Here is a 67,254-nt window from a genome sequence, read left to right as displayed (position 1 = left end):
AGCATGAACAAGACTAAGGAGTTGGTGGTGGAATTTAGGAGGAGAGGAACACCCCCTGTCCCCCTGTCTCCATCAATGGTGTGGATGTGCAGTTTACCAGGGAGTGCAAATACTTTGGAGTGTACCTGGGCAGTAAACAGGACGGGTCCAGGAATGCTGAGGCCCTGTACAAGAAGGGACAGAGCCGGCTGTACTTTTAGAGAAGGCTTCGCTCCTTCAACGTTTGTGCCGGGATAGCAGGGCGAAGATGCCAATAGGATTAACAAACTCATCAGGAAGGCTGGCTCCGACCTGGGGGGGGGGGGGGAGTTGGTTTCATGGGAGGGGGAGATGCTCCACAAACTATGGAGCATCCTAGACAATACAGCTCACCCCCTCCCTCCATGACGCAGTGGTCAACCTGAGGAGTGCCTTCAGCAACAGACTGGTTCCACCAAGATGCAGGACAGAACGCCACAGGAGATCCTTCGACCCTTGTGGCTATCAAACTTTACAACTCCCCCCCCTTCTGTCGTGGGGTAGACTGAGACCGTCTACCCTCCCCTCCCCAATCTTTGCACATCCCCCAAGTCTTTTTACTCGTCACTAATTGCATGTGTTTTGTGTATTTTGTGTTTTTATGACTGTTGGCAGATCAATTACCCTCCTGGGATAAGATTCAGATTCAGATTAAATTTTAATTGTCATTGTCAGTGTACAGTACAGAGACAACGAAATGCATTTAGCATCTCCCTTGAAGAGCGACATAGCAAACGATTTGAATAATTAATAATAAGTGGGGGCGCTACGGTCTCTCCGGGGGGGGGGGGGGGGGGGGGTGATTGGTGACTGCCAATGGCGATTTACCCTCCTGGGATAAATAAAGCTCTATCGTATCTTCAAACTCGTTCGGGGAAAAGGAAACGAGAGATACAGACAATGATGCAGAGAGATAAAGAGCAATGAATGAAAGATGCTGTGTGCAAAAAAGTTACGATGATAAAGGAAACAGGCCATTAGTCAAGTCAAGTCAAGTTTATTCGTCACATACACATACGAGATGTGCAGTGGAATGAAAAGTGGCAATGCTCGTGGACTTTGTGCAAAAAGACAAACAAACAAACAACCAAACACAAACAGAATGGAACAGAATCACATATTCTTTTACATATTAAATATTGTGGGCGGAAGGAAAAAGGGAAAAAAAAGCAGTAGAGTGGTACAGTAAAGTTAGTCCCTGGTGAGATAGGAGTTTACAGTCCAAATGGTCTCTGGGAAGAAACTCCTTCTCATCCTCTCCGTTCTCACAGCATAGCAACGGAGGCGTTTGCCTGACCGTAGCAGCTGGAACAGTCCGTTGCAGGGGTGGAAGGGGTCTCCCATGATATTGTTGGCTCTGGAGTTGCACCTCCTGTTGTATAGTTCCTGCAGGGGGGGCGAGTGAAGTTCCCACAGTGCGTTCGGCCGAACGCACTACTCTCTGCAGAGCCTTCTTGTCCTGGGCAGAGCAATTCCCAAACCAGATTGTAATATTGCCGGACAAGACGCTTTCCACAGCCGCTGAGTAGAAGCACTGGAGGATCCTCAGAGACGCTGTGAATTTCCTCAATTGCCTGAGGTGGTAAAGGCGCTGCCTTGCCTTACTCACGAGTGCTGCAGCGTGTGATGTCCATGTCATATCCTCAGAGATGTGGACTCCCAGGTATTTAAAACAGCTCACCCTATCCACAGTATCCCCATTTATCCTCAGTGGTATTAGCTGTTTGTTGGGTGAAAATTAAGCGCTGTATGACTTGGATGGGGGAGGAATAGAGAGAGAGGGAATGCCAGGGTTACTTGAAGTTAGAGAAATCAATATTCATACCACTGGGCTGTAAGCTGCCCAAGTGAAATATGAGATGCTGTTCCTCCAATTTGCATTTAGCCTCGTTCTGACAATTGAGGAGCCCTAGGTCAGAAAGGTCAATGTGGGAATGGGAAAAATAATTAAAGTGTTTAGCAACCAGGATATCAGATAGTGTGGGAAGGGACTGCAGATGCTGGTTTAAACCGAAGATAGACATAAAATGCTGGAGTAACTCAGCGGGACAGGCAGCATCTCTGGAGAGAAGGAATGGGTGACATTTTGGGTCGAGACCCTTCAGACTGTTAGGTAGGTTCAGGCGGACTGAGCAAAGGTGTTCAGCAAAACGATCGCATAGTCTAGTTTTGGTCTTGCCGATGTATAAGAGTTCAAACCTTGAACGACAGATACAGTAGATTAGGTTCTAGGAGGTGCAAGTGAACCTCTGCCTAACCTGAAAGGACTATCGTGGTCCCTGGATAGAGTTGAGGGGGGAGGTGTTGCATCTTCTGCGGTTGCACGGGAGGGGGGTGTTTTGGTGGAAAGGTTGTAGAGAGCATGCAGACTCCTTGTCAACAGCACCCAAGATCGGGACTGAGCCCCAGTCTCTGACTCTACAAGGCAGTAATTACAACTGATGTACCTCTACACCTCCAAGAGTGTTAAAGAGATGTAACGGTGGGGTATAGGGACTGAACATTGGCTGAGATCAGCTGTTGACAAGAACACCTAGGTACAAGCAGCATAAGTCTAGCATTTGGTTAGACAGGGTGCTTCTAAGATGCTGGTTAGGTGGGAATATGGAGGTGGGATATAGGTTAAAGCATTTCCCAATTTCTACCCTGGACATAAAAATGTAGCCATGCGTGTCGAGCCAAATTTCCCCCTGCCTTGCAAATGTGGATTAATAAGTGGGATGTGGCTGTTTAAAACACAACCAGCTTGTTCATTTTGTGTGTTCAATGAATGAACAATTTACCACTTTCAGGTCAAGATTCACCTTTTTCCAAACACAAATAGATAGACACAAAATGCCGGAGTAACTCAGCGGGATAGGCAACGTCTGGATTACAGGAATGGGTGACATTTCGGGTCAAGACCCTTCTTCAGATGCTTTCTGCAAACATTACTTTTTTCAAAAGGTGCTTTGAAGAAATAACAAAACGAAGAAGCAAGCATCAGCCCACTGGGAAACTAGGATAAAACTGACATGAGAGAAAAACAGACCAGCATTAAGTGGCTCTTAATGGTGGAGCCTGCACGACTGTCTTGCCAGCAGCTAGTAGGTTTCTTTCGGCTTTTTGTTATTTTCAGTATGTCTAAATGTATGTATGTTTTAATGTCTCTCGGTGTGTTTTATGTGGAGGGAGCGGGGGGTGGGGGGAGGGGGGGATGCTGGGTGCGAATAAGGGAAACCATTTCCAGACACTTTTCTCCGTGTGGCATTTTCGCGGCGTAACGACTGGATTGGTGCGGCCTTTCTGACCGGAGACCATCCCAGAGCCCAGAGCTGCAGCAGCGGGCACAGCGCGGACTTTAACATCGCGGAGCTGCGATCCTTTGCCGAGGATCACTAGTGTTGGAGCTCCGGCCGCGGAGACCTGCTGACTTTAACACCGTGGAGCTGGGTCTGTTGGGCTTCTCGCCGCGGGCTCGGACATTATCATCGCGGCGCTGCCTGAAGAAGTGCTCCAACCGCGGGGCCTGTGGACTTGGCATCATGTAGCCATATAACCATATAACAATTACAGCACGGAAACAGGCCATCTCGACCCTTCTAGTCCGTGCCGAACACCTAATCTCCTCTAGTCCCATATACCTGTGCTCAGACCATAACCCTCCATTCCCTTCCCATCCATATAACTATCCAATTTATTTTTAAAGCCATGGTCTCCGGTAGTAAGTGGCCGATTCGGGAATTCCAATGCACGGAGTGTTCCGATCCGCCCTGAGTCGGATATCGGGCCATCCGTAATGGCGACTGCGTAGGGTTCAGGGCCCTGACCACGGGTGAACAGGAGGAAGATTGGCTGGTCTTTTGTGCTTTCCATCACAGTGGGAAGTGCTGGTTCTACTGTGGTGGATGTTTATGGTGAAATATTTATGTTGTGCTCTTTCTTTCTTGCTAGGAGAGGACTGCTCATCCGCCTAGCTCACATGAGTAAAACTACATCATGATGAATGGCCAACACAGCACCGACTGGGGTTTCAGCCCCTGATTATACTACATCAGCTCTCTGGTCAGAGCCAGCACACTAGCTGGGGATGGAAGGGAGTTGCAGGACATCATGCACCACTCAACCTCGAGTTGGAGTGAACACCATAGATTGATAGATAGATAATTACTTAAATTGAATGTAGAGATTTATTTGGTAGATTAGGTAATTAAGGGCTTTGGGGATCTGGCATAGTGGTGGAGTAGAGGCCTCGGGGTGCATCAGCCATGATCATATTGAATGGTGGGGCACGTATGTGGGGTCTGGTGATCTGGAGATACAAGAAACTGGAGATGCTGGAATCTTGAGCAAAAAGCTAAGTGATGAAAGAATTTAACGGGTCAGGCAGTATCTACAGAGGGAATGGACTGATGATGATTCAGGTCTGGACCCTTCTTCATACCTGTTGATCTGCTCGTGCTCCTATTTTCATGAGATCTTGCGGATGCATTCTGACTGGTTGCGTCGTGGCCTGGTTCAGCAACATGAATGTCCAGGAGCGAAAAAGATTACAAAAGCTCTGACCTCCCCACCGTCGAAGGGATCTATCGTAGTCGCTGCCTCAAAAATGCAGCCAAAATCGTCAAAAACCCACACCATCCTGGCCACACACTCATTTCACCATTGCCATCAGGAAGAAAGTACAGGAGCCTGAAAACTGTAATGTACAGGTTCAGGAACAGCATCTTCCTTACAGCCATCAGGCTATTAAACACTACTATGAATAAGCTCTGAGCTCTGAATTGCAAAATACTATATTATTATTACACTATATTTGTTATTTATTGAACTTTTTCTTTTTTTTCACTTCCATGTTATATACGATGTTTACATGTTTACATATTCTGTTGCGCTGAAGCAAGTAAGAATTTCATTGTCCCATCCGGGACATATGACAATAAAACACTCTTGACTCTCTTGAGCAGAGTGCAGCATGTACAATTATGGGGGGATCTTTTCGAGAAAGTAGTGTATTACCAGAGGGTAGACAAAAAGTGCTGGAGAAACTCAGCGGGTGAGGCAGCATCTATTACCAGAGGGAATAGGTTTAAGGTAAAGGGTTTAAGATTTGGAGGGCAATTTGAGGATATTTTTTTACAAGTAGAGGGTGTTTGAAATTTGGATGCACTGCTTGGGAATGGAGAAGGCTAGCACTCTCATGACTGTTAGGTTGATTATTTAGGTTGAGCATTCAAAATATAATGGCTTCAAAGGCTAGCGGCTGAATGCAAGAAAATGGATTAGTATAGATTGGTATTAGGACGGCACAGTGGTGCAGCAGTAGAGCTACTGCCTTACAGTGCCAGAGACCTGGGTTCAATCCCGACTACAGGTGCTTGTCTGTAAGGAGTTTGTACATTCCCACTGTGACCTACAAGGGTTTTCTCCGTAATCTTTGGTTCCCTGCCACACTCCAAAGACGTACAGGTTTGTAGGTTAATTGGCTTGGTATAAATGTAAAAACACATGTCCCCAGTGTGTATAGAGCAGTGTTAGTGTGCGGAGACCACTGGTCGGTGTGGACTCGGTTGGCTGAAGAACATGTTTCCACGATGTATCTCCAAATTGAAACTTCTTCTTGCATATGGCGTGCACAGCCTAATGTTGTAGGTCAACTTGTTCTATTTGATCTTGTCGGGTTGATTGTATTAGTCGAAACAGGGTGGACCACGTGAAGGTTGCAATCTCCCACCCCTACATTAAAACTTAAACATTAAAGATGACGTGGAGAGAACTGTGGACTAAACTAAATCAGATATTGAATCGGCTAGCAGGAACATGTCGGGCTGAACGGCCTGCTTCATTGCTGCATGGGCTTTTGACAATGGGTTCAAGACAAGGAGTGAGAGAGAGAAGCCTGTGGAGATGGGAGCTGACCATTCCGTTGGCTGTAAAGATGGTCTAATTAAAAATACACTACAAATTTAAGAGAGAGTTAGATAGAGCTCTAGGGGCTAGTGGAGTCAAGGGATATGGGGAGAAGGCAGGCACGGGTTAGTGATAGGGGATGATCAGGTGCCTGGTGGGGTATCGCCTCAGCGCAGAGGGAGAATGAGGAAGGAAGAGACAGTAACTTTAAGATTTTGCCTCCATCACAGTGAGGAGGTGCCTAGTGAACTCACTGTGGTGAATGTTAATTTGTGTTTATTGTGTGTTTTGTTGTTTATTATTATATGTATGGCTGCAGGCAACGACATTTCGTTCAGACCGAAAGGTCTGAATGACAAATAAAAGATCTAATCTAATCTAATCAGCCGTGATCATAATGAATGGCATTGCTGGCTCGAAGGGCCGAATGACCTCCTCCTGCACCTATTTTCTAAATCCCTGGCCTCATAGAACATAGATCAAGGCAAGCACAGGAAGAAGCTCTAATAGCAAAGAACTGCAGATGCTGGCTCATACACAAGAGGATACCAAGTACTGGAGTAACTCAGAAGGTCAAGCAGCATCTCTGGAGAACATGGACGTGATGTTTTGGTGAAGAAGTGTCTCAACCCAAAACGTCACCTATCCATGTTCTCCATAGATGCCGCCTGACTGGCTGAGTTTCTCCAGCACTTTGTGTCTTTTGGGGACAATGCTGTTCCTGAATTTGATGGGGTGCGTCTGCAAGATTCTGTAGATTGTGGAATTGCTACATTTAAGACCAATTTTGATCGGCACTTAAATTGGTAAAGCAGGGGAGGAATAAGAACTGCCGCAGACAACTAAGATGATCGGCATGGACTTGGGATAAAGTCTGTGCTGCACGACTAAGATTCTATGACTGACAGGTGAGTCCAGATGAGGCACAGGGAAGGGAAGTTGTCAGTAAACCAGTCCCTTGTTTTTCAGTGATTAAGGGCATGGCTGTTCCAAGCTTACCAAGAAGATGTTATCTAAACCTTAAACATCAGTGGAAACTCTCCTTGAGCAGTGGTAACCTTGTGAAGGCAAGTGCAACAAAACCCTTATTCTAAACCTGGAGGCAACTATACCCCTGTTAACTGTTCATCTCAATGGCCTATCGTGCCTATCATCTGGAATATATCCAGGAGGATCAGATTATGCAAAAAGTGCAGTTGGAGGAGTTTCACTTCTGGGTGTGGACAGAATTCCCTGCAATTAAATGTATAAAATTGCCACAGATGAATTTCATCATTTAGAGGCAGCTGTTTTCTACGAAGAATAGAAAACACTGAAGGACTGAGTGCGCACCTCACCTGCATTAGACGGCAAAAGGCTTCGACAGGACAGAATAATTAAGTAGGTGAGATCAATTGCTTTCTAATTGAAAAATAGCTGGAGGCATTAAATTCAGTCGGGGTCTCTTGGACAGAAATGTTTCTGCGTTAGAATGTGTATTTTTTGCTCAAGTATTATTTTAACGGCATTAGCAAGACTAAAAATTAGTTTGCATCAAAGTTGATAGAAACATAGAAACATAGAAAATAGGTGCAGGAGTAGGCCATTCGGCCCTTCGAGCCTGCACCGCCATTCAATATGATCATGGCTGATCATCCAACTCAGAATCCTGTACCTGCCTTCTCTCCATACCCCCGATAATTCCAGATAAATCTAATTGAACTCATTGACACTCACCTCCACATGCTGACTGACGTCCGGTGTGTTTGCAACATTTGTTGCTTTCTCCTCAGTTTTCCAGTGACTACAACATTTCACTTTCTGAATAAAAATTCTTCTCGTTCCATCTTGAAGTTCCTGCCGATAAAACAGTTACTAATGTTAATCTGAATGTGAGCTCGAAGAAATGCATCTCATCTTTTGCCCGGACAAGTTGCAGCCTTCTGAACTCCAATGTTGAATTTTCCAACTTCAGGTACTTTGTTTTCTCTGTCTGTCTGTCTCAGAACGGACCAGGTCACCCTCCTGTGGCACTGGCTCAGTGTTTTATTTCACCTTTAGCAGAATCCAACCTTCAGCCCTGTATTCAATAACTCTCACACTGCTATCTGCGTTCTCGCTCGCCATCTGCTTATTTCATAGTTCTTAACAACGAAGGGTTGTGTCCTCTCTCTAACTGCCCCATTAACCCAAATGGACTCAGTTACAGATAACCTAGTGCAACCCTGACCTCACCATTCCATCCCTATCCATCCCTTCACACTCTCTCTGCACCCGAGTACTCTCCTTCTCATTCTAACCAAGGTTCTTCAACTAGAATCATTAATCCACAGACACCTGCTGACCTCCTGAATGGTTCTGTTTTATTCTGTTTTTATTTTAACTCGTGTACATCTTCCTTAAGTGTTGTGCAAGTTTGAAGAAGTCTCTTCCTTAAAGATATTGATGATGCAATGACGAACTTTGATAGTGAATTCAATGCTTTAATTCACACAGTGGCTGTTTTGAAAGGTTCCTATTTCTGCATAATTTAAAGGACAACTACTATATACGTATCACCAATCATTTCTCCGTATAAATTAACTCAGTTCAAGCCACCGGATATATTTCTGGTCAGATGGGTCTACATCATTAGTGATTCTTTTGCTGGAGAGTTAGACATGCACTGTGCAAATGTGCGAGAGATCTGGATGTTGGGGGAGTCCAGAACCAGGGGCCACAGTTTAAGAATACGGGGTAAGCCATTTAGAACAGAGACGAGGAAACACTTTTTCTCACAGAGAGTGGTGAGTCTGTGGGCGGTGGAAGCTGGTTCTCTGGATGCTTTCAAGAGAGAGCTCGATAGGGCTCTTAAAAATAGCAGAGTCAGGGGATATGGGGAGAAGGTTGGAACGGGGTACTGATTGGGGATGATCAGCCATGATCACATTGAATGGCGGTGCTGGCTCGAAGGGCCGAATGGTCTACTCTTGCTCCTATTGACTATTGTCTATTGAGTGTGTCATACATAAAAGATAGGGACGTTTTGTAGTCCAGTTTTAAGTATCTGAGTGTGAAACATATTGCTAGAAGTAAACTTGTAGCTGAACTATTTATTATGAAAACCTCCTGCTGAACATGATGGATGTGGAATCGGTCACAACTCATATAACCATATAACAATTACAGCACGGAAACAGGCCATCTCGACCCTACAAGTCCATGCCGAACAATTATTTTCCCTTAGTCCCACCTGCCTGCACTCATACCATAACCCTCCATTCCCTTCCCATCCATATGCCTATCCAATTTATTTTTAAATGATACCAACGAACCTGCCTCCACCACTTCCACTGGAAGCTCATTCCACACCGCTACCACTCTCTGAGTAAAGAAGTTCCCCCTCATGTTACCCCTAAACTTCTGTCCCTTAATTCTGAAGTCATGTCCTCTTGTTTGAATCTTCCCTATTCTCAAAGGGAAAAGCTTGTCCACATCAACTCTGTCTATCCCTCTCATCATTTTAAAGACCTCTATCAAGTCCCCCCTTAACCTTCTGCGCTCCAGAGAATAAAGACCTAACTTATTCAACCTTTGGTGTTATCGATTCTATGAAAGATTAAATTACTGTTCTATTCACTTATTACCAAACTATTTACATCCAGTTTTTCTGGTTTTATTTTAAAGTCAAATATCTGGTTTTGCTCATTTTATTTCGTTACTCTCTATGTGATGTATATCTATCAGTCTAGTGCACTGCTTACAACACAATAAGCAACCATTCACTGTTTGAGGCAAGTTTGCAAAGAATGTTGCCAACTCTTGACTTCTAGAGGAAATGAATGGAATTGTGGAATTTAACTTGTCTCGGTTAAAGAAACTCCAGAATCCCAACTGGTAGTAACTTTAGTTACTCTTTCACGCTGCAAGTTTAAGAAGACTAAATGTGGAAACAACACCCTAAAAGACCTGGAAATGTTAGGGAATTCAATGTAGCGTGTATAGAATTTGCTTTCTTCACCTCTGTAAAGCCAATCACAACACATATATTTGTTTTAGCGATCACCTGTACACTAGTTCTATCTTATGCCCTACAGAAAATGTATACGTCAATTATCCTACAATCCTGCACATCTTTGGAATGTGGAAGAAAACGCACACACACACACGCACATACACACGTGCGTATACATATACATACACTAGACCAAGGGGGACCCGTTGGGTCCCGTCCCCTCAACGTGCAACGTGGGGGGGGGGTTGCCTGCGGCGTCACACACACACTAACAGACCCCACCCACACAGGGCTTTATTCTTTGGAGCGCAGAAGGTCCCCCCCCCCCTTGATACAGGTTTTTACACACACAGAGTTGACACCCCCCTTTTATTATAGAGGTAGGGAAGATTCAAACAAGGGGACATGACTGGAGAATTAAGGGACCGAAGTTTAGGGGTAACATGAGGGGGAACTTCTTTACCCAGAGAGTGGTAGCTGTGGGGAATGAGCTTCCAGTGAAGGTGGTGGAGGCAGGTTCGTTTTTATCATTTAAAAATAAATTGGATAGTTATATGGACGGGAAAGGAATGGAGGGTTATGGTCTGAGGGCAGGTATATGGGACGAGGGGAGATGATGTGTTGGGCATGGACTAGAAGGGGGGAGATGGAAGGGGGGGTGCTGGAAGGGTTATATGGTTATATGGGGTCAGGGGGGGGGGGGCAGGGAGCGGGGACACACACACTAACCACCCCCCCCCCCCCCCCACACTAACCACCCCCCCCCCCCCCCCCCCCCCCCTCCACACACACACACACTAAGAGGGATATTATGGGGGGGGGAGTGGAGAAAGGGGGGGGGAGAAGGGGAAGGGGGGGGGAGGAAAGGGGGGGAGAGAAACTGGGGGGGGAGAGAAAGGGGGGGGGGGAAAGTTACGTAACTCGCGGCTCGTGGAGACAGTGCCCAGCAGGCTGAGCATTGAAAACTCTGTGCATCGGGCCGCGAGGAGCGGAGCCATTGTGACGTCATCAGCTCGTTAGCTTTCAAAAATATTTCAGATTTGTGAACAATTTTAAGAAATAACTCAAGAAATAATGAATCAAATTTTCTGATGAGATGAATTTTGAGATCGTGAGCTAAATCTCTATCGGAATATGTAAAAATTTCACCGTTAGCGCGTCATGTTTTCGAGGAGATGTGAATCGCAGACAAACAAATAAATAAACACACAAATCCACACACAAATACTTCTACATCCAAGATCAGAGTTTTATAAGTGTGTATTTATATATAGTGGCAGCACCTGGTGTCAACGAACCATCAGCTCTAGAGGGCAGCGTCTTGCTGTGGGAGGTGCTAGTCACGGGGTCGGTACCCGAGTTGGTATTGAAGGCCGGGCAACGCCTTGTCCATGCGTCAACATTTGAGAAGATCTCCTTGCGCTGCAATACGCCCACCGCACCGGTCAGCAGCCCTGTAGTGTAGATGGACAATGTCTACGCCCAGGTACTGGCTGAGTTTCCAGACATTGTCATCCCCAAGTTCGGCTCGGCCAGCCTGAGGCACGGTGTCATGCACCATATTCTGACATCGGGTCCACCGCTCCACGCCCGCGCCTGTAGGTTCACTCCTGATAAGTTCGAGTTGTTCGAGTTTCTGGGGATGCCCTTTGGCCTCAAGAATGCCGCGCAGGCCTTTCAGCGCCTGATGGACACCATGGTGCGCAGGCTCGACTTCCTGTTTGTCTACTTGGACGACATCCTCGTGGTAAGTCGCTCGCGAGAGGAACACTGCGCCCACCTGCGTCTACTCTTCCAACGCCTCAGTGACCATGGCCTTGTAATTAACCCTGGCAAGTGCCAATTCGGCCTTCGGCCCATCAACTTCCTGGGGCATCGGGTGACACGGCACGGAGCAGTGCCTCTGCTGGACAGGGTTGAGGCAATCCGCTAGTTCCCGCGGCCTACTACGTTACGTGGCCTCCGGGAGTTCGTAGGGACGGTCACATTTCACCACCGGTTCGTTCCGGTGGCTGCCAAATCTTTGCAGCCACTTTTCCAGTTGCTGACGGGCAAGCAACGGCAGATACAGTGGGACGCTGTTGGAGGGTGGCGTTTGGAGGGGCGAAGGAGGCCTTGGCTCGGGCGACTATGCTCGTGTATCCATGGGCCGACGCCCCCACAGCCTTTACCGTGGATGCTTCGGACTCAGTGGTCGGCGGCGTTTTGGAACAGTCGGTTAACAGCCGTGGGAGGCCTCTCGTCTTCTTTAGCCGTCACCTGAGAGCTGTGGGAGAGGGTCGGCGCCGTCTCCCATCCCAACGTAGCGTCATGGAGTGGTCCCTTCCCATGTCCCACTGTCGCTGACGGGCTGCCCGTACTTTTTTCTTCGCCGTGACTCCCACATAGCAGCGCCCGTATGAAGGTCCCTTTCGCGTGCTGCGGCACGGGCCTACTACTTTTAGTTTGGACATGGGAGGCCGGCGTGAAACTGTGTCTGTGGCGCGTTTGAAAGCGGCCCACTTGGACCTGAGCGAGCCAGTCCTTGTGGCTCAACCGCCCCGTAACAGGCGTCTGCCGTCCCGGGCTCCCGGAGATTCTTCCGAACCGAGCAAGTCACCGGGGCGTGGGATTGTATCTACTTGTTCGAGCCACATCATGCGGCGTCCCACCCGGTTCGGTGCCTCTGGTTCTGGGGGGCGGGGGGCATGTGGCGGCACCTGGTGTCAACCCAAGGGCACAACGGTCCATTGGCTCTAGAGGGTGGCCTCTTGGTGTGGGAGGCGCTAGTCACGGGGTCAGTACCTGAGTTGGTATTTAAAGCCGGGATTGGAGAGAATAAACACGTCTAGTGCACACAACTCGTGTCCAACTAGTTTTTGGCTGGAATCCTGCCAGTCCCCGCCACAATATATGTATGTATTTAAAACATGGTGAACATTATTTATTTCACAGAATCACGCAGCATAAAACACAGACTGTTCAGTCCATTGAGTCCACATTAATCACAATGCACATAATCCCACACAAATCACATTGTTTTTTTATTCTCCCCACTGCCCCATGAAATCCCTTCCCCCTCCCAGCTTCTACTTCTCCTCTACACAAGTTACAGTGGCTCGTTAAGCTACATGTCTTCGGGATATGGAAGGAAACCAGAGCACCTGGAGGAAACCCCACACTGTCACAGGGAGAATGTGAGCATGCAAACTCCACACAGACAGCACGCAAGGTCAGAGCTGAACCCCATTCTCTGGAGTTGTCAGACATCAACTCCATTACCTTGAAGAAAATTGGGGTGATTTATTGATTTGCAAGAATCGCTGTTCCTAAATATGCACAAATTCAGTCTGGTTATAAAGCCTCTGCTGATGCCACAAATCTATTTTTTTTGTCAGATTACTGAAGTGCGAGAGAACTGTGGTCAGCCTTACACCTTAATGAGCCATCCATCTTGCTGCATTCAAGTGCCACCATACATTTCCCTTGTATCGTTGAGCCTGGCTATTCATAACCAGGTCGAATTTTTCACACAGAGAGTGGTGAATCTGTGGAACTCTCTGCCACAGAAGATAGTTGAGGCCAGTTCATTGGCTATATTTAAGAGGGAGTTAGATGTGGCCCTTGTGGCTAAAGGGATCAGGGGGTATGGAGAGACGGCAGGTACAGGATACTGAGTTGGATGATTAGCCATGATCATATTGAATGGCGATGCAGGCTCGAAGGGCCGAATGGCCTACTCCTGCACCTATTTTCTATGTTTCTATGTTTCTATGAATGTAAAGGGAACGTTTGTGGTTGATGGCAAGACCCTCAACCACATTGTTGTGCAGGAGGATGATGGGGTCCAAGTACATAGTCCCTGAAAGTTTCAACACAAGTAGGTAGAGTGATGAAGAAGGTGTATGGTATGCCCTCTTTCATTAATCTGGGCGCTGAGTACATGAGTCAGGAAGTCATGATACAGCTTATAGGACTTTGTTTAGGCAGCATTTGGAATAACGTGTGCAATTCTGGTCAGATTACAGGAATGGTGTGGAGGCTTTGGAGAGGAGGTTTACCTGAATTCTGTCTGGATTAGAGGGTATTAGCTAGAACGAGCGGTTGGACAAACTTGGATTGTTTTCTCTAGAAAGCTGGAGGTTGAGGGGAGACCTGCTAAAAAATAGATACAATTATGTGCTACAGATAAGGTAGACAGTCAGAACCTTTTTCCCCAGGGTTGAAATGTCAAAGACTAGAGGGCATAGCTTTAAGGAGAGAGGAGCAAATTTTAAAGGAGATGTGCAGTGCAAGATTTTTTACACAAAGAGGGGCGGGTGCCTGGAATGTGGTGCCAGGGGAGCTGGTGGAGGAAGGTACAGTGGTGTTTGAGAGGTTTTTACATAGGCACACGGATATGCTGGGAATGTAAGGGTGTGGATCACATGCAGGCAGATGAGGTTAGTTTACCTTGGCATCATGTTTGGCACGAACAAGGTGACCCAGAGAACCTGTTATTGTGCTGAACATTTCTAATGTTCTATCTAATGATTAAAGTTTTACCTGCATTGAAGAAAACATTTTGTTAATTTAAGAGTAAAGAGCCTGTCCCACGAGCATGCGACTCCATGTGGCAAGCGCGATCTAACGTGGTCGCTTGAGCCGTACGGCCTCGCGGGGCCGGTCCCACTTCGATCGCCGGAGCTGTATGGAGTTGTGCGGAGCTGGTCTGGATATCGCGCGGGGGGCTCCGAAAAACTGACCGTGTTTAAAAATTCCGCGCGGCAACGGCCTGCCGGACCGCAGCCACCTCGACGCCGTACGCACCGCCTCGACGGGCGTCCGCAGCGTCTCGACGCAGTACGCACCGTCTTGACAGCGTATGTCATGCGCGAACATCCCGCGTACTTCGCTCGAACTTCACGTCACTCGCTCGCTGCATGCAGGCGCATGCTGGTGGGAACGGCCCTGTACGGGGATCACTCGACCTCCGCGTGGCCCCCGCTTCCGGTTTGGTCGCGCTTGCCGCATGCAGGTCGCATGCTCGTGGGACAGGCCCTTTAAGTGGATTTTAATCCACAACATTTTCTTTGATTTTTATTGAACCATCAAGGCATATTGGTTTATTTTGCAGCCATCATTGGCCACGATTCACCAGCACTGTACCATTGCTGACTAATCCCTGGTCTCTGCCATTTCCTTGCCAGTCACTCGTAGACGCAGACAATCGGAAAAGGCTTTTTCTCCTCCTGGCCATAGAGCTGAAACTGAGAACGTGACCAAGTTATAGACCTCGGAAGCCATGATGCAGCAAGCTAAGACAGAAACAGGTGAGTAACATTTGAATAATAAGTGAATAAGTTTAGGTTGAATAAGTTGAAGTTTATTAGCCAAGTATGTACACATACAAGGAATTTGCCTTGGTGCTCTGCCTGCAAGTAACAACACGACATACAGTAAACCATTAAGAATAAAACATAAAACATTAAAATATTATAGTTTAAACATGTGAATGAAATAAAATACCGGAAGCAAAAGGAGGCTACAGACTTTTAGTTATTGAGCTACTGCTCGTGAGATAAAAGCTGTTTTTATGTCCTGTGGCAGTTTTGTCGGTCCGGAGTCGCCTTCCAGAGGGAAGTGATTCAAAGAGTTTGTGGCCAGGGTGAGAGTGGTCAGAGATGATCTTACCCACTCGCTTCCTGGCCCTTGCAGTGTACAGTTCGTCGATGGGGGGAAGGTTGCAGCCAACAACCTTCTCAGCTGATCGAACAATTTGCTGCAGCCTCCGGATGTCGTGCTTGGTGGCCGAGCCAAACCAGACCATGATGGAGAAGGTGAGGACAGACTCTATGATGGCTGTGTAGAATTGGACCATCATTGCCTGTGGCAGATTGTGGTTCCTCAGCTGCCGCAGGAAGTACATCCTCTGTTGGGCCTTTTTGACTGTGGAGTCGATGGTAGCTCCCCATTTCAGGTCCTTGGAGATGATGGTTCTCAGAAACTTAAAAGACTCCACAGATGTGACTGTGGTGTTGTTGATGGTGAGTGGGATGAGGGGAGGGGGAGCTCTCCGAAAGCCTACTATCAATTTCACTGTTTAAATGGAGAAAAGAGATGGTGTGGGTAATTTTCACCTGTCGAGTGTTACTACTAATGTAAGTGGTGCAGGAAACTGAGTACATAGAGTCACTCAGCATGGAAGCAAGCCCTTTAGCTCAGCTTGTCCATGCTGACCAAGATGCCCATTTGCCCCCAGAAAATGGACACAAAGTGCTGGAGTGACTCAACGGGTCAGGCAGCATCTCTGCAGAACATGGGCACCACGTTCTCCAGAGATGCTGCCTGACCCACTGAGTTACTCCAGCACTTTGTATCTTTTATGTAAACTAGTATTTCTAGTTCCTTGTTTCCCCATTTGCGCACATTTTGGCCCATATCCCTCTAAACCGTTCCGGTCCATGTACATGTCTAAGTTTATTTTCAATGTTGTTATTGTACCTGGATTGAATACTTCATCTGGCAGCTCATTCAATATGCCCTTCATCCTCCGAGTGAAAAATATGCCCCTCAGGTTCCTATTAAATCTTTCCCTTCTCACCTGAAACATGCGGCCTAGTTTTTTGATTCCCCTACCCTGGGTAAAAGACAGTGCCTTCACCCTATACATTTCCCTCATGATTTTATATGCCTCTTTTAGATCATCCCTTATCCTCCTGTGCTCCAAGAAGTAATGACCTAGCCTGTCCAATCTCTCTCTGTAGCTCCAGCCCTCGAGACCTGGCAACCTTCTCTCCAGTCTTTCTAGTTTAACGACGTTCACAAGTCATAGGAGTAGAATTAGACCATTCGGCCCATCGAGTCTACTCCGTCATTCAATCATTGCTGATCTCTGCCTCCTAATCCCATTTTCCTGCCTTCTATGCATAACCCATGACACCCATTCTGATCAAAAATTTGTCTACCTGTGCCTTATAAATATTGACTGACTTGGCCTCCACAGCCCTGTGCCAATGAGTTCCACAGATTAACTATCCTCTAAAGAAGTTCCTCCTCAACTCCTTTCTAAAAGAGCGGCAGGTGCTAGACTCTCCCACCAGCGGAAACATCCTTTCCACATCCACTCTATCAATGCCTTTCATTATTCTGTAAGTTTCAATAAGGTCCCCGCTCAACCGTCTAAATTCCAGCCCAGTGCTGTCAAACGCGCATCATTCCTGGAGTCATTCAGGTAAATGTCCTCTGGACCCTCTCCAGAGCCAGCACATCATTCCTCAGATTATGAGGCCCAAATTTGCTCACAGCACTCCAGATGTGGCCTGACCAGCGCCTTGTAGATCCTCACTGTTTTTGTATTCCAGTCCTCTTGATATTAAATTTGCCTTCCTTACTACCGATTGTAAGAGTGGGATAAAATAACTCGTAGAAACAGTCAGAAACAAAGAACTGCAGACGCTGGTTTGTTCCAAAGAAAGACACAAAGTGCTGGAGTAACACAGCAGGTCACACAGCATCTCTGGAGGAAAAGGATAGGTGACATTTAGTGTCAGAAGGAGGAAGGATCCCAACCCGAAATGTCACCTATCCTTTTCCTCCAGAGATGCTGCCTGACTCGTTGAGTTATTCCAGCACTTTGTGTTTATCTTTAGTAGAAGGAGGCAGTCATACGCCCATCCATATAAACGGGACTGAGGTGGAGCGCGTCTCCAGCTATAAATTCCTCGGAGTACATATCTCGGAGGATTTGTCCTGGTCCCTCAACACCTCCAAGCTGATCAATAAGGCACAGCAGCGCCTTTACTTCCTGAGGAGGCTCAAGAAAGCCCACCTGTCCCCCCGGATCCTGACCAACTTTTACCGCTGTACCATAGAGAGTATCCTGACCACCTGCTTCACGGTATGGTACAGCAGCTGCACTGCTGCGGACAGGAAAGCACTACAACGGGTGGTGAAAACCGCGCAGCACATCATCGGTGCCCCGCTCCCTGCCATGGATGCCCTCCACCGAAAACGGTGTCTGAGATGGGCTGGGAAGATCATCAAAGACCCCTCACACCCCAACCATGGACTGTTTGCCCTCCTCCCATCAGGGAGGCGGTACAGGAGCCTCAGGTCACGTACTAGTAGGATGAGGAACAGCTTCTACAACAATAAAATCACATTGCTGAACTCGGAGTCCCGCCGATAGATTTCTCTGGTCCCTCCGTCCCCATTGTTTAATTATTCTGTATTTTTTGATTATTCTGTATCTTCTCTCTTTCTATTTTTTTTATTTCTTTATGTACAACTACTACGGACTGACGCAAAACTGCATTTCGTTGTACTCATACTTGTATTTGTGCGATGACATTAAAGTTGAATTGAATTGAGAAGCAGGTGATTGATGGTCAGAGTGGACTATACCTCGATAGTTTGGGTTTGGTTGAAATATGAACTGATCTAAGGAATGCAGATTTAACCTTGAGACAATCAGTCAAAGTTGAACATTGTGTTGTTGAACATTCACTGTCATTGTTGAACATTTCCGAACTTATTGCCCTTTAGGGTGCCACCAGAGCAAGAAGCTGTTGATTTTGGATGTGGATGTTGGGGTGGATGATGCCCAGGCACTGATGATGGCTCTGGCAGCTCCCAACGTGCACATCCTGGCAATAACCTGCACTCACGGTAACACGGGCATCGACAACGTGTGCAAGAACGTGCTGCGTGTGCTGAAACTGTGTAACAGGATGGAGGTAGGTAGTCACGAGGAGCAGGCCGGGGACTATTCAGCAACAACTCTGTCCATTGGAGAAAATAAACCTCTTAAAATAACTCTGCAAAATATATTTTAGTCTCCTGTTTACAATTATAATGAGGTTCATCTTTGCAAGGGTAGCTTAGACTGTGGAGATGCAGATGGAAACGGGAGCTTCGACCCACCGACTCCGTGCCAACCAGTGATCACCCTGTACACTCGCACTACCCAACACACACTAGGGACAATTTACAATTTTACTAAAACCAATCAACATACAAACCTGTACGTCTTTGGAGTGTGGAAGGAAACCAGAGCACTGGGAGAAAAATCATGCGGTTACAGGGAGAGCGTACAAACTCTGTACAGACAACACCCGTAGTCAGGATTGAATCCCTATGTAAGGCAGCAACTATACCACTACGCCACCATGCTGCGCCTCTGATCTATGTAACAAATATCCAGATGCCTCTTTCAGCTTTCGGTCTTATTAAATTTGTACACAAACAAAGAAAATGGTTATTGATATTGTAGATATTGATACATCATACAGGATGTAGTTATTGTAATTCTGTTACGTGATTTTCTTTATTATCTTGTAAAGATCATGATTTTTTCCCCAGCAATTTCTTCTTGGTTTCATTATCTCATGTCTACATGACAGAGAGTAGCAGTTGTACAGACTTAATTCCTTGTGCAAAATTAATTGTCATAGGCTGATTTTGCTATTTTTTCTTATGATGATTTTCTATGTCCACCCTTTGTTCTTATATACTTCTAAAACCCCATAAATCTCTCAGAGAAAGTACTTTTAGTCATCTTTTTATTCTCTGCGTATTCAATTCCAGTGATTTCTATGAGATTTGCCTTCAGTCGGATGGATTGCAATATCCCAGTGTAGAAAAAAATATATATAAGTGTCGTACAGCAACATATCAGAACCAGGGAATAGAGGAACACAACAGAAATAGACTCAAGATAGACACAAAATGCTGGAGAAAACTCAGTGGGACAGGCAGCATCTCTGGAGAGAAGGAATGGGTGACGTTTCGGGTCGAGTCCGATCCTAATTCGTGAAGGAATTGGGAATAATTCAAGAAGATGAGGTTGGATAAACAAGGTGAGCTGACTGGAATAGTATGGGGCAAGACCAAATGGGTCAGGTGTGAAAATGAAATACAAGAACACACCTGGATGAGGATGGGCTAGAAATATTGCAAATGAAGACGTGTGGAAAGTATGGGGTGAAATGGTAAACAAAGATGGCTACAACTTAACATGTGAACTTAACAAGTTTCATTGGTATCATTTAAAAATAAATTGGATAGGCATATGGATGAGAAGGGAATGGAGGGTTATGGTACGAGTGCAGGCAGGTGGGACTAAGGGGAAAAAAATTTGTTCGGCATGGACTTGTAGGGCCGAGATGGCTTGTTTCCGTGCTGTAATTGTTATATGGTTATATGGTTAAAATAAAACTTCTAACTGCTGCGATGAAGAGGAAACAACACCTGTGGGCCTTAAAATATAAAGATTGGACATGTGAGGAGTGGAGAGAGGCCAAATTAGCGCACACGTTCGGAGATTATTTGGAGAGTTGATGATAAAATGCCACATCAACCAGTTTGTCAGAAATCCTAAAAAGATGATTGTTTCAGGTAGTATGGTGTTGGTCTGCTGCAACCAGTTGGCAGAACGATGAGATTGCCACAATATATCGAGAACTGCAGCCAGAGATTGCCGACTTTTCCTGATGGATCTGGGATATTCCAGCAAGACCTTGCACCATGCCACACGCCAAAGATGGTGACTAAATATTTCCAGCATGAGGAATACGTGTCGTGGATTGCCTTGGTAACTCATCTGGTCTGAATCCGATTGAGAATTTGTGCTCAATTAGCAAGGAAAGACTGAGAGGAAAGGTCTGTACCACTTGATTGAAGCTCATCGGGGCCATAATTGATCTGAAGGGTTCAATTGGATCTGTACGATCTGTCTCGCCCCAAATCATCACCGATCCATGTTCTCCAGGGATGCTGCCTGACCCGCTGAGTTACTCCAGCACTTTGTGCCCCATAGTTCGGTTGTGATGTTGAGATGAAAATAAACTTGGAAGCTATCATAATCTGGCTGATTCCACGAATCATGTCAAATACGTGATGAAGGACTGTGGTGGACATATAATGTACTAAAGACATATCGACATAGAAATATAGAAAATTAGGTGCAGGAGTAGGCCATTCGGCCGTTCGAGCTAGCACCGCCATTCAACATGACCATGGCTGATCAACTAAAATCAGTTCCTGCTTTTTCCCCATATCCCTTGATTCCTTTAGCACTACGAGCTAAATCTCTCTTGAAAATATCCAGTGAATTAGCCTCCACTGCCTTCTGTGGCAGAGAATTGCACATATTCGCAACTCTCTGGGTGAAGAAGTTTTTCCTCATCTCAAGTGCGATGATAATAAAGTATAGTCCTGCAATCTATATATCGACTTGTTATGCCCATTGATATGCTTCATTCAATTAATTTGCACACAAGGATGTATTAATCCTTACCCACCTGATGAGGTGGTAAAGTCACAGCATGAGCAGTGTGAGGTGGGTTCTTCCCAAACAGAGGCTGAGTTCCTGACTTTGTTGATGTGCTCATTCAAGACGAGTGTGGGTGAATTGTGATCAGGAGACTGGAATCTTACTAACGTCTCCCTCAGTACCCTGATAAATCAGATAATATTTTACCATATTATAGTTTGGTGAGTCGAGGTGATTGAGTAAATTAAGTTTCTTTATTTTAAACGGAAACAAAGCGATTTATTCAACCACGTTTTAGATCAGCCAAAAATACGAAGCTCCTTCTAACAGGGTGCAGCTTGAATGAATGCTATACAAAAACCCGCGAAAACACTCCTGCAATCACGTGACCATGCCAGCCAATAGCAAGGGTTCGTGATGCGCCAAGCCACCACTAGGTGCCGCTACAAGACCCCCCCTAGAACCCGAGGTACGGAACCAAGCGGGAGGCCGGATAAGGCGACCGGACTGAGTGGAAACAAGGGACGGGACGGGCAATACGAGTGGGACTGCGGGTTGAGCCACCACCACTGGGCTATTGACATCAAGGTGGGCGGGCTTGATGCGTGCGACCCAGATAATCTTCTCCTTGCCCCTGGATATCTAACAGGAAAGTCGCGACAATGGGGCGCGACACCCGGAAATGACCATCATAAATCTGCTACAGCGGTGACTGGTGCACGTCCATGCTGAGGAATACAAACTGGGCAGCTCTTAAGTTCCGGCGGTACATACACTGGAGCTGTCCCATGCCGCGAGGTGCTAACAGGAGCCAGGCCAGTCACTTTCTCCCGGAGACTCGCCAGAACGGCCGAGGCGAGCTCATCAGCGGGGAGCCTTATACCAGCTCAGTGGACTACGTGTCCAGGTCCGCTTTTGGGGCCGTACGGATGCCCAACAACTCCCAAGGCAACTGGTCGACCCAGTACGGACCAGTGAGCTGCGCCTTCAGCGGCGATTTCAGATGCCGGTGGAAACGTTCCACTAACCCGTTGGCCTGAGGGTGATAGGCGGTGGTCTGGTGCAACTGCGGCCCATACAGCTGCGTCAGAGCCGCCCACAAAGCGGAAGTGAACTGGGCACCCTAGTCGATGGAAATGTCCGCAGACACCCCAAAACAAGCAATCCGATAGGCCACGAGAGCCCGAGAACAAGGTGTTGGTCAGTGTAGGTTACACAGAAAACTGGAGAAACTCAGCGGGTGCAGCAGCATCTATGGAGCGAAGGAAATAGGCAACGTTTCGGGCCGAAACCCTTCTTCAAAGAGGTTGTGAAACTGTCTCCGGAGAGAAGAGGAGAACTTCTTCAAGGTAGGCATATCTTGAAGAGATAACGCAGTAGAGTGTACACAGTGTTAAAGAGGGGGAGTTGAAGTGCTGAGCCATCAGGAGATCAGGTTGGTTATTGCGAACCAAGTGGTCCCCCCTCCCCCACGACAGTGAGCCACATGAGTGGCAAGGGTGGGGGACAGATTTGTGAAATTTGATCAATGTATATAGATTGTATTGAACAATTTGTATAGCCTTCGAAAATGTCGGATGAATTTTTCGCACGGTTCATGTATTGTATATATTTATTACCTGAATAAAGTCTATTTTTAAATATTAAAAAAAAAAATTGCAGACTGAGTGGAGGTGTTGTGCGAAGCGATCGCCAAGCCTGCGCTTGGTCTCACCGAGGTTGGTCATACGCTGAATACTCCAACCACATTTTTGTTTGAAAGTGTAAAGAAATAATAGAAATTGCATTCATTACAACGTGTAAAAAGAGTTGAGATACTGTATTATAATTTTGCTGCATGTCATTGTGGTATATATCATATCTTGATTGGTGAATATGTTTAGTTTGTGACTTTATTTGAAGCAGAAATAATATGTGACTGCTTCGTCCGAGCACATTATCGTAAGTGTCATGCAAGCCGTCTTAAATGACCACCTAAACTGTCATTTGGCAACCTAAAATGCTGCCTAGGTTCCCGGCTGGTCAGTGTAATTGCCTCAGGCCAATCGTAAAACGATCCACGATGGTGAGTAATGCGTGGCAACGTGAGATGGCGGCAGTGGACCCACCAAATCCACGTGGCTGTGCCGGAAACGACCAGAGGGAACCACAAAATCTTGCACCGGTGCCCGCACATGACGCTGGACCTTCGACGTCTGGCAGGGGATGCAGGCTCTGGCCCAAGCCGCGACCTGCTTACGGAGGCCCTGCCAGACGGATTTGTCCACCGCCAGCGCAGAAGTCGTCCGGATGGAAGGGTGGGCCAGGCCATGGATGGCGTCGAAAACCCAGCGCCGCCAACCCACGGGGACAATAGGGCGTGGTCTCCCGGTGGACCCATCACAAAGACCGACACTCCTGCTGAACCGAAAGGGGCATCGGCCAACCGCAACCCAGAGGCGGCCGTCCTGTAACTGTCCATCTCGCCACCCGCGCGTTGTGCTTCGGCGAGCCCCGCATAATCCACGCCAGCGTCCATGGCCGCCATAGCCGGGAGAGCAGGGTGAGACAGATCATTGGCAACCATATTGAGCTTGCCGGCCACATGCTGAATGTCCGTGGTGAATTTGGACACGAACGCCAGGTGCCGCTGCTGCCGGGCAGACCAGGGGTCGGACACCTTTGCCAAGGCGAACATCAGGGGCTTGTGGTCCATGAAGGCCGTGAAAGGCCTGCCCTCCAGGAAATACCGAAAATGCTGTACGGCCAGGTACAGGGCGAGGAGCTCCTGGTCGAAGGCGCTGTAGCTGCGCTCCGGGGGCCGCAGATGACGGCTAAAAAAGGACCACGGCCATCGATGAGCTGTTCTAGCACCCCTCCCTCCAACAGCTGTATCAGAGGCGTTCACTGTGAGGGCAGTCGAGGCAATGGCCCGTGGTTCACCGGCATGGTGGCTTTGGCCATCGCCTCCTTCGCACCATCGAACGCAGCCACGGGCTCAATCAGTCCACACAAGGTCCCGTGGTTTACCTGCGAGGTGCTGAAACAGAGGGAGCATGATCCTGGCAGCACGAGGCGATGGTAAAAGTTCACCGTGCCGACAAACTCCTGCCGCCCCTTGACGGTGAGCGGCCGAGGGAACTGCCGAATGGCCTCCACCGTAGTGGGCAGTGGAGCCGCGCCCTGCGTGGTGACATGATGCCTCAGGAAGGAAATGGAGCGCAGGCCAAACTGGCACTTGGCAGGGTTGATTACCAGCCCGTGGTCTTGGAGCCGCTGGAACAGTGCCCGCCTGTTGGGAGCGGCTGCCGACCAGAATGTCGTCCATGTACATGAAGATAACCCCTGACCCACCATGTCCATGAGCAATTGGAAAGCCTGCACAGCATTCTTTAATCCAAACGGCATGCGCAGCCACTCGAAAAGGCCAAACGGGGTGATGGTGGCGGCCTTAGGCACGCCTTCACGGTGGATGGGAATCTGCTGCTAGCCGCGTACTAGATCCACCTTCCTGCTGCTTGGCGAGCCACAGTTTGTCGGCGAGCTGCAGAGGATCGGCGAAGTCTGACCCAGCGAGGAACAGGCGGAAGTCTTCGGGCATCTGCTCCAGGAAGACCTGCTCGAACAGCAGGCAGAGTCGGTGGCCGTCCATCAGAGCGAGCATCTCGCTCATGAGCGCGGACGGCTTCCCAACACTGAGGCCGTCCATATGGAGCAGGCGGGCGGCGCGATCGCGGCGGCTGAGCCCAAAACTATGGAGCAGCAGCGCCTTGAGGCCCTCGTACTTGCCGAGGATCCTGCACGTAGGGCAGGAACTGGGTGGCCTGACCACGTCATAAACCACACTAGGCTGCTCCGCCCAGAAAACGGGCAGTTTCAGGCCCATGGCGTTTTGCTGGGGAAGCTGGATGTCGGGGTTAGCGGCGGCTTGCATGATCAAAGTCCGAATCAACGACCGGACTGACGGGGTCACCACTTTGGCGTATCGAGTCGGTTGAGTAAAGTTAGATTCTTTATTTTAAACGATAACAAAGTGATTTACTCAACCGTGTTTTAGATCAGCCAAAAATACGAAGCTCCTTCTAACAAAGTGGAGCTTGAATGAATGCTATACAAAACCCGCAAAAATACTCCCGCGATCACGTGACCGTGGCAGCCAATAGTGAGGGTTCATGATGCCCCAAGCCACCACTAGGTGCCGCTACAATAGATTAGCACATGGCAATAATACTGAATCAGGGAAGTGCTTCAGTTTTGTTGCCCACCTGTGCTCTGGGCTGCTCACTGGTGACGTAGCTTCACGGGCGTCAATGGTTATGGGGAGTAGGCAGCAGAATGGGGTAGAGAGGGAAAGGTAGATCAGCCACGATTGAAGGCCAGAGTAGACTCGATGGGCCGAATGGCGTACTTCTGTTCCTATGACTCATGAACCTATATGTCTTTATACCAAATGATATCATCTTTCTTGGCCTTTCATGATTGTTGGTGAGCAACGAACCCGAGGCACAAGTGATATTTCTGATCATTGTCCATGTTCCAGATCCCTGTCTACCGTGGAGCAGGCACCTCCCTCCTGGGTGTAGTCCATCACGACGCCGCTTACCATGGGAAGGACGGCCTGGGCGATGTTCCCGATCCCGACGCTCCGGGTGTGGAACATTTAAAGTCCGAACACGCAGTGAATGCCATGGCACGGATAGTTAATGAGTACCCCGGGCAGGTGAGATGTGCCGACATTTGGGAACGCTAGACTTATTTATACCCGTTATTTAGTTTGGTTTCGTTTAGAGATACAGCGCTGAAACAGGCCCTTCGGCCCACAGAATCCGTGCCGACCAGCAATCCCCGAATATTAACGCTGCCCTGCACACACACACTAGGGACAATTTTACAATTATATCAAGCCAATTAATTTACAATCCTGTACATCTTTGCTTGTGGGAGGAAACCGGAGATCCTGGAGAAAACCCACACAGGTCACGGGGGGAACGTGGAAACTCTGTATAGACGAACACCTGTGGTCAGGATCGAACTCGGGTCTCTGGTGCTGTGAGGTAGTAATTCTACCTCTGCGCCACCATGATGCTGCCCTGTCGAGGGAAATTTGTGACTTACTCAGGCCAAGTGTGTTTGAGAGATGGAAGGTTTTGTTGAGCTTTCGAAAGTGTTAAAGGAATGACAGAGGAATATTTTTGCTCGAAGCCTTTTCAAACCAATTTGATTTGATTCGATTCTACTTTATTGTCATTGTCCATAGTACAAGTACTTGGACAACGAAATGATTTTTCCCATACAGCCTTACGAATAAAAAAAATAAAAGCACATAACACAATAATCCATAACACAAACATCCCCACAGGGGTACCAAAGTTTCCCACTGTTAGGGAAGGCACCAAAGTTCAGTCAACCTCCTCGTTGATGTTCCCCAATGTTCCCCCGTGGTCTGCATTGGGCCTACCGAGCCCCCTGCAGTTGCTGCTATGGGCGGCCCGATATTCAGGCCCTCTCGCCGGGAATGATGGAATTCCGATGTCAGAACATCGACGTCGGACAACGGGCAGCTCTGATGCAAGCCCAACACTCCGGAGCTTCAAACGGCGATCCCAGGTGAGATTAGATTAGATTAGATTAGATTAGATCCTTTATTTGTCGTTGCCTGCAGCCATACATATAATAATAAACAACAAAACACACAATAAACACAAATTAACACCCACCACAGTGAGTTCACCAGGCACCTCCTCACTGTGATGGAGGCAAAAGTCTTAAAGTTACTGTCTCTTCCCTCCTCATTCTTCCTCTGCGCTGAGGCGATATGTTGTTACCCCACCGGGTGATGGTAGTCAGTCCCGCGGCTCAACCGAGCTCCGCGAACGGGCCGGTTCAAGCTCCGCGGCCCGGGGTGGTCGAAGCTGCCGCCCTCCAGTCCAGCGGACGCAGCTGTTGCCGCGGGAGCTCCGGAAAACAGGCACCAGCCTGTGACCTGCGAGCCCCCGACGATGTCGGCATCGCCCGCTCCGCGATGTATCCAGCGCTGCGCCCCCCAATGCCGAAGCTCTGGTCCGGTCCCCGGCAGGAAAGGCCGCGCCAATCCAGTTGGTAGGCCGCGAGGAGGGGGGACGGGGGCGCGACTCGGATAATAGTCGCATCCTTGCCAGGAAGTGACTGAAAAACGATTCCCCCCTTACCCAACCCCCCTCCCCCACACAAAATACAGAAAATAATCCTCCAAAACATACCCCAAACAAACCAAAAATAAAAAAAGACAGAAAAACAGACAGACTGTGGGCAGAGGCAGCCATCATGCAGCGCCCCCTGGATGTAATTACAGCCAAAGCTCAGTGAAAACACTCCTAAGCCGTAGTTACGCTGAGTCTAAGAAATTCTGTGTTGTTGTGAAGATATTAAAAATACTTTCAGCAGGATTCTTTTTACGTAAACTACTGTTTTGGAATTTGCATTGGCTAACGACGGCTCTTTAGCTGTAGCAGTGTCGGATAAATTATGTCAAAATAACAGTGAAGTTTGCAAAAATGACGCAATAAATTTGAAATGTCTACAAATTTAGTTGCAATTTTTAAAATCCCAATACTGAATTTTATTTCCAATGCTGAATTGAATCTTCAATGATCAAAATTAACAAAACAACAAATGTTTCACTGATATAATACTGTGTCACTTCCCTTCTTCTGACAGGTCACTCTTGTTGCTCTTGGACCCCTGACCAACGTGGCCCTGGCTGCCAAGATACACCCCACCTTTCCTTCAAAGCTGAAGAGTTTGTACATCATGGGCGGAAACATGGAAGGTATGCCCAGAGCCTGCTTTACCACTCTGTCATCAAGAACCTTATTGACTTAACCATCTGAGTTAAGTTTAGCTTAGTTTAGAGATAACTGCACGTCTCTGGGGAATTTTCCACATCATTGGGTGGATTCCAGTGATCCCATTGGGATCAATCTCGGGTCTCTGGCGCTGAGAGCGCTGTAAAGCAGCAACTCTAGCGCTGTGCCACCGTGACGCCCCATCTCCTCGCACGTTACTGCCTTTAGAAAATTCAGATCATCACCACTTCTGGCATTCTCATTTCAGAGGCCTTCGACATTGCTTGCAGCTTTTGGATAATTACTCTGCAATTTTACCTACTCTGGAACTTTGAGATCTTGCATCAACCCAGCTTGTGTTATTTAATCTTGCCTGTGTTCCAGTTTATCTCATAACTGTCCTCTGTCGTGTTCTTAATTTCATTAGACATAGGAGCAGAATTAGGCCATTCAGCCCATTGAGTCTGCTCCGCCATTCAATTATGGCTGATCTATTTTTTCCCTTTCCACCCCATTCTCCTGCCTTCTCCCCCTACCCTTTGATACCCTTACTAATCAAGAACCTATCAATCTCCGGTTTAAAAATACCCAATGGCTTGGCCTCCACTGCTGTCTGTGGCAATGAATTCCATAGATTCGCCACCCTCTGGCTAAAGAAATTCTTCCCCATTTCCATTATGAAGGCACATCCTTTTATTCTGAGGCTCTGCCCCCTGGTCTTAGGCTGTCCCATTACTGGAAACATCCTCTCCACATCCACTCTATCTCGGCCTCTCATCGTTACTAGTGCACAAAATGTAAATTTAATGAGTGGCGCAGTGGTAGAGTTGCTGCTTACAGCGCCAGGGAGCCGAGTTCAATCCTGACTACGTGTGCTGTCTACGGAATTTGTATGTTCTCCCTATGACCATCTGGGTTTCCTCGGGGTGCTCCGGGTTATTCCCACATCCCAAAGATGTGCAGGTTTGTAGGTTAATTGGTTTCTGTGAATTGTCCCTATTGTGGAGGATAGAACTAGAGTCTGGGTGATCACTGGTCGACGCAGACTCGGTGGGTCGAAGGGCCTGTTCCCATGTGAAGGACAACTGCAGGTGAGATTCTGGGAACACCTCCATGCTTGATGTTGGTGGTGTGTACAATAGACAATAGACAATGGACAATGGACAATAGGTGCAGGAGTAGGCCATTCGGATGCACATGAAATTGGCCAAGAAATTAAGGAAAAGGTTATTTGACCTTTAAAGATGGTAAATCCTAGTGTGTAGGATAGTGTTAGTGTACGGGGGTGATTGCTGGTCGGCAAGGACTCGGTGGTGCGGTGGGGCCTGTTTCTTTGCTGTATCTCCAAAGTCTAAAGTGAGGAAAAGGCTGAAGAATTCAGAACCATTTTTAGCCAGAAACATCAAATAGATGCTTGATCTCAGTTTGTTTCTGAGGTCCTCGCTATTAAGAGGCCAAGTCTCCAGTCTGTTTCATCCCGTCCATGTAATATCGAGAAATGGTTGAGAGCGCTGGACACAGCGGGAGACATAGAACCAGACCACATCTTGAATGTGAAACTGAATACCTAAACTCCAGAACTATCGGGGCCTCTGGGCAAGCTGCTCCAGTATCATTGCAACACTGCGATCCAGCCAAACGATGTGGAAAATTGCCCAGATACGCCCTGTACACATAAAGCAGGGCAAGTCCAATCCAATAACCTCCGCCCAAACATTGCCTCTCCCAACCACCAGCAAATTAATGGAAGCTGTCGTCAAAAATCTAATCCAGAGGCATTTGGCCACTAATGACCACTGATTCCCAGCTTGGGTCACGACCATCACAGCTTTAGTCCATGTATGCACGAAGAGTGGAATTCTGGAAGAGAGATGAGAGTGTCCACCCTTGACACTAACAGACACTTGACTACACATCTGACAGCAGCTTCACTTCATTTGCCGATGGCTGAGTGTAGATGTATAGGGCGGAAGTTGCTGGGTTAGACTTGTCCTGCTCTTTGTGATGAACCGTGGCATCAAGGCAACTTGGCAAAACTGGAGTCAACGGGAATCAAAGGGAAAACCCTCCGATGGCTGGAATCAAACCTTACACAGAGGAGAAGGAAAGAACTGCAGATGTGGGTTTAAATCGAAGATGGACACAAAATGCTGGAGTAACTCAGCAGGACAGGCAGCATCTCTCGAGAGATCCTTGTCGCCAGAGATGCTGCCTGTCCCGCTGAGTTACTCCAGCATTTTGTGTCTATCTTACATGGAGAAGGGTTGTTGTGGTCATTGAGATCAGTTCAGTTTAGTTCAGATTAGTTTATTGTCACACCTCTGGAGGGACAGTGAAAAGCAGTTGTTGCAAGTTAAACCAGTCAGCAGAAAGACAAAACATGATTACAATCGAGCCATTTACAGTGTACAAGATACAAGGTACAAGGTACAAGATAGATTTATTCATCACATGTGCCAGATGGCACAGTGAAATGAAATTTCCATACAGCCATACAATAAAAAAAGGTACACAACACACTATAGGGTTTGACATAAAACATCCCCACACAGCAGAATCAAACTTCCTCACTGTGTGGGAAGGCACCAAAGTCAGTCTTCTTCCTCCACTGTTCCCCGTGGTCAGGGCCTCCCCGTGCCCTCCGCAGTTGCCGCTACGGGCGGCCCGATATCCAGGACCGCTCGCCGGGGTGTTGTAAGTCCGACGTCGGGGCTGCGGCACGTCCTCAGCGGCGTGGACACCAGAGTCGGCCCCCTCCTACCGGAGTCGGCGGCTTCCAAAGTCCGCAGGCCGCGCCGGGTGGAGACTGCTGCTGGAGACCCTCTGCAAGGCGCCCCAGGACTCCACGATGCCGTTCAGCGCCGCCCGCGTTGGAAGCTCTCCGCACCAGAGCTCCTCGATGTTGGAGCAGCGGCCCAACGCTCCGGAGCTCCAAACGGCGACCCAGGTAGGCATCCCTGGTCCGGTTCCCGGTCCCCGGCAGGAAAGTCCGCTCCGATCCAGCTAGTAGGCCGCGAGGTGGGGGGGGCGAGGACGAGACTCGGAGAAATAGTCGCGTCCCCGCCAGGAAGAGACTGGGAAACGGTTTCCCCCTTACCCTGCCCCCCTCCCCCACATAGAAAAGTAAAAGTTTCCCCCAACACAAAACGTTAGACTAACTAAAAATAATAAAAAAGACAGAAATAACAGACAGGCTGTAGGTAGAGGCTGCTGCCAGTGCAGCGCCCCCTAGTGTTCTATGCAGATGCACGATAAGGGAATAACGTTTAGTGCAAGGAAAAGCCAGTAAAGTCTGATCAAAGATACGGGAAAGTAATTCAGGACCACTCTCTCGTTGTGGTAGGATGATTCAGTTGCCTGATGACAGCTGGGAAGAAACGGTCCCTGAATCTGAAGGTGTGGATTTTCACAGTTCCATACTTTTGTCAATTCCAGCAGTTGTTTTATAAAGCAGAGTCCTGAGCCCCATCATTTCCTGCTGCTTCCTTAGTCACTTTCTACCTGGTGCAGCGGTAGAGTTGCTGCCTTAAAGCAAAATGCAACGCTGGAGACCCTGGCACGATCCCGACTGTGGGCGCTCTCTGTACGGAGTTTGTACGTTCTCCCTGTGACCAGCGTGGGTTTTCTCCGAGATCTCCGGTTTCCTCCCACATTCCAAAGATGTACTGGTTTGTAGGTTAATTGGCTCGGTTAAATGTAAAAATTGGCCCTAGTGGGTGTAGGATACGTGTGTGACAACCAGTGATGGTGATTATACATCACAGATACAGAAGCCAAAGTGGGGAGGTTTGCTGACGATTGTGCAATGTTCAATTCCATTCACAACTCCTCAGCAAATGAAGTAACTCGTACACACATGCAGCCAAACCCAGGTAACGTTCAGGCCTGAGCTAATAAGTGTCAAATAGCCTTTGTCCCACAGAAGTGGCGAGTAATGGCAGTCGCCAACAAGTAATAATCTCACCAATTGCTCATGAACAAGACCCTCATCATTGAAGAAGGGTCACGACCTGAAACGTCACCCATTCCTTCTCTCCCGCTGAGTTACTCCAGCATTTTGCGTCTATCTTTGGGTTTAAACCAGCATTTGCAGTTCCTTCCTACACCCTCGCCATTAATAGAAACATAGAAACATAGAAAATAGGTGCAGGAGTAGGCCATTCGGCCCTTCGAGCCTGCACCGCCATTCAATATGATCATGGCTGATCATCCAACTCAGTATCCCGTACCTGCCTTCTCTCCATACCCCCTGATCCTCTTAGCCACAAGGGCCACATCTAACTCCCTCTTAAATATAGCAAATGAACTGGCCTCAACTACCTTCTGTGGCAGAGAGTTCCAGAGATTCTCCACTCTCTGTGTGAAAAATGTTTTTCTCATCTCGGTCCTAAAAGACTTCCCCCTTATCCTTAAAATATCCTGATTGACACCATTGACTGGAAATTCAGCAGACACAGTGATTTCTTTAATACAAAAAGTGCCGGTACACATATCAATAAAAAAATCAAGCTACATTTATGAACAATTTTTTCCATCAATCTAATAAACTATTAACTAAAAAGTATAAAAGTATATAAATTCTCAAAACGTGAAAATCTAGCCTTTTAACTGCAGCACGGTGACACAGGGGTAGAGTCGCTGCCTTACTGCACCAGAGACCTGGGTTCGATCCCAACTACGGGTGCTGTCTGTACATTTGTAGTACATTCTCCCTGTGACTCTTTAGGTTTTCTCCGGGTGCTCCAGTTTCAAAGACGTGCAGGTTAGTAGAGTAATTGGCCTCTGCAAATTGTCCCTTGTGTGTGGGATAGAACTAGTGAATGGGTGATCGCTGGTCGGCGTGGACTCAGTGGGCCGAAAGGCCTGTGTCCACACTGTATCTATAAAGGAAAATAAAGTGCCACCAGTACGCCTTTCCGGCACGTACCATCACCAAACAAGTACTGATCGTGTAGAAGACAGGCACAAAACGTTGCAGTAACTCAGCGGGTCAGGCAGCATCTCTGGAGAAAAGGAATCGGTGATGCTTCAGGTCGAGATTTTTCTTCGGACTATGTGGACACCACAGCTGCAGCTGGAACAAGTGACTCTCTTCCTGAAGCAAAAAGACCTCTCTACCAGCTATAAAGTGCAAAACTTGCACGCGTATAACCTCAGTGTTTGTGTTTTTTTGTCCTTTTACACTCTCAATTTTTAATTTTTTAATTTATATTTGTATAGAAATCTGTGCTTTTTATGTTATTAACTGTCTGTGTCCTCACTGTTTTAAATTGTATTTTTGTATAGAAGTGTGTTTTTGCGAAAAGCACCTTTGGTTGCATTCAATTGTATGATAAGTGCTACATAAATAGTTATTATTATTATTATTATTATTATAATATTCAAATAATCTGCCCTCAACAGGAAGAATGATGCCATCATTCTCTTTTAAAAATATTATTATATTCCAATAACCTCCACTCAACAGGACGCCATCATGCTCTTAAAAATCTTGATGCTGTCCAGAACAAAGCAGTCCATTTGATTTGCACCACAACAACCACATTGTACATTCAGTCTACCACTGTCCAGTGGCTGCAGTGTGCACCATTGGGGTGGGAGATTGCAACCTTCACGTGGTCCGCCCTGTTTGTTTCGACGAATGCAATCAACCTGGTGTGCACAATCAAGTAAGATCAAATGGAACAAGTTGTCCTACAACTTTAGGCCATGCACGCCATATGCAAGAAAAAGAAGAAATGTGCACCATCTATACAATGGATTGCAACAGACTACATCAATGCTACAACCCACACTCATAACCTCTACCATCAAGAAGGACAAGGGCAGCAGGTGAATGGGAGCATCACCATGTGCAAGTTCCCCTCCAAGTCACACAACATCTCGATTTCGAAATATATTGCTGGTCCTTCATGCTGTAGTTACTGGGTCTAAACTCTGGAACTCTCTGCCTCAAACAATATAGGAAGCCCATCACCAGAGGAACGGCAGCTGTTCAAGTAGGTGGTTCTCACTCAATGGCGATTTAGTTTAGTTTAGTTTAGAGACACAACACGGAAATAGGCCCTTCAGCCCACCGGGTCTGTGCCAACCACATCCTGGGATGTCAGGACTTTCATATGAAGAAAGACTGGATAGACTCGGCTTGTACTCACTAGAATTTAGAAGATTGAGGGGGGATCTTATAGAAACGTACAAAATTCTTAAGGGGTTGGACAGGCTAGATGCAGGAAGATTATTCCCGATGTTGGGGAAGTCCAGATCTAGGGGTCACAGTTTAAGGATAAGGGGGAAGTCTTTTAGGACCGAGATGAGAAAATCATTTTTTACACAGAGAGTGGTGAATCTGTGGAATTCTCTGCCACAGAAGGTAGTTGAGGCCAGTTCATTGGCTATATTTAAGACGGAGTTAGATGTGGCCCTTGTGGCTAAAGGGATCAGTGAGAAGGCAGGTACGGGATACTGAGTTGGATGATCAGCCATGATCATATTGAATGGCGGTGCAGGCTTGAAGGGCCGAATGGCCTACTCCTGCACCTATTTTCTATGTTTCTATGTTTCTAACCAGCGATCCGCACACATTAACACTATCCTACTACACACACTCAGGGACAATTTACAATTATACCAAGCCAATTAGCTCACAAACCTGTACGTCTTTGAAGTGTGGGAGGAAACCGGATATCCCCGGGAAAACCCACGCAGGTCATGAGGAGCACGTGCAAACTCGGCGCAGGCAGCACCCGTAGTCAGGATGGAACCCAGGATTCTGGCGCTATAAGGCGGTAACTCTACTGCCGTAGCAGGGAAGGGCAGTAAATGCCAACCTTGCCGGCACCACCCAGATCTTGAAAACTGATAGGAAATTGTTCAATTCATCGCGCTTCATGTCAATATCTTACACTAAAGCATTAACTCCACTGTTTTATTTCCAGCCAGAGGGAATGTGAGAGTCTGCGGCGAGTTCAACTTTGTCACAGACCCAGAAGCAGCTTCCATTGTGCTGAGCCACTTCACTTGTCCCGTGCACATCGCCACCTTGGAATACTGCCTCCGCCACCACCTGACCTGGGTATGTTGTGTAGGAAGGAGCAGGTTCAGAACAGTAAGCTGTGCGTGGGGAATGGTAGCCTGCTGGTTATGCTGTGAGCAGCACTCGGCATATGATAGCTTAGTGGTGAAGTTATTCAGCTGGTGTGCCAGAGGCAAGGTCACTGGTCCAGAGTGTATTGAGTTTGAATCCCACCACGACTACTTTCACATTTAGAAACCCTGAATAAACAGGGCAATGCATGTTGACATTGGAAGAGTCGTAGAAGCATGGAGTAATTCAGTGTGGAAACAGGCCCTTCAGCCCAACTTGCCCACACCTACCAACTTGTCCCAACTACACCAGTCCAACCTGCCAGCCTTTGGCCCCTAGTCCTCAAACCCTGTCCTATCCATGTACCTGTAGGAAGGAACTGCAGCTGCTGGTTTATATCGAAGGTAGACACAAAATGCTGGTGTAACTCAGTGGGACAGGCAGCATCTCTGGAGAAATGGAATGGGTGATGTTTTGGATCAAGACCCTTCTTCACCATACTTTACCATAATATGCTTGCTTTTAATAAAAATATTAATCAGTCTGAAAAAGGGTCTCGACCCGAAACGTCACCCATTCCATCTCTACAGAGATGCTGCCAGTCCCGCTGAGTTACCCCAGCATTTTGTGTCTACCTTCTATCCATGTATCTGTCTAATTGTTTATAGTGATCGAAGCAAAGAAATCTCTGGAAAAGTAAGGTTTCTACCAGTCCCAGAATATAAGCTAACAAGTAGCTTGGGCAGCCTGCAACCCAATGGTATGAACGTTGATTTAGAAAAATAGACACATAGAAAATAGATGCAGGAGCAGACCATTCAGCCATTCGAGCCATTCAACATGAACATGGCCGATCATCCAAAATTTGTACCCTGTTCCTGCTTGTTCCCCATATCCCTTGATTCCCTAAGTATATCTAACACTGTCTTGAAAACATCCAGTGAATTGGCCTCCACTGCCTTCTGTGGCAGAGAATTCCACAGATTCACAATTCTCTGGATTATAATGTTTTTCCTCATCTCAGTCCTAAATGGCCTACCCCTCATTCTGTGCCCCTGGTTCTAGACTCCCCCAACATCTGCACTCCCCCAATTTTCCTGAATCTAGTCTGTCCAATCCCTTAAGAATTTTAAATGTTTTTATAAGATATCCTCTCATCCTTCTAAATTCCAGTGAATACAAGCCCAGTCACCCCATTATTTCATCGTACGTCAGTCCCACCATCCCGGGTATTAAACTGATGAACTCACTCAATAGCAAGAATGTCCTTCCTCAAGTTAGGAGACAAAAACTGCACACAAACCTCCAGGTGTTGTCTCACCAGGACTCTGCACAACTGCAATAGGACCTCCTTACTTCTATACTCAAATCCTCTTGCTATGAAGGCCAACATGCCATTTGGTTTATTCACTGCCTGCTGTACTTGCATGCTTACTTTCAGTGACTGATCTACAAGGACACCCAGGTCTTGTTGCACCTCCCCTTTCCCTAATCTGACACCATTCAGATAATAATCTGCCTTTTTGGTCTTGCCACCAAAGTGGATAACCTCACATTTATCCACATTACACTGCCATGTATCTGCCCACTCACCCAACCTACCCAAGTCACCCTGCAGCCTCATAGCCCCCCCCCCCCCCCCCCCCCCCCAGCTCACACTGCCACCCAGCTTTGTGTCATCTGCAAACTAGGAGCTGTTACGTTTAATTCCTTCGTCTAAATCATTAATATATATTGTAAATAACTGAAGTCCCAGCACCGAGCCTTGCGGCACCCCACTAGTTACTGCCTGCCATTCCTAAAAGGACCCATTAACTCCTACTCTTTGCATCCTGTCTGCCAACCAGTTCGCTATCCATGTCAATATCCTACCCCTAATAGCTGAGTCTCACGTTGCGAGTTGACACAAGAGTTAAAACTCGTGGTAATAACGTAGATTAACGTACGGAACTCGTGGACGCAACTTAGAGACTCGTGGCGCTAACGGCAGGTACTCGTGAAACTTGTCACTTCTTGCTAAAAATCAAACATGTTTAAAATTTTCCACGAGTCAATTTTACTCTTGTGGTTAAGAATTGAAACATTTTAACTCGTTGTAAGAACGTAGTGGCCCGTGCGTTTACCTTAGTGTATCGTGAGTCTTCCGTGGGAACTCTTTAACTCAGCGGGCAGACAGCAGTTGATTGTCGCTCCCTTCAGTTTCCCAGCGACTATTTTTTAATAACAGGAACATTTTACGATGAAATGCAGAAAATAGTCCATAGCCGGCGTGCCCGCTGACTCCCATCCCCCCCCCCCCCCACCGGTCCCGGTCCGGTGCCACTCTGGGGGAGAGCCCCGGACCGGGGGGGGGGGGGGGATGGGAGTTTGCGGGCACGCCGGCTATGGACTATTTTCTGCATTTCATCGTAAAATGTTCCTGTTATTAAAAATAGTAATGTCTATCCTGTCATGAGTAATGTGTGAGCCTGCAGCCCTTCACCTCCACCCCTCAGTCCGACACCGAGATCCTGCTGAAGACGGGCAGCTGCCGGCTGGATGAAGTGGCAGCTGGTACTGTAGGGGCAGAAGCTGATGGTGTGCAAGGTACGTCTTGTTCTTGGGGTGGCGGATGAGGGGGTGCAGCTCGGGCTGTGGGTGAACTGCCACTTGTCGCCGTAGCGGCCCATCGGGGAACGGGTTCCTCTGGAGTTGGAGCGGGGCTGGGCTGGAGTTGCTGTTGGCTGTGGGTCTCTGTGTTCGCCGTGCTTGCAGTGGGCCTGGGGGTCGGTGTCCCGTTGGTCCTGACGTCTCCGGCCACCCCCCTGGACAGGAGCTGAGACTGAGAACTGAACCGCCCTTGCCCCCTCCCTCTGCAACTGCAAACAACCCCACTCTCCTCCTCACCTAACCCACCCATCCCCATCCCCCCCACCCCACCTTTCCCTCCCAACTACAGTCCCGTCCCGGCCCCCTGGGAAACTGAAGTGGCGACTGGCACTGACCTGCTGGCATCGTCGACGTGAAGACAGTGCAAAGCCCCCGCGCCGGTGCAATGGGCGGGGAGCTGGACAGGGGAGGGAAGGGGTCACACACATGGCCGGGAAGCAGAGGGGTGTAGGTGGGGGTGGTGACAGATAGGGCCAACAATGAGTGGAGAAAGACAGAAACACCGACGTGCAAAGGAGACCTACAACAGTGCATGATCTCTCTCGCATTATGGCAGGTGATTGTCGCCTGCCCGCTGTTCCTGACGCTAAAGCCTTGGGATCGTTGCCCTTCGTGTTGGCGTGGAGGGGGAGGGGGGTATTGTGCTGTTTGATCGCCCCCTGCTATCCCAGGGACAGGGAGACACAGCGGCTTTTGAGACTGCTGGGCAATCACTTCCAAAGTGTCTGCCCACACAGTCAGTACACCTCTCCTACACTTGTCTCCCGCACTAAGATCACCCCGCAGAGAATGATCCCAACCTAACCCAAGAGCCATGTCACCCCAGACTGATTAATGACGCCCCCCCCCCCCCCCCCCTCTCTCCACCTTAACACGCCTGGGCATCAAAGCAACTCAGGAGGCGAACCCTGAGCTCCGTCTCACAACAACCTGATGTGCACATCCGTCCACATTCAAAGATTTAATCTCCTGTCTCCCCGCAGTGTGTAGACATGGCAGTAAATTCAATTAAAACATATCAAACCTGTGTGTTTCAAACAAATCATAAGTATAACTGCTCTGGCACTGGATGGTGCACATTTTCCCTCTGTAGGTCACATCAATAGATGCGGCCGCTCTGAATTATATCTTTATAACAAAGCCACAGGATGGAGAGGTCTTCTTTAACACTGTTGCTTATTAAAACATAACACTGTTGCTTATTAAAACAGACCTTCATTCAGGGTTGGCTCAAGAGTAACTCGGGAGACGAACTTGGAACGTCGCAGAAATGACAAGGAAATGGCAAATTTGTCATACCCGTGGGTACTCGGTTAAACTCTTGATCATACACTTGCAATCTCGTACACAACCACGAGTCTTTCACTCGGGGTACCTCTTGTGTTAACTCGCAACGTGAGACTCAGCTTTAACACCATGTGCTCTAAATTTGCACACTAATCTCTTGTGTGGGACCTTGTGAAAGGCTTTTTGAAAGTACAGATACACCACATCCACTGGCTCTCCCTTGTTCATTTTCCTAGTTACATCCTCACTCACAAACATCCAGAAGATTAGTCAAGCATGATTTCCCCTTCGTAAATCCATGCTGACTTTGACCGATCCTGTCACTGCTTTCCAAATGCGCTGCTATTACATTTTTAATAATTGAATCAACCATCTTCCCCACTGTCGATGTCAGGCAAACCGGTCTATAATTCCCCGTTTTCTCTCTCCCTCCTTTCTTAAAAAGTGGGGTTACATTAGCTACCCTCCAGTCCACAGAAACTGATCAAGAATCTTTGGAACATTGGAAAATGATCATCAATGCATCCACGATGTCTGGGGCCTCCTCCTTGAGTACTCTGGGATGCAGACCATCAGGCCCTGGGGATTTATCTGCCTTCAGTCCCAACAGTTTACCTAACAACACCATTTCCTGACTAATGTGGATTCCCTTCAGTTCCTCCCTCCCACTAGATCTTTTTTCTCTAGTATTTCTGGGAGATTGTTTGTGCCTTCCTTAGTGAAGACAGAACCAAAGTACTTGTTTAACGTCTGCCATTTCTATGTTTCCCATTATAAATTCACCTGTTTCTGACTGTGGCGGATGGGAATATGGGGAGAAGAGGTTACAAAGAAAATTAGTGCAGGATGAAATGTCCCTGTTCGCCTAGATATGATGAGGTGACTTCCCCCATTAAATGTTGCAAGAAAATATTGTGAGTAAATATGTGAACTGAACTAATCAAGTAAGGGGAAAAACAAAATGGAAGCATTGAAGAAGGAATTTTTCATTTAGACGTGTCTTTGTGTGGTACCAGGTTACCAGCATGGACAGTGGTCCCTCAATAGGCATTGAGAATAAATACTGAGTAGTTGATAGACAATAGGCAATAGGTGCAGGATTCGGCCATTCGGCCCTTCGAACCAGCAATGTGATCATCCACAATCAGTACCCGTTCCTGCCTTCTCCTCATGTCCCCTGACTCAGCTATCTTTAAGAGCACTATCTAGCTCTCTCTTTTGAACGTATCCAGAGAACCGGCCTCCACCGCCCTCTGAGGCAGAGAATTCCACACACTCACAACTCTCTGTGTGAAAAAACTGTTTCCTCATCTCCGTTCTAAATAGCTTACCCCTTATTCTCAATCTGTGGCCCCCGGTTCAGGACTCCCACAACATTGGGAACATGTTTCCTGCCTCTAGTGTGTCCATAATAAGATGCCCTCTCATCCTTCTAAATTCCTGAGTATACAAGCCCAGCCGCTCCATTCTCTCAGCATATGACAGTCCTGCCATCCTGGGAATTAACCTGGTGAACCTTGATAGCAATAGGTATTTAGGATGAGGTGTACAGTTAAGGAGCTTTACGGAGAGATAGACTGCATGATTCCTGCCTGGAACTGTCACAACATTTCCAAATCGCTGCTTTTATTTAATGCAGGACTTTTATAGAACGTGGGTGAATCAAGACAGTGCAAAGGCTCGGTTCATGAAGAAGATATCTGCACATACTGCGGACTACAGCAAGGAAGGCCAAGGTAGTAAGCAACTGCTGTTTGGAAGTGGCTTTGTGTCCTGTGATTCATACGCAATGTCTGCTGCCATCGATGACTCGGTGGTGACGGAGCGCGCCCAGTACGGGGTGAGTGTGGAGTTGCACGGTTCACTGACCAGGGGCATGATGGTCGTGGACACCCTCGACATCCTGAAGCTCCCACACAAAGCCACCGTCTTCCTGGAATGTGACATGGAGAAGTTCAAGCAGCAGCTGATTAAGGCCCTGAAATAAGATGTGGTATGTCCCACACGGAAGAACATAAAGCCAGCAGTGCTTGAGTTACAATTATATACAATGTCAACTAACGCCAATAAAATTTATGCTTCAATAATGGGGTAATGATACTAAAAATGTGGGCAAAATTGGATATTGAATGCTTATTGTTAAATTGTTAAACTCATTGTTAAATTGCTTATAAAAGCTTTAATGTCAGTGTGAAGGTGAACTTCACAGGTAGAAGATTAAGTCGTAGATCTGTTGTGGAAATTTGATCACATTTTGCAAATGGAAAATTGTTCCCCGAGGAAGTTAAATGGAAGGTTTGGGAAATTGAAATGGAGATGACTTTCTGGTTGCATAAGATCCTCCAACCTCACCCCCCATTTCTGGTTCGGAAACCTTCATTCATTATTTTGATATCTCGAGGGTTGACTATTCCAATGTTGCACGTTTTACCATCCTATTTCCGGCCACCATAAACATAACCAAATTACTGTCAAATTATGTCTTCATCCTCTACACATTGGTCCATGGCCTGTCCTGTTTTAATCTCCTTACCTACATCTCCTCCTGCCCACCACTCCTGGTCTTCAATGCTCTCCACCTCTGTCATCACCGCCATGTTATAGGAAAGATGTTGTCAAGCTGGAAAAGGTTCAGAGAAGATTTACAAGGATGTTGCCAGGACTAGAGAGTCTGAGCTACAGGAAGAAATTGAATTAGGGACTCCTTTTCTTGGAGAACAGGATGATGAGGAGTGATCTGATAGAGGTGTCTAAAATCATGAGAGGAAAGATACTAACATAGAAACATAGAAAATAGGTCCTTCGAGCCTGCACCGCCATTCAATATGATCATGGCTGATCATCCAACTCAGTTTCCCGTACCTGCCTTCTCTCCATACCCCCTGATCCCTTTAGTCACAAGGGCCACATCTAACTCCCTCTTAAATATAGCCAATTAACTGGCCTCAACTACCTTCTGTGGCAGGGAGTTCCAGAGATTCACCACTCTCTGTGTGAAAAATGTTTTTCTCATCTCGGTCCTAAAAGATACACAGAGTCTCTTGCCCAGAATGGGTGAATCGAGGGCCAGAGGGCAGAGGTTTACGATGAAGGGGAAATTATTTAGTACGAATCTGAGGGGCAACTTTTTCACACAAAAGGTGTTGAGGGTATGGAACAAGTTGTTGGACGTGGTTAAGGCTGGGACTATCCAAACGTTTAAGAAACAGTTGGACAGGAACATGGATAGGACAGGTTTGGAGGGATATGGACCAAACATGGGCTGGTGGGACTAGTGTAGCTGGGACATGTTGGCCGGTGTGGGCAAGTTGGGTTGAAGGGCCTTTCTCCACACTGTATCACTCTATGCCTCTCTGATCTCCAGCCCTGCGACCTGTCAGCACTGTGAAGGCTGTGCTCTCTAGAAGTCTGTTCCTAAGTCTCTCCACCCCATGCTCTCCTCCCCTGCAGAGATATTAATGGCCGCTGTGTGATTCAGCCTCCAATTGTATTCATAATTATAATGACGCCATATAAATTGCTTATTAAAATGTCTAATTGGCTTTGGGAATGCATTACTTGGATCAGAGGTTTCTATTTCAAAGACATAGTTTGCATTAAAATTTCAGACTGTCAAAACTCCACATGAGGACCAATAACCCTTAGGAAAAGCAGTCCTGAACTACTATCAGGCAACTGACCCATCCTACCACAACCAGAGAGCAGTGCTGAACAACTATCTACAGTACCTCATTGATATCTTTGATTGGACTTTACCTTGCACTAAATGTTATTTCCTTATCTGTACACTGTGAATGGCTCAATTGCATCTGTACACTGTGAATGGCTCAATTGCAATCGTGTATTGTCTTTCCACCGTCTGTTTAGCACGCAACAATAGCTTTTCACTGTACATTGGTGCACGTGACAATAAACTAAAACTAAAACTGAAAATAATTTGCATTTATTCTGATATAGAGAAACTTCATAAAAATGGGCACTGCTTTTGCTGAATCTGACAGATACCTCTGAATTAATATTGTAATTGGTGCACAAACACTTTGTAAATCAATAGAAAATACCGATAGCATGGAATTAAACTGCTTTTAAGTATTTATTTTCATTCTACGTTGAGTCTTTGGAAGATTGCCTCCTCTGTTGACAGAAGGGTTAATGCTTTCAACTTACAGTCCAAAGTAGGATCTCGACCCGAAACATCACTGATCCATGTTCTCCAGGGATGATGCCCGATCTACTGAGTTACTCCAACATTTTGTATCTTTCCTTATGGCTTTCAAGTGTTTCCTGCTCAAAATGTTGCACTGCACTTATCTTGCACCCTATGCTCCCTCTCCATTTATATTATCAACGGATAGTAAAAAGGAAGATGTGAGATTTCTATTGTACAGTTTTGGGCTTTTTCTTCTCGTTGCATTTAGTTTAATTCAGTTTAGTGATACGGTGCTGTTACAGCCTGCACACACTTGGGACAATTTACTCTTATCCCAGGTATACAAACCCATCCAATCATCCTGCAATCCTTTACGTCTTTGGAGAAACATAGAAACATAGAAACATAGAAATTAGGTGCAGGAGTAGAGGCCATTCGGCCCTTCTAGTCTGCACCATTCGCCATTCAATATGATCATGGCTGATCATCCAACTCAGTATCCCGTACCTGCCTTCTCTCCATACCCCTGATCCCCTAGTGCCACATCTAACTCTCTCTTAAATATAGCCAATGAACTGTGGCCTCAACTACCTTCTGTGGCAGAGAATTCCACAGATTCGCCACTCTCTGTGTGTGGAAAAAAAATCTCATCTCGGTCCAAAAAGACTTCCCTCTTATCCTTAAACTGTGACCCCTTGTTCTGGACTTCCCCAACATCGAGAACAATCTTCCTGCATCTCGCCTATCCAACCCCTTAAGAATTTTGTAAGTTTCTATAAGATCCCCCCTCAATCTTCTAAATTCTAGCGAGTACAAGCTGGGCCTATCCAGTCTTTCTTGATATGAAAGTCCTGCCATCCCAGGAATCAGTCAGGAATCAGTGTATTTCAGATGTGTGGATGAAAATAAACACATTCAAGGCAGTTTAGAGTTCCAGAGATTCAACACTATGCAGAGTGGGAGGAAACCAAAGATCTCGGAGAAAACCCATGGGGGTCACAGCTTAAGGATAAGGGGGAAATCCTATAAAACCGAGATGAGAAGAACTTTTTTCACACAGAGAGTGGTGAATCTCTGCAACTGTGGGGTCACAGGGGGAGTTAACATACAAACTCCATAGAGACAGGTACCCATAGAGTTGGATGGGATTGAACCCAGGTCTCCAGCACTGCAAGCGCTGTAAGGCAGCAACTATACCGTGCCACCCACTCTAATGGATTTGATCCCACTAGATTGCTGGCATGTACTAAATGGGTTGAATGCCCCCCTCCCATTGTTGCAGGTGAATAAGAAATATAGCAAATGTAGTGACAATACTCAATTGCCAATGTACCCCACCACTAACAGGCCACGTATATGAAATGCACTTGGAGCCATGCCCATAATCTAGAAAGCAGACTTCCTCCCTGATCATTGCCATCGCCAGTAAGTCTTGGATCAATGTATGTTGCTCTCAGAATGCTGCTCATTCAAGGAAGTGGAACACACTGGCCCTGACCAGCCACTTTTCAGGCCAACTGCTATGTAACTGTAGTCACTACTTAGTCCACATCAGCACTCTGCCTGTAGAACATAAAACAATACAGACAGCATCTCTGGAGAGAAGGAGTGGGTGATGTTTCAGATCGAGACCCTTCTTCAGAGCTGCCATTTGATCATTAAACTTTTACTTTTATTTGCAACATCATTTATTCAGGAATTATTCAGCAGGTCAGAAACTGTCCACGGAGAGAGATACACTGTCTGGTAAATCTCAAGGTTCTAGATTTCAAGGTCAATTTATCGTCACGTGTACCAATTAAGGTGCAGTGAAATTGGAGTTACCATACAGCCATACTAAGTGAAAAGCCACAAGACACACAACCACATAAAATAAAAGTTAACATAAACATCCACCACAGCGGCTCCACATTCCTCACTGTGATGGAGGTAATACAGCCCAATCATATCCCCGGTCGGGTCAGTCGAAACATCCACAGTCAGGGCGATCTAAGCTCCTGCGGCCGGTGATCCGAAGCCCTCGGGTGATTGAAGCTCCCGTGTCGGGACAGTTAAAACTCACCTCGGCTTGGAGCTCCCGAATCAATCTCTAACCAAGGACCGTGGGCCCCACGATGTTAAAGCCCATAGGCCCGCGATTGGAGCTCTCCATGGTTGATACCCGGCAAACCACCACGGTGGTAAGTCCGCGCCGCGCCCATTGTTGGAGCACTGGGTCGGTCTCCGGGAAAGGCCGAACCACTCCACGATGTTTGGCCGCAGTGGGGGTGGAGATACGATTCGCTTCCCCGTCGGGGTAAGAGAATGAAAAAGGTTTCCGCCCATCACCCACATAAAACACTAAAATGTGTTGTCTGCATTATCTTTATTTTTTTAACCTTTTTCTCTGGTTTGTATGGAAACTTATTATCTAATTTATGTAAAGCACTTTGGCGTCAATGCGAGTTTACTTAAAACGTGCTATATAAATAAAACTGACTTACTTACTACTTACTTACTAAAACATACTGTTTAAACCTAGTTAAAATAACAAAACAGAGGAAAGGGCAGACAGACTGTTGGCGAGGCGGCCACTTGCTGTTCTTTCCTTATTTCAGAATATTTTATTTTTATTTCATGATTATTCAACCTGGTTCTCATTTGAATGAATGATTAGTCACCTTTGATGACATTAGTCATCATTTTTATTGTTACTCCATCCCCCCCGACACTTAATTTTTTTTATTCAAATCGTTTGCTATGTCGCTCTTCAAGGGAGATGCTAAATGCATTTCGTTGTCTCTGTACTGTACACTGACAATGACAATTAAAATTGAATCTGAATCTGAATCATATCCTCTAAACTCTTTCTCATCCAGGAAGCTGCAGCTTTAGTTCCCTAACTTTCTCCCCTATGGCAATGTAGCCTTCAGGTCCATCTGTTTCATTTGCTTCCTCGTTTCTGTGAGTCTAATTTCCCAGCCTCTCTATGCCATTGTTGTTCACTGTTCTGGGACTTTCCTGCAGATAAACATGGTGAACAGTCCACACGATGGTCCGTTCATTATGGCCATGGAGATAAGACACCATCGACTCGATGTTACCAAAGCACTAACCTACCCCTGTCTATGGGACCCCCAAAGTCAACCTTGTTTCTATCTTTAACTTTTCACATTGTGAAAGCTTTTCACTGTTCCTCGGTACACATGACCATAAACTCAAATTGAATCTGAAAATAATCTACATTTATTCTGAAATAGAGAATCTATAACTTCATAAAAATTAATCGGTGATCGGTGGGGGCGCTGCAATGGCGGGAGTCCTGTCAGCAGCGCGTTAGTTTTTTCAACTTTTTTTTTTTTTTTTAGTATGTTTTAAAGTATGTTTTTAATGTTTCTTTGTGTGTTTTATGTGAGGGGGAAACCGTTTTGGCCGCCTCCTCCATGGAGAGGCGACTTTTTCCAGGTCGCCTCCCCCGTGGCCTAACAGCAAGGATCGGCGCGGCGTTTCCCTGAGACGCGCCCGGGGCTTCAGCGGCGGGAGCAGTGTGGACTCTCGGCGTGGAGCGGGTGAGCCCTCGCTGGGGCTCGCTGGGGCTCGCTGGAGGGGAGCGCTCCGTTTCGCTGGCCCGGGGCAGCCGGCAGCCTGAAGCCGCACGCAGTCTGCACAGCTCCAGCTGGCGCGGCGTCTACAGCCCGGGGATCCCTCATGGGGGACCCGGGGGAAGAAGAAGCCATCACTGCCGGCCCGCGGCCAACTTCTACCGCGGGCGCGGTGACGACTTACCATCACCCGTAGAGGCGAGCTTCGACCGCTGGCCCTGCGGACTGCGGTGCTTCTGGCTGCGGCGCGGTGGGAACTTTAAACTTTAAATCTCGACCGCCGGCCTGCGGCCTACACCAACTTAAAGCCGCGGTCTCCGGTGGGGAAGAGCCAATCCTGGACTTACCTGGACTTGTACCTTGTCCTTTTACCATCTGGACGCCCACAGCAACGGCTGCGGAGGGTTGAGGTCCTGACCACGGGGGAAAATGGAGGAGGACTGGCCAAATTGTGTGCCTTCCACCACAGTGATGAATGCTGTGGTGGATGTTTATGTTAAATTTTTATTGTGTTTTTTGTGAATGTTCTTTATCATTGTACCGCTGCTGACATATTCATTTCACTTGCACTTTATGTGCAATGTGACAAATAAACCGTATTGTATTGTATTGTATTGTATTGTACTTTATATTAAATCCAAACACTTTTGCCCATAATGCCTCAAATAAATGAAGTTAGTAAGACATGATCTGCCATGTACAAAGCCATGCTGACTGTCCCTAATTAACCCATTCTCTTCCAAATGGGCGGCACAGTGGCGCAGCGGTAGAGTAGCAGCCTTATAACGCTTATAACATCAGAGACCCAGGTTCGACCCTGACTACGGGTGCTTGTCTGTACGGAGTTTGTACCTTCTCCCCGTGACTTGCGTGGGTTTCCTCCGAGATATTCAGTTTCCTCCCACACTCCAAAGACGTACAAGTTTATAGGTTAATCGGCTTGGCATCAATGTAAATTGTCCCTAACGTTGGATAGTGTTAATGTGCCGAGATTTCTGGTCAGTACGGATTCAATGAGCTGATGGGCCTGTTTCCGAGCTATATTTCTAAACTAAACGAAACTAAATTAAATGAGAGTAAATCCTATCTTGATGAATCCTTTCCGAAAGCTTCCCTCACCAGCCTGTAATCCCTGTATTCCCTCAACTTCACTTCTTAAATAAGGACCAACATTAGCTGTTCTCAAGTCACCCAGGACCTCACCTGTACCTAGGGAAGTCTCAACATCTTCATCAAGGATCCTGAAATCTCCTTGCTTGCCCCTTTTATGCACTTTTTAACATTTCATCTCAATGGCCTATACTTCAATACAAATCCTTTGGAAAATATCCAGAAGGATGAGACTAGGCAAACAGTCAGGTTGGATGAGTTGCACTTATTTAGTTTAGTTTTCAGATACAGCACAGAAACAGACCCTTTGGCACACTGAGTCCATGCCGACCATCGATCACCATTCACACTAGTTCTATATTATTACACTTTTGCATTCACTGTCTACACGTTAGTGGCAATTTACAGAGGCCAATTAACCTACAAACCAGCAAGTCTTTGGGATGTGGGAGGAAACGGGATACCCAGAGGAAACCCACGCACACACAGGGACAAGGTGCAAACTCCACACAGGCAACAGCCGAGGTCAGGCTCGAAACCTAGGTCTCCGTCGCTGTGAGTTGGCAACTCTACCAGCTGTGCCACTGTGCCACCCACTTCAGGGCGTGGACACAATTTCCTGTGACCAAATGTATAAAGGTGCAACCGATGAGTATCCTCATTCAGAGGCAGCTGAGAGAACGTTGAAGAGCTGAGCGTGCACTTCATCTGCATTGGACGGGAAGAGGATTCAGCAGGACAGAAGAGTTCATCAGGTGAGATCAATTGCTTTCTACTTGAGAAACAGCTGAATGCATTTAATTCAGTTTGAGTATCATGGACAGAAATATTTGGGCATTGGGCTGTATAGTTCTGCACAAGTATTACTTCAACAACATTAGCAAGACTAAAAATTAATTTGCCACAGTTGATGAAGTTTATGAAACCCATTGACTCTCACCTCCGCATGTTGACTGATGTACTGCATGTTTGCAACGTTTGCTGTTTTCTCCTCAGATTTCCAGTAACTACAATATTTCACTTTACATGGAATAAATAATACTTTCTGTCCCGACTTGAAGCTGCTGCTGATGAACTAGTTACTAATATAACTATGGGCATAAGCTTGAAGAAATGCTTGTCTTTTGTCCAGATACGTTGCAGTCTTCTGAACTAAATATTGAATTTTCTAACTTCAGGTACTTTGCTTTCTTTGTCTGTATCACAATGGACCATGTTATCTTCCTGTGACATCGGCTCAGTTCTTATTTCTCCTTCAGCGCAACCCAACCTGCAGCCCAAAAATGCACAAAGTGCTCAAGCAAATCAGCGGGTCCAGCAGCATCTCTGGAGAACAAGGCTAGGTGACATTTTGTCAGGACCCTTTAGTTTAGTTTAGAGATACAGCACGGAAACAAGCCCTTCGGTCCACCAAGTCCGCACCGAACAGCGAACCCCGCACTTTAATACTATCCTACCCACACACACACACACACACACACACGCACGCACGCACGCACACACGCACGCACACACACACACACACACACACGCACGCATGCACACACACACGCACACACACACACATATCAATTTTACATTGATATCAAGCCAATTAACCTACAAACCTGTACATCCTTGGAGTGTGGGATGAAACCGAAGATCTCGGAGAAAACCCACGCAGGTCACGGGGAAGACGTACAAACTCTGTAAAGACAACCACCCAAAGTCAGGATTGAACCCAGGTCTCTGATGAGCATTTGACGACACTAGGCTTGTACTCACTGGAGTTTAGATGAATGAGAGGTGACCTAATTGAAACGTACAGAATAGTGAAAGGCTTAGATAGAGTGGATGTGGCGAGGATATTTCCACCAGTGGGAGAGTCTAGGACTAGAGGTCCTTCTTTTACGAAGGAGATGAAAGGAATTTATTTCGTCAGAGGCTGATGAATCTGTGGAATTATTTGCCACAGAAGGCTGTGGAGGCCAAGTCAGTGGATATTTTAATGGCAAAGGTAGATAGATTCTTGATTAGTGCAAGTGTCAGAGGCTATGGGGAGAAGGCAGGAGAATGGATGAGTTAGGAGAGAGAGATAGCTCAGCCTAATTTGCCTCCTCTCATTCATAATCTTATGATTTTATGATTAACCAAATAAAATCAGTTACAGATGACCCAGGGCAATCCTGGCCTCACCATTCATGCTATCCATCCCTGAAGGGTTACATTGTTTGTTGATTACCATACAATTAATGTCCAGTCTTTTTGGTTTCACTTTAGTCAAATCCTTTGGAAAATATCCAGAAGGATGAGACTATGCAAAGTCAGATTTTGGTTTGACTTTAGTCAAATATCCAGTTTGTCTCATTTTAGTTCATTGTCGACGTGGGTTTGAGTGACTCACTTGCATGCCTTCCAATCCAGTGCAATGTTTAGTTTAGAGATACAGAGCGGAATAAATTTTGATGTACTCTACATGAAGAATTTGGACAAACTTGCATTGGTTTTTTAGAATGCTGGAGAATGAGGAAAGACTTGAGTACATCTAATTATGAGAGGTATAGATAGGGTAGACACTCTGATTTTGTTTTTTTTCCCTTCTTTTTAAAATGTTTTTAAAATTTTATTAGAAGTAAGTACAATAATATGGTACCTTTTTAGGTACCTAGTATATATTGGCATGTTACAATTCATGTACAGCTTCTTATTATTTTTATTTTAACAATAAAAAGGAGACAGAGAAAAAATAGAAAATAAATAGAAATGTGTGTGATATCAGAAAGTAAGAAAAGGAAAATGAGGAAAGAAAGAGAATGAAAAGAAAAGAAGCAGAGGTAGAAAGCAGAAGAATAAAGGAGAGATAGCTATTTGTTATTCTTGGCCACCATTCACCCAGTCCTGAAACGGATCGTTTCTACGTTTGCATTGCACCATATGCTTCCAAGAAATCGACAAATGGAGACCAAATCCTTTGGAATTGGTCTACTTTGTCTGTTAGGAGGAATCGTATTTCTTCAAGATGTAGGGTTTCCAACATGTTTGAAATCCACATCTTAAGCGTTGGTATCGATGTATTTTTTTCTGGTGGTAATTTAAGCAAAGGAGGGAAAAGTTTAAAGGAGATGTGTGGGGCAAGTTTTTTTCACATGGAGGATAGTGTGAGCCTGGAGCACGTTGCTAGGGGTGGTGGTGGAGAGACATACGATAGTGGCATTGCGAGATGTTTGGATGGGCACATGGATATGCAGGGAATGTTGGGGGTACGGACCAGGCTACAATATAAGAGGACATTACTTCAGAATTAAGGGACAGAAGTTTAGGGGTAATATGAGGGGGGAACTTCTTTACTCAGAGAGTGGTAGCGGTGTGGAATGAGCTTCCAGCGGAAGTGGTGGAGGCAGGTTCATTGGTATTATTTAAAAATAAATTGGATAGGCATATGGATGAGAAGGGAATGGAGGGTTATGGTATGAGTGCAGGCAGGTGGGACTAAGGGGAAAAAAAAGTTGTTCGGCACGGACTTGTAGGGCCGAGATGGCTTGTTTCCGTGCTGTAATTGTTATATGGTTATATGGTTACAAGAGTCAGGAAGTCACAATGCAACTTTGTAAGGCTTAGCTGAGGCAGCATTTGGAATATTGTGTGCAATTCCGGTCGGTTCATTACGGGAAGGATGGGGAGGCGTTGGAGAGCAGGTTTACTTGAAGTCTGTCTGGATTAGGGGGGGAATTAGCTATGAGGAGAGTTTGGACAAACTTGGATTATTTTCTCTCGAAGGCTGTAGCCTGCTAGAAATATATAAAACTATGAGAGGTATAGTTAGGGGAGACAGTCAGAACCTTTTTGAAATGTCAAAGACTAGAGGGCATAGCTTCAAAGCGAGAGGAACAAATATTAAAGGAGAGCTAGCTTTTCACACAAAGAAGGGTGGCTGCCTGGAATGCGTTGCCAGGGGAGGTGGTAGTGGAAGATACAGTGGTGTTTGAGAGGTTTTTCAATAGGCACACGGATATGCTGGGAATGTAAGCGGTGTGGCTCACATATAGGCAGATGAGGTTAGTTTATCTTGGCATGATGTTTGGCACAGACATAGTGGTTTAAAGAACCTGTTATTTGCTAAATGTTCCTATGTAATAATGAGAGTTTTAGCTAGCTGCATTGAATAATACATTCTGTTCATTTAAGGGCGATTGATGTTAATCCAGACAATTTGCTTGTTTTTTAAAATTAAACCAGCAAGTCATATTGGCTTATTTTGCTGTCATTTATCAGAGTCGCTGCCTCAAAAAGGCAGCCAGCATCACCAGAGACCGACACCATTCCTGGCCACACACTCATGTCACCCCTACCATCAGGAGGAAGGTACAGGAGCCTGAAAACTGTAACCTCCAGGTTCAGGGGCAGCTTCTTACCTACAGCCATCAGGCTATTAAACACCACAATCTCAAATAAGCTCTAAACTACATAGACCATAATTGTTATTAAAGAAGGAACTGCACTTGCTGGAAAAATCGAAGGTAGATAAAAATGCTGGAGAAACTCAGCGTGTGAGGCAGCATTTATGGAGCGTAGGAGTAGGTGACGTGTCAGATCGAGACCCTTCTTCAGACTATTATTGTTATTATTGCACTATTATTGTTTATTTTTTCTTATGTGTACGTATGTGTGCATGTGTGTATATGCGTGTGTGTGTGTGTGTGTGTGTGTGTGTATGTGTGTATATATATATATAGGTGTATGTCTTGGTGAGACCACACCTGGAGTATTGCGTACAGTTTTGATCTCCTAATCTGGGGAAAGACATTATTGCCGTAGAGGGAGTACAGAGAAGGTTCACCAGACTGATTCCTGGGATGTCAGGACTGCCATATGAAGAAAGACTGGATAGGCTCGGTTTGTACTCGCTAGATTTTAGAAGATTGAGGGGGGATCTTATAGAAACTTACAAAATTCTTATGGGGTTGGACAGGCTAGATGCAGGAAGATTGTTCCCGATGTTGGGGAAGTCCAGAACAAGGGGTCACAGTTTAAGGATAAGGGGGAAGTCTTTTAGGACCGAGATGAGAAAAACATTTTTCACACAGAGAGTGGTGAATCTGTGGAATTCTCTGCCACAGAATGTAGTTGAGGCCAGTTCATTGGCTATATTTAAGAGGGAGTTAGATGTGGCCCTTGTGGCTAAAGGGATCAGGGGGTATGGAGAGAAGACAGGTACAGGATACTAAGTTGCATGATCAGCCATGATTATATTGAATGGCGGTGCAGGCTTGAAGGGCCGAATGGCCTACTCCTGCACCTATTTTCTATGTTTCTATATATATATAATCTGAGTATATGTGTATACATGAGTATGTATATACACTTCACTGACCTTTTTCTCGTTTATTATATTGTTTACAGTGTACGATGTTTACCCATTCTATTGGCTGCAGCAAGTATGAATTTCATTGTTCTACCTGGGACATATGACAATAAAACACTCTTGACTTGATTCATCAGTCCTGATCCACCTGAATTGTACCATTTCTAATGAATCCCTGGTCTCTGCATTTTCTAGCCAGTCACTCGTGGACACAGACAGTCGGAAGGGGCTTTTCCTCAACTATCGAGCTGAATCTGAGAACGTGGCCACGTTATAAACCACAGAACCAATGATGCAGCAAACAAAGACAGGTGAGTAACGTTGAAAAGGACAAAAATAAATATTGTGGGTAAGTTTCCCCTGTTGAGTGTCACTAGTAATAGAATGGACGCGGGGATCTGAATACATCATAGAGTCACAGCTCATAGACAGAGCATGGAAAGGCTCTTCAGCCCAGCTCGTTCATGCCGACCATCTAAACTAGTCCCATTTACCCCCATTTACGCATTATCCCTTTAAACCTTTTCTATCCATGTACCTGTCCAAGTGTATTTTTAATGTTGTTATTATGCCTACACCAACTACCTCCTTTGGCAGCTCGTTCCAATTTTGTTCCATCCCATGAAAGAAACAAATTGCCTCTTTATGTTCCTTTTAAATCTTTCCCCTCGTACCTTAAATATATGTCTTATGGTTTTTGATTCCGCTACCCTGGGTAAAAGACTCTGTGTGTTCACTCTATCAACTTCCATCATGGTATTATTTACCTCATCCCTTAGTCTCCTGCGTTCTGAGGAATAACGTCCAGGCTTGCCCAATCTCTGCATGTAGTTCAGGCCCTCGAGTCCAGTCAACAAACATTCTCGTAAACCTGACATTTCTAGATGTCAGCAGATCTATATCGGTGAGACCAAGCGGAGGTTGGGCGATCGTTTCGCCGAACACCTCCGCTCGGTCCGCAATAACCAAGCTGACCTCCCGGTGGCTCAGCACTTCAACTCCCCCTCCCACTCCGTCTCCGACCTCTCTGTCCTGGGTCTCCTCCATGGCCACAGCGAGCAGCACCGGAAATTGGAGGAACAGCACCTCATATTCCGTTTGGGGAGTCTGCATCCTGGGGGCATGAACATCGAATTCTCCCAATTTTGTTAGTCCTTGCTGTCTCCTCCCCTTTCTCAGTCCCCCTGCTGTCTCCTCCCATCCCCCAGCCTTCGGGCTCCTCCTCCTTTTTCCTTTCTTGTCCCCGCCCACCCCCGCCCCCGATCAGTCTGAAGAAGGGTTTCGGACCGAAACGTTGCCTATTTCCTTCGCTCCATAGATGCTGCTGCATCCGCTGAGTTTCTCCAGCATTTTTGTGTAACCTTCTCGTAAACCTTCTCTGCACTCTTTCCACCCCAATATCATTGTTAAAGCTATGATGACATCATAGTTAAACTGTGGTGAAAGGTTCCCAATTTCGTAAGTGATTGGAGCAGAATTCGGCCATTTGACCCATCGTCTGCCATTCAATCATGGCTGATCTATCTCACCCTCTTAACTCCATTCTCCTGTCTTCTTCCCATAACCCCTGCTGCCCGCACGGAGCTCACTTCCACTGGGGCTCGTAGAGATGAGCTTGTACAATGTGAGTTGGAGAAAGCCATTCGGCCTATCAGATTACTGACCGTGTGGTATTACAATTCTGTCCTGGCCTTCCTCATTGCCTGCTCACTCCCCATTGCCAGTGGGTGAAATGTCAGACCTTGCGTCTGCTCTCTGCAACTTCCTCCATAACCACCACCGCATCTCCTCCTTGGCGACCCACACAGACCCACTGGTTTGATCCCGTCTCTCAGCCAGTTTGTGCCTTTCTCTATTGTCTGTGATTTCCCTTTCAAATGATTTCCCCATGAAAGGTGTCAGGTAATCTACAGGTTGATGATAGTCTGAACAGTTGAATGACCAAACTGAGAGCCAGTTACTGATACGATGCGATATTATGGTTGAACATTGTGTTGTTAAACATTGACACTTTTTCTCCAAGGTGTCCACTCTATCAGTGCTCAACAGAGCAAGAAGCTGTTGATCTTGGATGTTGATGTTGGGATAGATGATTCCCAGGCACTGATGATGGCTCTGACAGCTCCCAACGTGCACATCCTGGCAATAACCTGCACCCACGGTAACTCGGGCATCGAGAACGTGTGCGCAAACGTGCTGAGTGTGCTGAAACAGTGTAACAGGATGGAGGTAGGTAGTGACAAGGACTATGCCTCTCTCTTCAGCAACAACTCTGCTCATCGGAGAAAATTAAACACATGTACATTCCCTTAAAATGACTCTGCAAAATACATTTCACTGTGTCCTGTTTGTAATTATAATGAAGTTCATTTTTGCGAGGGTAGTTTGATTGACATCCCCTGTCATCTCAGGTATAGAAGTGTGAAAACGCACACCTCCAGATTCAGGGACAATTTCTTCCCAGCTGTTATCAGTCAATTGAAATATCCTACCACAACTAGAGAGCAGTGCTGAACCACATTGGTGACCCTCAGATTATTTTTGATGGGACTTTACTGGCTTTATTTTGCACAAAACATTATTCCCTTTACCATGTTTAAGAAAGAACTGCAGATGCTGGAAAAATCGAAGGTAGACTTAAATGCTGGAGAAACACAGCGGGTGAGACAGCATCTATGGAGCGAAGGAATGGGCGACGTTTCGGGTCGAGACCCTTCTTCAGTCTGAAGGAGGGTCTCGACCCAAAACGTCACCCAATCCTTTTGTCTACCTTCCCTTTATCATGTATCTGCACACTGTGAATGGCTCAATTGTAATCATGTCTTGTCTTTCCACGAACCGGTTAGCACGCAACAAAAGCTTTTCACTGTACCTCGGTACATAATAATAATAATAATAATATATTATATTGTCATTGCACATAAGTGCAACGTGATTTGGGTATGCAACTTCCATCCGACCTCATAACTTAAGTAACTACTAAAATATAGGTTTAGATACCCCGAGAACATAGCATGTACAAAAAACATTACAACAGTAAAATAGTCAAAACAGACTAAAGTGCAGACATATGACAATAAACTAAACTGAGGAACCAAGAAAACTTTGTAACAAAAATAACCATATAACATATAACAATTACAGCACGGAAACAGGCCATCTTGGCCCTACAAGTCCGTGCCGAACAACTTTTTTTCCCTTAGTCCCACCTGCCTGCACTCATACCATAACCCTCCATTCCCTTCTCATCCATATGCCTATCCAATTTATTTTTAAATGATACCAATGAACCTGCCTCCACCACTTCCACTGGAAGCTCATTCCACACCGCTACCACTCTCTGAGTAAAGAAGTTCCCCCAATGATAATGCTTCTTTTGTTCAGGTTTTATTAAATTTGTGCAAAACGAAAATGGATATTGGTATTATAGATATTGACATATGCATACAAGGTATATTTCTTCTAATTCTTTTTCAAGCATTTTGCTTTATTCTCAAGAGTCAGGAGCGTTTTGCTGAAACAAAACAGTACAGGTGGTCAGTCAATTGGTAGGGCTGCTGCCTCACACTGCCAGAGACATGGGTTCGATCCTGACATTGGGTGATGCGTGTGTGGAGTATGCACGTTCTCCTTGTGACCGCGCGGGTTTCGCCTGAGTGCTCTGGTTTTCGCCCAAAGTAACAAAACAAATCAATGAAATTCTTACTTGCTTCTCATTTGAAGAATTTGATTTTTTTCCCCAACATTTTCTTCTTAGTTTCTTCCCATATGTCTAAGTGACGGAGGGAAGCAATTGTACTTGAGTCCTTTACGTATCCCTCAGTGCCCTGAAAAATCAGACTTTTTAAGAATCGTACTGTAGATTAGCGCATGCCAATATAGTTCTGTATTGGAGACTTGTCTCAGTTTTACTACCTACCTGAGCTCTGGGCTGCTGACAGGCAAAGGTAGCCGCATGAGGTAGCCTTCATGCCAAATGATATCATCTTTCTTGGCCTTTCATGATTGTTGGTGAGCAATGTACCCGATGCACGTGATATTTCTGATCTTTTGTCCATGTTCCAGATCCCTGTCTACCGTGGAGCAGGCACCACTCTCCTGGGTGCACTCCATCCCAATGCCGCTTCCCATGGGAAGAAAGGAGTGGTCGATGCTCCCCATCCCGATGCTAAGTGCATGGAACATATACATGCCGAACACGCGGTGGATGCCATGGCACGGATAGTTAATGAACACCCCGGGCAGGTGAGATGTGCCGAAACGTGGGAACGCAAGACTTGGTAGTTAGTTATACCCGTTATTTAGTTTGAGGGCAACCTGCCAGTTTAAGTGCAGGAAGGAACTGCAGATGCTGGTTTACACTGAAGATAGACACAACATGCTGGAGTAACTCAGCATCTCTGGAGAGAAGGAATGGGTCACGTTTCGGGTTGAAGAAGCATCTCGACCTGAAACATCTGCCTGTCCCATTGAGTTCCTCCAGCATTTTGTGTCTATCTGCGACTTTTACTTTGGATAAGGGTGTTTGAGAGATAGAAGGTTTTGTTGAGCTCTCGACAGAGCGAAGGAAATAACTGAGGGAGTTTATACAGAGTGATATTTTTGCTTGAGGCCTTTTCATACCAATTACAGACAAACTTCAGGGAAGGCACTCCTAAACCATAGGTAAGCCAGAAATACAGTGTCCTTGAGAAGATCTTAACATTCCTTTTATTGGGATTCCTTTTACGTATACTGCTATTCTGGAATTTGAATTAGCTCGAACAACAAACATTCTTTAGCTGTAGATGAGTCAATTAAATGGTGTCAAAATAATATAGACCTTTGCAAAAGTGCTGGAATAAATTGGATATTTCCACCAATATGGTTGCAGTTTTTATTCCAATGCTGAATTAAATCGTCAATTATTAAAATAAACAAAACAATGAATGATTCACTGATATATTGAGCTGTCCCGAGGAGTCGTAGACCTAGCTCAATGAAACACCAGTGAAGGGAGGTGCCCACTTGATAACTAATGATATACTTGCATCTAAACGATCAGTTTTTTTTTAATGTGCTTGTTAACATGTAGGTAGCTGTTAATGCATGTGGAGTTAAGGGCCTGTCCCACGAGCATGCGACTCCATGCGGCAAGCGCGACCTAAGCGACTCCATGCGGCAAGCGCGACCTAACCAGAAGCGGGGGCTGCGCGGATGTCGAGTGAGTGACATGAAGTGCGAGCGAAGTCCGTGGGAAGTTCGCGCGATGCATACGGCGTTGCGGCGACTGCGGGACGGCAGGCTGTTGCCGCGCGGAATTTTTGAACACGGTCAGTTTTTTGGAACCCCGTGCGATGACAGGACCAGCTCCGCACAACTCCATACGGATCCGGCGATCATATAACCATATATAACCATATAACAATTACAGTACGGAAACAGGCCATCTCAGTCCTACAAGTCCGTGCCGAACACTTATTTTCCTCTAGTCCCATCTACCTGCACTCAGACCATAAACCTCCATTCCTTTCCCGTCCATATACCTATCCAATTTATTTTTAAATGATAAAATCGAACCTGCCTCCACCACTTCCACTGGAAGCTCATTCCACACCGCTACCACTCTCTGAGTAAAGAAGTTCCCCCTCGTATTACCCCTAAACTTCTGTCCCTTAATTCTCAAGTCATGTCCTCTTGTTTGAAACTTCCCTACTCTCAATGTGAAAAGGTTATCCACATCAACTCTGTCTATCCCTCTCATCATTTTAAAGACCTCGATCAAGTCCCCCCTTAACCTTCTGCGCTCCAAAGAACAAAGACCTAACTTGTTCAACCTTTCTCTGTAACTTAGTTGCTGAAACCCAGGCAACTCAGATCGAAATGGGACCGGCCCCGTGAGGCCGTACGGCTCAAGCGACAACGTTAGGTCGCGCTTGCCGCATAGAGTCGCATGCTCGTAGGACAGGCCCTTTAGTTATTGTCCTTAGCATAAGTTTGTATGGTCAGTTTAGAAAGGACTTTGGCTTTGGGCTTGGATTTTTTGGTTGAGCGCTTATCCTGGTGTTATAGTACCAATACTTTGAGTTTTAATTGTAATATTAAGTCCCTTCCCTTCTTCCAACAGGTCACACTTGTTGCACTTGGACCCATGACCAACGTGGCCCTGGCTGCCAAGATGCATCCCACCTTTGCTTCAAAGCTGAAGAGTGTGTACATCATGGGTGAATACTTTGAAGGTATGCTCAGAGCTATGCTCACACAACACCTCAATTTGGAAATATGGTGCTTCTCCTTCATCACTGCTGGGTCTAAATCCTGGAACTCCCTCCTACAACAATATAGGAGGAACTTCTCAGGAGACACGGCAGCTGTTCAGGAAGGCTGCTCACTGCCATCCATTCAATGGCAGTCAGAGAAGCACAGTGAATGACATCATCACCAGCACCACCTAAACCCTGAAAGCTGACTTGAAATAGTTACGAAAGAGTATTATGACAATATTTCACAGTTAAGCATTAACTCCACTGTTTTATTTCCAGCTCAAGATAATGTGAGAGTCTGCGGTGCGTTCAACTTTTTCACAGACCCAGAAGCAGCTTCCATTGTGCTGAGCCACTTTAGTTGTCCCATCAACATCACCACCTTGGAATTTTGCCTCCGCCATCGTAAGCCCATGGTATGTTGTGGAGTAGCAGCGTCATTAACAGTAGGCTGTGAGTGGGGAGTGTAGCCAACTGGTTATGCTGTTAGCAGCACTTAGCATACGATAGGTTACTGGTTATGTTATTCAGAGGCAAGGTCACATTATCGCACATGGGTAGAAACTATCTTTTAGTCAATAACACCCAGCATGTTGTTAGTAATGGGGATTCAGGGTGAGAAGGACAGTCGGGGAACGTTATGGAGAGAGATGGGCTGGAAGGATTCCTGCCTGAATATGTCACAACATTTCCAAATCACTGTCGTGATTCATTGCAGGTCACTATTGGACAGCAGGTGATTCAAGAAAGCGAAAAGGGTCAGTCGATGAAGAAGGTGACTGCACAAACTGCAGACTCCGCCCAGCAAGTCCAAAGTGCCAAGGTGTTGCAATTTGGAAGTGGCACTGTGTCCTATGATAGCCCTTGGTGTCTCCTCCCCTCCCTCAGCCCTCGGGCTCCTCTTCCTCCTTTTTCCTTTCTTGTCCCCGACCCCCCCCCCCCCCCCCCACCTTCCCCTACCCCCCATCAGTCTGAAGAAAGGTTTTGGCCCGAAACGTTGCCTATTTCCTTCGCTCCATAGGTGCTGCTGAACCCGCTGAGTTTCTCCAGCATTTTTGTGTACCTTCGATTTTCCAGCATCTGCAGTTCCTTCTTAAACAATCCATCACTTCTTGTAGCTTTCTCTGTTGCTGCAACACTTTATTCTGCACTCTTGTTTAGTTTCTCTTTTGCACGATCAGATGTACTCCTGGAGTACATAAAGGCATTTTTCTTTGTATCTCGGTACTGATCTATATCCTGCTGTATACCTTGACAGCCTTCCTCACACTGCACAAGCCCAGCAATCTGGGTGTCATCGGTAAACTTGCTAATCAGCCCGTCTATGTAAATGTCCCAGTCATTTATCTATATCATTAACGGCAGAGGTCTCAGCACTGATCTCTGCGGAACTTCACTGGTCACAGACCTCCAACCTTAATATTGTACTTAGAAACATAGAAATTAGGTGCAGGAGTAGGCCATTCGGCCCTTCGAGCCTGCACCGCCAATCAATATGATCATGGCTGATCATCTAACTCAGTATCCCGTACCTGCCTTCTCTCCATACCCCCTGATCCCCTTAGCCACAAGGGCCACATCTAACTCCCTCTTAAATATAGCCAATGAACTGGCCTCAACTACCCTCTGTGGCAGAGAGTTCCAGAGATTCACCACTCTCTGCGTGAAAAAAGTTCTTCTCATCTCGGTTTTAAAGGATTTCCCCTTTATCCTTAAGCTGTGACCCCTTGTCCTGGACTTCCCTAACATCGGGAACAATCTTCCTGCATCTAGCCTGTCCAACCCCTTAAGAATGTTGTAAGTTTCTATAAGATCCCCTCTCAATCTTCTAAATTCTAGAGAGTATAAACCAAGTCTATCCAGTCTTTCTTCATAAGACAGTCCTGACATCCCAGGAATCAGTCTGGTGAACCGTCTCTGCACTCCCTCTATGGCAATAATGTCCTTCCTCAGATTTGGAGACCAAAACTGTACGCAATACTCCAGGTGTGGTCTCACCAAGACCCTGTACAACTGCAGTAGAACCTCTCTGCTCCTATACTCAAATCCTTTTGCAATGAAAGCTAACATACCATTCGCTTTCTTTACTGCCTGCTGCACCTGCATGCCTACCTTCAATGACTGGTGTACCATGACACCCAGGTCTCGCTGCATCTCCCCCTTTCCCAATCGGCCACCATTTAGATAATAGTCTGCTTTCCTGTTTTTGCCACCAAAATGGATAACCTCACATTTATCCACATTATACTGCATCTGCCAAACATTTGCCCACTCACCCAGCCTATCCAAGTCACCCTGCAGTCTCCTAGCATCCTCCTCACAGCTAACACTGCCCCCCAGCTTAGTGTCATCCGCAAACTTGGAGATATTGCCTTCAATTCCCTCATCCAGATCATTAATATATATTGTAAATAGCTGGGGTCCCAGTACTGAGCCTTGGGGTACCCCACTAGTCACTGCCTGCCATTGTGAAAAGGACCCCACCACAACGCTCTGTTGTCCTTCCACCACCTTGTACTTCCACCACAACTCTCTGTTGTCCCTGTTACTCTCATGTATCCCAATATTCTATATCAGATATATGTTCTCAATTAATCAATAATGGGGAAAAATACAGAGAAAGCATTGCAGGTGGAGCTTTTTCATTAAATCAATGCCTTTGTGTTGAACTAGGGCACCAACATTAGGAGTGGTATCTCAATAGAATAGATTGAATAGAATACGTTTATTGCCATTGCACAACAACTGTGCAACAAAATTCCATTGCATCTCCTTCGGTGTGTACATAGAAGACACAGGATAAAAGATTTAAAACGAACAAACAGCAGCCATTGACTCACATATACACAAGATCAGTAAAGAAAATAATAAATAGGTATTAAAAATATTTTTAAAGAATATCGCGCATTACCTTGCACCCCCGAATTATCTTGTGCTTCCCCCAGTGTTCTCTGTTAGAGTTAAGTTCTTTTATCGCACATGGGTAGAAACTATCTTTTAGTCAATAACACCCAGCATGTTGTTAATAATGGGGATTCAGGGTGAGAAGGACAGTCGGGGAACGTTATGGAGAGGGATTTGGCTGGAAGGATTCCTGCCTGAATATGTCACAACATTTCCAAATCACTGTCGTGATTCATTGCAGGTCGTTACTGGACAGCAGGTGATTCAAGAAAGCGAAAAGGGTCAGTCGATGAAGAAGGTGACTGCACAAACTACAGACTCCGCCCAGCAAGCCCAAAGTGCCAAGGTGTTGCAATTTGGAAGTGGCACTGTGTCCTATGATTCGTACACAATGGCTGCTGCCATCGATGACTCGATGGTGAAGGAGCGCGCCCAGTACGGGGTGGGTGTGGAGTTGCACGGTTCACTGACCAGGGGCATGTTGGTCGTGGACACCCTCAACATCCTGAAGCTTCCACACAAAGCCACCGTCTTCGTGGATTGTGACATGGAAAAGTATAAGATGCTGCAGATTAAGGCCCAGCAATAAGATGCGGTACGTCCCACACGGAAGAACATAAAGCCAGCAGTGCCAGAGTTACAATTATGCACGATGCAAACGCTAACGCCAATAAAATTTATGCTTTATTTTAATGTTAATGGGGTAATGATATCTTAAAAACATCAGTGAAACTGGGTATTTACTGCTTATGGTGGCTTTTATTATACTGATTATAAAGGCTTTAATGTCAACTGAATTTTAGGTTGCAGATTAAGTCGTAGATCTGTTGTTAAAGTGGAAAATATTTACACAGACCTATTCTGAGAAAGTTAAAGAGAAGGCTTGAAAACTGCAATGGATTTTGCATTCTCGTCTCATAAGATTTCCCAACCCTGCCCTGAATCTGATTCTGAGGCCATCATTAATTATTTGTTATTTACTTTAGTTTACTTTGGAGACACAGCGTGGAAACAGGCCCTTCGACCCATCGAGTCCGTGCCAACTCTACCGCTGCGCCACTGTGCTGCCCCCGTTATCTCGAGAGCTGCCTATTCCAATGCCGCGCTGGTTTCCATCCTATTTCTTGCCATCTTAAAATTAACCAAATCACTGCCATCACTCCTCATCACCCTCTGTTCAATTGTCCACGACCTACAAATCCTCCTCTCTGCCCACCACCCCCAGGCCTCAGTTCTCCACCTCTGTTATCTTCTCCAGTCCTGTATCACCTCCTCTAACCAGTGTCAGCACAGTGAAGGCCGTGCGCTCTAGGTGTCTCTTCCTAAACCTCTCCACCCCTCGTTCTCCTCCCCTGCAGGGATATTAATGGCCATCTTATATCCTGTGTGATGCAGCCTTTAATTTGATTCGTATTATAAAGCCACCCTATAAATCCATATCATTGTTTATTAAGGTGTCTAATTTGCTTTGGGTACATTTTTGGGGGGATCAGCGATCCTTTTAAAGCATGGGTTGCCTTGAAATTTCAAGCTGTTAAAACTCCACAAGGGGACCGACCAATAACCGCTTGGAAAATAATCTTCATTTATTCTGATGCATGGAAACTCTATCTTGATATAAATGGGCTTTGCCTTTGCTAAATCTGGTGGTGCGGGGTTGCTATTTCTAAATTTGTGAATCAATAAAAAAATAAAGTTAGCATGGAACTAAACTGCCTTGAATGTGTTTATCTTCATCCACACATCTGAAATACACTTGGAGTCTTGGCACTAATCATGGAAGCAGCTGTCCATGCATGAGTAGGGATGTCTCCCCTACCGGTACAATACATTCACCAGTAAGTCTTGGTTCAATGCAAGTCAAGTCAAGTCACAATTATTTATATAGCACATTTAAAAAAACAACTCTCGTTGGCCAAAGTGCTTTACATTTGTTATAAGAATAGTATAAACAAACAAACTACATACATATATTCATATAGCCCTCGCTCAGTGGACATCAGGAAAGGCTTGGGAGTATAGATAAGATTTTAGTCTTGACTTAAAGGAGTCGATGGAGGGGGTCTAGAAGCTGCAACCGCAAAGGCGCGGCCGCCCCTAAGCTTATGCCTAGACCGCGGGATATTCAGCATGTGGCTCTCAGAATGCTGTCATTCCAAGACGTGGAACACACTACCCCGTTGGGGTGTTCAGTGACCCTAACAGGCCACTGCGTCAGGCCATCTGCTATATAACTGCGGTCACTACTCACTCTACATCAGTTCCCTGCTCATAGAACATAGAACAGTACAGCACAGGAACAGGCCCTTTGACATGCCATTGCATGGGCTCCAGTAGACAGCATACCCACTGGTTGCTTCATGGCCTGGCTTGGCATCTCAGAAGCCCAGGGATGAAGGAGATTACAGAGAGTGGTAGACTCACAGTACCATCACAGATACTGATCTACTCAACATCTAAGGGATCGATGGAAGGTGCTGACTCAACGAGGTGGCCAATATCATCAAAGACCCATCCCACCCTGCCTGTGCTCTCATTTCGATCCTACCATTGGTAAGAGGTACAGGAGCCTGAAAACCATGAATACCAGGTTCAAGAACAGCTTATTCCCAACAACCATTTAGGTTTTTGAACAAGTCACAGCACAAACCACAGCAACTATGAACTTCTATGGACTGTCTTTGGTTGACTGCCAGGGTTTTTTTTTTTGCACTAGTGTATTATGTGTGTGTCTGGTGTGTTTACTGACCTGTAAAGCTGTTGCAAATCACAACTTGAAAATTGCAAATTGGAGAAACAGCATCTCATATTTTGCTTGGGTAGCTTACAATCCGTCGGATGAATATTGATTGCTCTAACTTCAAGTAACCCCTGCATTCCCTCACTCTCCATCCCTCCCCTGATCACCATCAATCTCAATCTAAATCTCTCATTTCCCTTTCCCCTGACTCTCATTCTGAAGAAGAGTCTCGACCCGAAACGTTACCTGTTCCTTTTCTCCAGAGATGCTGTACGTCCCGCTGAGTTACCCCAGCTATTTGTGTCTATAACCATATAACCATATAACAATTACAGCACGGAAACAGGACATCTCGGCCCTACAAGTCGTGCCGAACAACTTTTTTTCCCCTTAGTCCCACCTGCCTGCACTCATACCATAACCCTCCATTCCCTTCTCATCCATATGCCTATCCAATTTATTTTTAAATGATACCAATGAACCTGCCTCCACCACTTCCACTGGAAGCTCATTCCACACAGCTACCACTCTCTGAGTAAAGAAGTTCCCCCTCATATTACCCCCTAAACTTCTGTCCCTTAATTCTGAAGTCATGTCCTCTTGTTTGAATCTTCCCTATTCTCAAAGGGAAAAGCTTGTCCACATCAACTCTGTCTATCCCTCTCATCATTTTAAAGACCTCTATCAAGTCCCCCCTTAACCTTCTGCGCTCCAGAGAATAAAGCCCTAACTTATTCAACCTATCTCTGTAACTTAGTTGTTGAAACCCAGGCAACATTCTAGTAAATCTCCTCTGTACTCTCTCTATTTTGTTGTTTAAGGAATAGGTGGATACAGGTGAGGGGGCAGAAGCAAATCTGGAGCCCATGCATTTGGTTTGGTTTAAACCAGCATCTGCGGTTCCTTCCTGCACACTTCATTGTTTCATTGTTGGTGCAAATGACAATTAAACAATCTTGACTCCAAGTGTGTACGAAGGAACTGCAGATGCTGGTTTACACGGAACATAGGCACAAAATACTGGAGGAACTCAAAGGGTCAGGCAGCATCTCCGGTGAAAAGGGGAAGGGTCTCGAAATAAAACATCACCTTTTTCTTTTCTCCAGAGATGCTTCCTGGCTGCCTGCCTGAGTTACTCCAGCAATTTGTATCTACTCTGGACTCTAATCTCTGTGTTGAACACGACACCACAATACAGACACTTAGGATCCAGTTTCAGCTTTCAAGTGGTGCATTCGTTGTTAAGAAATATCCTTGTGTTGTGCACAGTGAGGTCTGAAGCATTACAGCGAGTCCTCCAGCAGTGCTTACAATCCTGTACAGATGCTGAACTTCCAACATAGTGTGGGGATTGTGGACAAAAGATCACAGTCATAGTCCATATCTCCAAGGAACCTTATGTTTATTCTCTATTCACATTATAGAAACTTGTTATTCATTTGTTATTCAAAATGAACTACCCCTGTCCGTTCGAGAAACAAGGAACTGCAGATAGACACAAAAAGCTGGAGTAACTCGGCAGGTCAGACAGCTTCTTTGGAGAAAAGGACCAGGTGACTTTTCGGGTCTACACGCCTTCTTCAGACTGAGAGTCTGGGACTGCAGTTGCAGGTTTACAAAAACGTGCACCTCTGCTTATCTCATCTACTGCGCCTGGTGTTGCTGATGTGACCTCTTGTACATCAGCGAGAACAAGCATCGATTTGGCGATTGTTTCGCTGAACACTTGCCCTCGGTCAGCCACAGCTTATTGGATCTCCCAGTTCCTCACCATTGTAACTCCCCTTCCCATTCCCACACTGACCTTTCTGTTCTGGGCCTCCTCCATTGCCAGAGTGAGGTCAGAGGCATACTGGAGGAACAGCACCTCATATTCCGCTTGGCTAGTTTACAATCCAAGGATTGGAACAATGAGTTCTCCAATGTAGGTAACTAACCTACAACCCCCCCCCCCCCCCCCCCCCCCCCCCCCCACATCCCTGTACTCCACCTAGACTCAAACCTATTTCTCTCTTTCCATCTATATTCCTTCCTCTGGCTTCACAATTTGCAACCCTTTAATCCTCATATCACACCCTTGTGTCTTTTCATTTCTGGCCTTTGTCCCATCTGCTTCTGTCCGATCTACTTCTGCCCCCTCACCTGTATCCACCTATTCCTTGCCAGTCTGTTTCCTACCCTGCCAATTTTCCTGCTTTCGTTCCCACCCATCACAGTCAATCTAAAGGAGGATCCCGACCCGAAATGTCA

The 67,254-nt window shown here is 46.3% G+C and overlaps 2 protein-coding genes across 2 annotated transcripts; both read left to right on the top strand.

Moving 5' to 3' along the window:
- The first annotated feature begins 18,425 nt into the window (after positions 1-18,425).
- Positions 18,426-43,010, top strand: LOC129697858 (nucleoside hydrolase-like). The gene is made up of 5 exons (XM_055636529.1): positions 18,426-18,576; positions 25,633-25,812; positions 27,789-27,900; positions 34,852-34,988; positions 40,576-43,010. Exons 1-5 carry the CDS (start codon positions 18,454-18,456, stop codon positions 40,921-40,923), a joined length of 900 nt encoding a protein of 299 aa, XP_055492504.1. The 5' UTR covers positions 18,426-18,453; the 3' UTR covers positions 40,924-43,010.
- Positions 43,011-53,410: 10,400 nt separating this feature from the next.
- On the top strand, positions 53,411-64,077 carry LOC129697809 (uncharacterized). Its single transcript, XM_055636436.1, has 7 exons — positions 53,411-53,429; positions 55,142-55,347; positions 57,184-57,363; positions 59,225-59,336; positions 59,640-59,776; positions 62,326-62,343; positions 62,524-64,077. Exons 1-7 carry the CDS (start codon positions 53,411-53,413, stop codon positions 62,851-62,853), a joined length of 1,002 nt encoding a protein of 333 aa, XP_055492411.1. The 3' UTR covers positions 62,854-64,077.
- Positions 64,078-67,254: the final 3,177 nt, after the last annotated feature.

This window comes from Leucoraja erinacea, chromosome 6 (genome assembly GCF_028641065.1).
Source record: "Leucoraja erinacea ecotype New England chromosome 6, Leri_hhj_1, whole genome shotgun sequence".
NCBI classification, from domain to species: Eukaryota; Metazoa; Chordata; class Chondrichthyes; order Rajiformes; family Rajidae; genus Leucoraja; species Leucoraja erinaceus.
This window is presented reverse-complemented; position numbering and strand designations above follow the sequence as displayed.

What these genes read in the sequence shown, in the direction of transcription:
- LOC129697858 (XM_055636529.1), top strand. Translation starts at nt 18,454, where the DNA reads ATGATGGCTCTGGCAGCTCCCAACGTGCACATCCTGGCAATAACCTGC. An exon ending in AACTGTGTAACAGGATGGAG is followed by an intron (nt 18,577 to 25,632) that starts GTAGGTAGTCAC and finishes TCCATGTTCCAG; the next exon opens with ATCCCTGTCTACCGTGGAGC. An exon ending in TCCGCCACCACCTGACCTGG is followed by an intron (nt 34,989 to 40,575) that starts GTATGTTGTGTA and finishes TATTTAATGCAG; the next exon opens with GACTTTTATAGAACGTGGGT.
- LOC129697809 (XM_055636436.1), top strand. An exon ending in TTAATGAACACCCCGGGCAG is followed by an intron (nt 57,364 to 59,224) that starts GTGAGATGTGCC and finishes TTCTTCCAACAG; the next exon opens with GTCACACTTGTTGCACTTGG. An exon ending in CATGGGTGAATACTTTGAAG is followed by an intron (nt 59,337 to 59,639) that starts GTATGCTCAGAG and finishes TTTTATTTCCAG; the next exon opens with CTCAAGATAATGTGAGAGTC.